Source organism: Impatiens glandulifera, chromosome 5, assembly GCF_907164915.1.
Source record: "Impatiens glandulifera chromosome 5, dImpGla2.1, whole genome shotgun sequence".
NCBI classification, from domain to species: domain Eukaryota; kingdom Viridiplantae; phylum Streptophyta; class Magnoliopsida; order Ericales; family Balsaminaceae; genus Impatiens; species Impatiens glandulifera.
The window spans coordinates 14,305,652-14,377,138 of record NC_061866.1 but is presented as its reverse complement, the minus strand read 5'-3'; the positions used below and the strand labels follow the sequence as shown (position 1 = coordinate 14,377,138).

The following is a 71,487-nucleotide window of genomic DNA, read 5'->3' as shown; positions in this document are numbered from 1 at the left end:
ATAAAAAGTTACATAAAAAGGAAAAATAAAAAACCTTACTCAATACGTTATCGTGTTCGTAAGTCCTCGAGAAGAAGGATTAATTTCCCGACGGATTCTACCGGCCTTTTGGAACGAACATAAATCGTCATAATAATTGTATTATGAAAGATACGAATCAGACGACTACAATCATTAAATGTTTGACGATTTCTCTTCAATCAGATAATTCACCTAAAAACATTTGGAATGAATCCAATAAATTATATATTATTACATTTCAGAGTAGGGACACCGTAAATGACCGTAACCATTTTGGCATTGGGAAAATCAACTAAGATTTGTAGGAGCAATTTAAGGTTTGCATTATTATTTTTTAATTGAATAGATTATACATATGATTAATTTAGTTTGATCTTATCAGTATAGACACGGCAAGTATCACATTTATAAAGTGACACATATACACAAAAATGAAGTATCACCTTACTCATTTGTTGAATTTTTTATATATGTGACACTGCCTTAGTGAATATAGACAATAGTATGATCATACTAACCTTATACACATGGAGAAAAATATGATAAATGATATCATGACATTAAAAAAATAGTTTAAAATGAGGGTGGGTAGAAAACACCATACTCGTTGATCCGTTTTACTGAATCGAACCGACTTGACAATTGCGACAAATTTTAAAAAGATTTAACTGAATATATTGCAATTAAAATAAATCAAGAAAGAATGAAATAAGGTCCGAAAGCCGTTCAAGCTTAACTGCAGATAACATATCGACACTAGCTATTCACCAAAATTTTATCCTTTCATTAACAAACCTAAAATCCCTAAAAAAAAATATTGATCTCATCCTTACTTTGCTTCTCCTGTCTCTATGATACCTAGAATGGAAAAAAGTTGAGTATTGCAAAATTGCTATTTTTTCTGAGGAATGATCAAAGTAAGAAAAGAATGCAATCTTTTATTTTTTTATTAAATCATGATTTATGTATGAAATATCAAGTTCTTTTAAAGTTTTGTTCATTTCATAGGTTAGAAGTTATAAAAATATTTTAAAATATATGGTTTCTATTTTTTTTTTACAAATTTATTCATTTCATAGCAATTGAAAGACAATAATATTAGTATAAAAGAAAAATAGAAAATGTAATAATTTGTAAATATAAATATAAATAGAGTAATGATAAAGAATAAAAATTAGGTGTTGTCGTGTTCTCTAAAGACAAACTTAACCGGAGAGAGAAGTTTCATTTTCTTTCATTTTTCAATATTAATAAATGTCCATCAAATATATATATGATACATATATATTAACTTGTTGTTTGTTTTTGCCTTTTTATTGTGTTTCTTTTTTTTTATATATATATTTCTAGTACCATATTCTTCAATAAGAAATTGAAGCTCAATTTTAACTATAAAAACTTCATTTGGTGTCTCATTTGAAATCTTGACCCACAACACCTTGATCCTTTGATTACAATTATAAAGATGACTATCTAATTATGTTTTAGTGGATGGCAGGAGTTTTTATTTGTTAGCTTTCAAATAATATCTTATTTATAATATAATCCAACCTACTTTTTTTTCTTTAATAATAATATAGTCAAGTCATAAATCCCAATTAAATACATTGCAGATGTAAAATATTTATACATATATTTGTGTGATATAAGACTGGCCAATAAGTATTCAAGTCTGATATCAGAAGTTTGGACTTTTAGTTTTTAAATGCCACATATTTCGCACGTTAGGAGAAATTTATTATTATTAAGTGGCTTTTGATATATGTATAAATTATATTATTGTTATTTCTTTATGTAGCTTCTATTAGTTTAATACTATAATAATTGTATTTTATAGGTAAGCATTTTTGTCTTTTTACTTATCATAGTCAACTATGGCAGGTAATTTTATAATAGTAAATATTATTATTTATATAACTTTAATTTAAGGTATTTCATGGTAGGATATGTTTGCAGTGTATGAATATTTGGAATTTCCCATAGAATAAAAGTCAACTATGAAAGATTACAAAATACTATAAAACTAATATAAGGTATATTTTTATGGTATGTTTGGTGGGTATTGAATTGAATTTTGAATTAAAATTATGGATTTAATTAAATTTTGTTTATTTGTTTGAACACTTAATTATAATTTTAATAATAAATTATGTGAAAATCAAAATATTGTACAAGGTTTTAGTAAAGTGTTGTCTAATATGAAAATATTATTGATCAGTCTTATTAAATAATCTTTATTAATTAAAAATATATATCAATGTCATTGTTGGTGGTTTTTCTTTCTTTCTTGATGTTCTTCTTTAAAATTATATATAATTAAAATTATATATCAAATCTCAAATATAATTTATAATAAGATTAAGTTTTTATTTAATATGGAATGAGCTAAGCTTGGTTGTCATTGCCCAATAAAAAAACTTAGTTCTTCCTTAAGAGTGTAAGTTGATTGGTCTTGACTTAAGTCAACTTTATCAATTATTTTTTATAATTTTAAAATTAAAAAATTTTAATCATAATATTTATTTATCTTTTAAAAAATATCTATGTATATTAAAAATAGAAAAAATCGTTTTAAGCACAACAATAAAGCATGTCATTAAAAAAAAGAAAAAATTGGTTCTCAATAGTTATTGAGTTCGTAAATCATCGCAAAGAACGATTAACTCCCTAATAGACTCTACTGACTTTCCTAAACGAATCTCAGAAAGCGTCGCAATAATAATATTATGAATCATACGTATCAGACGACTACGATCATTGAAAATTCGACGATTTCTCTCAAACTAAATAGCCCACCAAAAAATAATTGGGATGATAACTCAAATATGTAGGCCTACCATATCAGCCGCATCAATCCAAACTTTTTAGCAGCTACTCAAAGATTTGGGCATCATCTAATAAATTTAAATAATACTTCACAAAGACTCCAAATAATAGTCACTACTCGACAATGCAAAAGTAAGTGAGTTGTCGATTCAATTTCTTCGTGACATATATGACTATCTATAATACAATATTTTTCATGCATATATCATCCGATAGAATTCCACCATGAATAATGCTACATCCAAAGAACAAGATATTAAATAGAATCTTTGACTCCCAATTTTTTCCAACAAAAATTATATGAACTCATTTTAACGAATAACTTGTAGCAATACCTTACATGAAAACTATCCATATTTTGCCAACACATAACGTTTTGTTCAGACGGTGAGAGTTGTTTGTGTCATACTAAAAGTATAACTCTATTTTGGGACGAAGTCTCCATAATGTTTAATCACATTTTATATCTAATTCGGCTAGCGAAACCACTATACTAAAGATCAAACATGTCATTAACCATGACATTTCTACATATAACAATGGAAGCAAACTCATGATACATCGTAGCTAGACTTTTGACACCACCAAATGTTGTCCCTAAATATATTCGAAGAACCATCCCCACAATGAATCTAGAAGGCTCACAAAAACTTTTCCACATAGAATAAATTTCCCTCCAAATGTTACATCCGTTGAATAATTAGACATTTTTGTGAACCAACCAGACCAATCATTATCATACTTACATCTGATTATCGATTCCCAAAGACTATTCAGCTCAATAACAAATCTATTACACAATTTTTATAGAAGAACCTTATTAAAAGATATAAAATCTCGAATATCTAAACCTCCTTAATTTTTACAACATTTAACTTTATCTCAATTAATTAGATAACAAACGATGATTTATAAAATCCCAATAGAAATTTACACATTATCCTCTTCATTTTCACCGTCACACTCTTGGAAATAATGAATCAACATCATATATGTGGGCATAGATGACAACACTCTTAATGAGGATTAACTGACCCTCTTTCGAGATAATCTTTATTAAGTGTGTTGTCATTTATACCCACATATTCATTATTCATTCTCCCCAAGAATCTTCATATTATTTGGTTACTTATTTTGTTACTTATAATATTGAAATAAAGCTGTAGAAAATACTTCATATTATTCTTTCTTTTTAAAAATAAAAATTGCACTGTGAAATAAGGAGTATTAATTTGAATAAATATTTGGTTACTTATTTCGTCTATCTATGCAAGATATCACGTGTTTTAAGACAAATTTTACTATTAATTAAGTATAATTTGATCTAAAACTTTGTTAATTTCTTTTGCTAGTGAGGAAAATCTTGTGACAATAACTCAAGTCATTTTTTATATAGGAAGAAGTGAGAAAGAGAAGAAATAAATGGAGTTGAGAAAAAAAATATTATATTAAGTTAATTATTTTTTATGCATAATAAAGAGATGTTAGTTTGATGAAGTAGTTAAAACAATATAAAATATTTTTAAGTGAACTAAATGCATAAATATATCGGTTAATTGGTTTTATTGTTGAGTTTTAGTATGCTTCACTTTCCTAAAAGGATAATAAACCTAATGCAGGATATCTAATTTGAATGTTAGGATATGCAATGTGATGAATATGTCAAAAATATTTGTTATTATTAAAAGGAATTCAAAGTGGATATTATGTGTGAGATAAAATTGATAATTTGTTAAAGATTAAGTTGTATAATTTTTTAAGACTAAGTTACTAATTTGCTAGTAAATCAAGTTTTATCAAAATTTTAGAACTTGTTCATTTGTCTAGTGAGTAGTAGTAACATTACATAATTCTCCTAGTTTTAAAATTGTTAATTTATTAACTTTTGTCAATATATCTAATGTTAAATTTTGTTTAGTGAAATAAGTGGGAGTTTAGAAAATGTTTTATTCCAATAAAACAAAGATTTTATTATTTATTTATTTAAAAGTATTGTTTTATTTATTTATTTTGATTGTTTTGATCGATGCCCAACCGAAAGACCAAAGTATAGGGCTTTGTTTTTTTAAATGATAGATTAATTGGCCCAAGCTAAGGTTTCATTATTAATTTATTTTAATAATAGGCCCATCAAATTATTATTTACATTATTTAATTTGCTATATAATTATGGAGAGACTGAGGAGAATTTAGTTTGTAATTAAAGATTACTTGGCTTGATTTGTATATTTACCTTAATATTGGGGAAATGAAACTCATGATTTCTCTGGAAGGTTCTTCCTTAATTTCCTCTAAATTCAAATGATCCACTTTAAATTACATAATTGTAAAAAAAATAAAATAAGGATTTGGAGATTCCAATTCAAGCCTCAGATCCAACAAAATATGGCAAATTAAACCATGATATCATCTCAAAACCAACATGAAAATATGACAGAATTTCACAAGAAAAACAGAGACCCAGAATCCATGTCTGTTAGCATAAGTAAATCAATAATTTGGAAGGCTGAAAAGCCATAAGAATAGGTCATTGGATTGAGTTTTATTACCACTAGAATTTGATTCTAGTTGTAAGAACAGCAGGGTCAAACTATTCTATCACTGCGTGCCTTGGGTGGTGGTGGTGGTGGGTGTGGGGGTAGGATAATTGGGGGTTTAGGCTTTGGTTTATAAGGAGGGAGCGGAAAAGTGTGACCACGGGACCATGGATGATCTTGGGTACTGTACTCTAATAGTAGTAGTCTGTACTGATCTTGTGTCTTTTGAGAATGAATGAAATGATGTTTGAAAACGGTTTCTAATTCCTTCTGGGTTCCCTTAGCTGCTGCTTTTCAATAAAGTAATTGGGTTTTATAAATGATTTTAATATGAAAGTGAAGTATTATTCTAGTTAACTATGTATGTTTGCTCACTCATGGTTTTGGTAGAATAGTCGGTCTCCGCCAACTCTCTCCCTGCTGCTGCTACTGCTGCCACAAGTAGTATTAGTGCTCCAACTAAAACCATTGCTGCTAATTTGGATTTCATCACTTTTAGCCCTTTATTTCTACACCTTTTTCCTCTCTATCGTGTAGTAAAGATGGTGTGGGAAAACTAGTTCATGGTTGTTGTGTACATATATTGAAAAACTAGTGCATGCTTGTGGGTAGGTAGGAGGTCACTTATTGAGGAAAGACCATAAATGTGGCTAAGATTCCATAAGGTTTAGATATTTTATAACTTTATTGTCAAGAACTATACATTAAAACTAAGTAATTCTAATTTTTCTATTAGCTCGTTGAAATTGGGGTTAGGTGAAAAATCTAACTTGTATATGATTTTGAAAAAGTGTTGCTATTTTTTTTTATAAAAATACTTAAATGGTATTTATATATATAAATAAAATAAAAATAATAAATATTTTAATATTTTTTTTTGTTAATAATTTGAGTGATACGATGAATAGGAGAGAGGAGTGAAAGTAATATTTGATTTTATTTGGATTATTTTAAAAACACAAACCGAAGAAGGCCTAAATATCCACTCTATATATATTTCACTTAGGGTTATAATTTTTCATAAAATTTAATTTATTTATATAATCTTGATTGGTGGTATTTTTAAAAATGGAGTTTTTTTTGGAATAAAAAGAATTAAACGATATTAATATATAATTGTAAAACAATAAAATTGTGTACAACTTTTGAATTGCGTCGCAAAAATTATTAATACGATAAATCAAATTCTTAAAATAAGTTGGACTCGATAATTAAATCTCATAACTAACCCCCTCTCTCGAACAAATTTATGATGATATTATAAATACATTGTAGATTTAATTAAAGTTCTCATTTTAATTTTAAAAATAATATTTTGACTAAATAGTCGCCATCTAATTTTTCTTGTAAAATTAAATATTAGAACAAGAGTATTGAAGTTATGTCTAACGTAACCGTAAACTCTACTTATATGACTCGGTCATTTTTATAATTTAATTTTAAACATTTTATTCGTTAAACGCTTATTCTTGTTAAAAGGTCTAATGCTTAGTCCTATCATAGGTCTAAGAAGAGATTGAAAGATTAAAAAATTCTGAATAGAAGTACTGAGTCATTTATCATGATACATACTAATTCCATTATCATGTCATTTGCTCATCAATAAAAAAAGACTTACATTATTGGAATTTTAAAAGTAAATAAATATATATAAACAAAAATGATACAAACAACTGAACAAGTAAAACAATCATAAGTGATAGTCAAATGAAGAAAATACACAAATAATAGAACAAATTTAATATTTTTGAATTTGTAATTAAAACAAAATTTATAAATAAAAAAACACGTGAAACGTTAAAATATAGTCAAACAAGTTTTTGTTAAAAATATTATTTTTAGTTGTTTTCTACATAAATATATGAAAACACAAAAAAAAACAAAATAATAAAAAAACTGCAAACAGAACTTAGCAAAAAATGAGTTAGGACGCAGGTCGGATCGGCTGGTCGCATAGCACGTTAAGGTGTTGGGTGGAAAACAATCGGTCGCGTGTTAGGCTCTTAGTCGAGGGAAGGGCCACTGTCAAAGATAAGCATGCGTCGGTCGAAAAAGAAGCCACGTGGTCGGGCTTTCAATCGAAAACCATGTCTTGACAAATATTGTTTGTTTTAAATTAAATCAGGTTATAAACTATACTTAACATTAAATTTCTTCATTACACAACTCTTAAAAATTGAATTAGTCGTTAATACATTTCAATATTTTAATTCATGAACAATGCATTAGGTTAAGACTTTTTAGATGTAAAATATTTTATTTAGTTATCTTTTATTTTTTTTAAGATTTAAATTAAGTTAAAGAGAAAATAGTAAGTGATGACCAAAAAAATTACAATAAAACAAATTATAACCCAATTATGATACAATGAATCTTTAAAATTGAATTATACATAATTACAAATTAATATACATCAAATCTCAAATATAATTTATAATAAGATTCGGTTTTTATTTCATCTGGAAGCTAAGTTTGGTTGTCATTACCCAATAAAAAAAACTTAGTTCTTCCTTAAGAGTGTAACTTGATTTGTCTTGACTTAAGTCTACTTTATCAATCATTTTTTATAATTATAAAATTAAACAAATTTAATCATAATATTGAAATAAAGCTGTAGAAAATACTTCATATTATTCTTTCTTTTTTATAATTAATACATATTAGGAGTATTAATTTGAATAAATATTTGGTTACTTATTTCATCTATGTATGCAAGATATCACCTGTTTTAAGACCATTTTTACTATTAATTAAGTATATTTTGATATATAAGTTTGTTAATTTCTTTTGCGAGTGAGTAAAATCTTGTGACAATAACATATTTTTATATAGGAAGAAGTTCGAAGGAGAAGAAAAAAAAGAGTTGAGGAAAAATATTATACTAAGTTAATTGTTTTTTATAATATAATGTTAGTTCGGTGAAGCAGTTAAAACACTCCTAAAATATTTTTAAGTGAATCAAATGCATAAATATATCGATAATTGGTTTTATCGTTTACTCTTAGTACGTAGGCTTTACTATCCTAAAAAATAATAAACCTAATGTTAGGATATGCATTGCGATGAATATGTAAAAATATTTGTTATTATTTGACAATCAATTTTAATTAAAAGAAATCCAAAGTGGATATTAGGGGTGAGATAAAATTGATAATTATCTCACCAAAATAATAAAGTGGTAAGAGTCTGTCTAAAAGATCAAAATGTCACGAGTTGTAATCTGGAAGTGCTTTGAGTTGAAGCATTGGACATGTCTTGTGAGTGTCATGCTAGTTCTCTTTTAATTAAAAAAAATCGATAATTTGTTAAAGATTAAGTTGTATTAATTTTTAAAACTAAGTTAGTAATTTAGTAGTAAATCAAGTTTTATCAAAATTTTAGCTTCATTTGTCTAGTGACATTACATAATTCTACTTTGTGTTAATTTGTTAACTTTTGTAAATAGATTTAATGTTAGATTTTATTTATTGAAATAAGTGGGAGTTTAGAATAGGGTTTAATTCCAATAAAACAATGATTTTTATTTATAGTAAATATAACCTACTAATATATTGTTTATGAAGATTAAAATCTTTGTATACAAGATGGTTTAATTGATTTAATATTTTTTAAGTTATATAAATATAAATATAATAATAAAATTTGTAGAATTCTAAATTTTTACATTCACGAACTATTTACTTTATTTAATATAATAATTTTTGTGTTTATAGTTAAAAAAAAATATTTATGTAAATATTAAAACATATAAAGTAATAAATAATAATTTAAAATTTTAATTAAACAAATAATTTATATAACAATTCTAATATTATTTTATAATTATTATTTTTTATTTGTATAGATAATCATGGTATAAATATAATTTCTAAAATTTCACTAGTAAAAAATTGTTTATTATGGAGGGCAAAATTTCTCAGAGAAAGGTTCTAGCCTTCGGTGAAATAACTCACCGAGGGCGATAAACGCCCTCGGCGCGTCTCGGTGAAACAGCCATCGGAGAAAAAAGAGGCACGTTTGTGAGGGCAGTGAAAGTCCTCGGAGATAACTTATAACCGAGGGCAGTGACAGTTCTCGGAAATAAGGTATTTTTAATTCTGAGAGCAGATCTAACGCTCTCGGGAATTTCTCTAAATAATTACTGAAAGCATTTTAAATGCTCTCGGAGATCGCTTTATATAATTAACGAAAGCCTTTGAAATGCTATCAGAGAACTCTTTTATTTATTAACAAAAACATTTCAAATACTCTCGGCTATACTTTTTTTTAAAAATAAAACGTTTATAAACCGAATTTTACCTATTTTAAACTAAACAATTTTAGACCTACATACACAAATTAGAAATACCGAATTTGATATACCAAAATCCCAATAATCCAAAAATATAATTATCCAATGAACTTAAAATCTCAATTCATTCAACATTACGATATCTAATAAACCAAAATTCCATTTAACCCATAGTCAAAATATTTAAAGATATAAAAAACATCATATACCCGATTTATCCGGAGGTGGAAGTGGAGGATATCTCGCCATAAACGCCGCCAACTGGTTCTGAAATTCTTCCATTTATCTTTGTGACTCAAGAGTTTGTCTTTTAATTTCAATTTGCATTTGTGCCTCTTGTGCTTCTCTTTTAGCCTCAAGTGCTTCTCTTTGTGACTCAAGAACTAAAACATCTAGTTGTTCTCTTTTCAAAGCCTCCTATTGTAATTCAGTACGCAACTTCTCAATCTCTTGCTCCCTCCGCTGATATTGGCTTCCACCACGCAAGTCTCCTCTAAACTAGGTGGGACTCACGCCAGTTCCCATTCTAATGACCCTCCCATGCCCTTGTCGTCCAAAAACATTCTCGGCCAGCTCATAATCAAACATATCGGGATTTCTTTCGAGCGTCTGACGTATCGTATCCTACAAAAAGAAACAATAATTGATTAATTAATTATAAATCAATAAATAAATGAAATATGAAGTATGGGGATCCATCACACGAGTAGGGTTGTCAATTGTTCCTTTTTTACTGCGTGTCTCGTAAAAAAACTTAATGTGTGATGGCGCAATACCCATACTCCTCTCCTATTAAGATTAAATGTTAGTATTGTTAATTATCAAAATATAGTTAACATATTATAACGAATCTTGCATAAATATATTTACCAGTTTTGCTGCCACCTAAGAGAATGACACACTCCACGCATGATGCGTTATTAGAAGATTCTTTCTATTTTGGGAATTCCTCTCACTTCTTACCTATTTTTAAAAACATCAATTAATACTTAATTAATTACATTATAAACAATGATGTATAAAGTTTAGAATTTAAAGATTCACCCGGAAATCGTCTCGGAGAAAGTGACGGTCCAAAATGTAATTCCAATCATCTTCCGTATATTCATTTGGTTTGTGTGATTTGATAGTTTCTATATCCCCATCACGAGCTTTAACGTGATTCTGATTGATATCACATCGATACATATCCCAATCCACCTTAACATGTTCAATTATATGTTTATTTTAATACTCAATATGTTCCGGCACTACCTTAAAACGATACTGCAAAGACACGAGATTAATTATTATTATGTATTAGAGAATGAAAGTTAATACAATAAGATATTAACACTTACCGTTACCGACTTCCAAAGATGCTCTATGTCGGTGGAGCTCAAGTCTGACCAATGTAGGAGACGATGTGGTATCATAGTTAGATCCCGAACCACAATCCCAATATGTCTGGGCCATGTAGTGTCGTTGTCGCAACACACTCTCCCATTTGGCGATAATTCTATTGTTATTTTCTCACTTAGGATCAACTTCGAGAGGGACGTGTTCCTATTTTTGCCCCGATATGCTTTTGCTTTGGTGCCATCTCTGTTAAAAAAAAATGTTACATAATTTTAACTAATTAAATTCAAATAAAATACATGAAACCTTAATTAGATGTTAGAATAACGTGGGTTTATTGTCGTCACAGTTTTCCAACCAGGCCTTGATGCCATATCTATAACGTAGAACACTTGTTTTGCTTGACTTGCTAAGATAAACAGTTCATAATTCTGATTTTTCAAAGCGCGATTCACATTAACACTTATGAAACCATTTTTGTCTATTTTTATTCCCCGATCTCCCGAATGAACATAAAACCATTTGCATTTAAAAACAATCACTCGTCTTCCACTAAAGTATTCGACTTCTATAATGTCCGTAAATACTCCGTAGTAGGACAATGTTTCAGTATCATTGTTACCCAATACAGCAACACCACTGTTTTGAGTTGTTAAGCCTTCATCGTGTCTCTCAATGTTGAATTTACATCCTTTAATTCCACATGACACAAATCTCTTCGCATAACAAGTAGGACCACTTCCTAATATTCCTAGATCCTCATAAATATTTTCTCCAAGCTGAGAAACCTAATAAGAGATAAGAAGATTAATGTTACTATAATGTTATACAATAAAATTATATATACATTGTAACTCACTCTTTTCTTGAAATAAGCTACGTAACGTCTATCACGCTCATCAATTGATATGAAATGATTATCATATTCTCGGTTAAACTCACTACATATCAATTTGAATGAAAGTTTGAGTCCATGCATGTAAATTGAAAGATAAATTTACAAGTAAAATTAAAGAATTTACTTGTAAATAGATTCTGCCTCCGGACAATCTTTAATATGTAAGAATGAGCTCTCTCTCGATCACCCGGTTCGTACGTGTAACTAATTCTCTTTGATAACTCTTCCAAACATTTAAAGTTGAATCTCGCAATGAAGTATGCAGAGGATCTTGATCTTCCAAATATCTCGCACATAAGCTAATACTTTCATTCACCAGATAACTCTCACAGATTGAACCCTCGGGAAATTTTTTATTTCTAAGATAATTCTTCAATGTACCCATATACTTCTCAATAGGATAGATCCATCGATAGTGTACGGGTCTTTCAAGAAAAGCCTCGAACGCCAGATGTACGGGAAAATGAACCATTATTTCGAAAAAAGATGGCGATGCAATTCCTCAATTAACGGTTGTAGAAAAATACCAATCGCATCACCGGAGCTCTTAGGACCAGGAATCAACATGGATAACATGAAGTTACTGTAGTCCATGCATATTGTCGATGGTACATTGTAAGGTATTATAAAAACGGCCAAATGTTGTACGATTGTTTTCCATTATTAAATGGTTGAAACCCATTATTAGCCAAACAAAGTCTTACGTTTCGGGGCTATGAAGAGAAATCGGGGTAGTGTTCATCAAACGACTTCCAGGTCATAGAATCTGCAGGATGTCTCAAGAATTCGTTGTCTTCTCGACTATCTTTGTGCCATCTCATTAGTGGAGCCGTTTTTGAAGACATGTATAACCTTTGCAACCTTGATGTCAATGGAAAATAACGTAGAACCTTAGCTGGGATGTGTTTTCCATTATGTTTTTTCCGAACTACACCACTTGACTTATCCATCTTCCATCTCGAGGTGCCACACACCTTACAACGTTGTAGATCATTATCTTGCTTACGGTAAAGCATACAATTATTATTATAGACGTCAATCTTTTCATATGTAAGACCGATATCTGTAATAAATTTTTTACACTCATAATAAGTATTAGGTAAATGAGAATTTACTAGTAAAATCTCATCTTTGAGCAAATTTAGCAATATGTCGAATGATTTATTTGTCCATTGACCAACATTCTTATTATGAAACAACTTCAATAATGTGGAAGCCTTTGAAATTCGAGAACCTTTATACAAATGCTGCTTTGAATCATCCAACAATTTGTAGAATATTTTATCATCGTCAACCGGATCTTCAGAACTAGAGTGTTGAATATTGGGATACAAATCATTGAGAATATATTCCATATACTGATCATCAACATCATTATCAACAATATCATCAACTGTATTATCTTCTTCTATGATATTCTTGTTAACATCGTCTTCGTTATTTGATTCGTCTTCAACATTATCAACGCCATCATCAACATCATCAACGCCATCATCAACAATATCAGTTGTGGAGCTCTTTTCACCGTAAAAACACCAAAAATCGCAGTCCATTCTTATACCGTGTATATAGTTCCGTTTCTGAGATTTTTTAGGCCTTAGGCGAAAGCACGAAATTGGGGCCCTACGCATAAACTTCACTTGTGTTTCACCGTTGATCTTCAATAACCTTCCAATATCTACAAAGATGCAACATAAATTGTCAACGAAAGTGACTTCTTCTTGCATTTTTAGATGCAAAATCATTGATAATTGTATCGTAATCAATATATTCCAAAAAATCTTTTTCAATACATAAAATAGCAAGTCCATTCAATCTATCTTGAGACATCGAAGATCTTAGATAATTTTTCAATAATTTTAACTTAGAAAAACTTCTTTCAGCAGAAGCTACCGTAACGGGCAATGTTAGTAAAATTCGATATACAATAGAGACATTAGGATAGTAATCTATTGACATTACAAAATCAAGAATTTCAGCAGCGGACATATCCAAACTAGGTAAAGCAACTTGTAGTATTTTTAGTTCAGAAAACAAATCACTCAAATTAACATCACACGTACCTTCATGAGAAAATACATTACAAAATGTGCTACACTTTTCTTTCAATTTGCTTTCATTCAATGCCTTCAACTTTTCATAATTCATAAGGAACCCAAATAAGTCATTAAACTCATTCAACTTTTCAGACCTATATTTTAGGGATGCAAGAGACATAACAACCAATACTAAAAAATAGTTGATCCTAAAAGATTCTTCTGGCGATTGTTGTTCAACATTAGAAGTATTATCATCAAAATATTTTCTAGGGATCTTCTTAAAACGTTTAGTTGAAAAAACAGGATCTATGTCCATTTCACATGCAATATCATTTGCAATAATTAAACTAGAGACAAACCCATCTATTCAAAACTTCTCAAAAACTGCAATTAAGCTTTCCAATTGATTAATGGCAGAATCAATACACATAGATGAGGACTGGATTTTCTTACCAACTATATTTATAGCAAACAAGATTTTATACCAAATAACCATACCAAGTATAAATTCAAAACTTTCAATCATTGATGCCAAACTTTCAGATTCACTCTTTGATTTAGCATCATCACAAATATTATACAATTCAAGCAAAGCTTTCCTTACCTGAGGAGCTTGAAATCTGAGTGCTTTAATGCTTTTAACACGAGCCTCCCATGAGTGTTAGATAGAGACTTTACAATCATATTAGGAACATTATCAAGTAGGATACAGAGACTGAGAGAGACAGACAGTGAGACAGACAATAGGGTTTTCAATTTTTTGTTATGATAGTGTTAGTTTGTTTCTCTATTTGGGTTATAGAGCCATGTGCCAAAAAATCTAACATAATAAAAAAAATTAAAGAATAAGAAACTAAAAATCATTACTAATACCTAGCATATATAAAAAAATGGGCCCCTTTTTGGTCCTAAGCCCTAGGCCGTGGCCTAGGCTGCCTACCCCTCCGGGCCGGGCCTGCGTGTATAATTAGATGTGTCTTGACAATATTATCACTCTCATAGTTTTGATTTGCACATTTAACGCAAGGACAAACAATATTTTCCCTTCCAGTAGAGTATTGAACAAAGTTTAAGAATTGCTCAACGCCTTTCATATATTGTGGATGATCTCGACGTAGAAGCATCCAACTTTTGTCCAGAATTTCCATTTTCAATTGTAATCTAGGTATATATATATATATATATATCATGTTTTAGAAACTTATTTATCAAGCTTTCCAAATAAATGTATTCAGAAATCTATAATAGTCTAATTACTTGCCTAACCTAAATAATTTAAACTTGCCTAACATATACTAATTGACAACAACTAACCGTTCTTCCAAAGAACAATTTCAAAATGTAATTGTCTAACATAATTGCCTAATATATATATATATATATATATATATATATATATATATATATATATATATATATATATATATATATATATATATATATATATATATATATATAACAATGAATTCTATAAACAGACAACTAATTGACATCAACTAACACATTACAGTTCACATTATTATCAATATATATATATATATATATATATATATATATATATATATATATATATATATATATATTTGTCTAACATATATATAACAACAACATATATATAACAACAATTAGTGAAAATATATAGAAATCAAAAGGCTAGCTCATACAACAATTAATATATAACATCAACTAATTGAATCAAGCAACATATATAAAAATCCAAATTTCAAATCTTTAAACGAATTCAAATCCTATCTAATTTTATCTAACAAGAATAGCTCTAATTAATTCAATCAACGGGATCAGCTAACTTTAACTAATTCAATCCAATACCAAGAACAACTAGCTTTAACTAATTCAATCAAATACCGGGAAAGCAAAGTATACAGATACTCACACAACTTTAAACTTTAAGCAAAATATCAAATGGTTATATAAAAACTTACCTGGATCGGAAATCGGAAATGGAGAGCTTTGGATATCGGCGAGCTTCGGGGATCGGCAAGCTTCTTCTTCTTCTTGGGAGTTTCGAAAAAGGATCACAGCCGCTTGAAGATGCCAGAAATAGGACCTGGATTGGAGCCGCCGGTTGAAGATGAGAGGATACAGACACTTATTTGGATCGGAGTCGCCGATTGAAGATGAGGATGGAGCCGCCGGTTGAAGCGAGAGGAGATCGAAGAGAAGATAGAAAGAAGGAAAGATCGAGCCGCAGTTAGGGCAAAATAAAAACTTTTCAACGCGATCCCCTCAAAGCAATATTTTATTAAAATTCACCAAAAGCAGAAATGAAAAGTCCTCGGTGTTAATATTTATTAATGAGAGCATAACTTTGCTCTCAGTGAGTCTTATAAATAACAGCAAGAGAGGAGTGTTTCTCTCGGTTATATATTTATTTCCGAGAGATTTCAATCACTCTCGGTTATTCTCCTCAGTAAATATACCTTTTCTACCAGTCTTTTATATATAATTTTAAAAAAATAACTATAACGCCTAAAAAATTATGCATCTCTGTAACACCAAAAATCGACCTTTCCGGGAATGAGTTTTCGTTTACTCGATGCTTGAGCCCCATAACTCACATTTTTCTCGAGTCTCTAATGAGACGAGGAACCAAAATGGTAGACTTGCATTTAAAATCATTGATTTAGACTAGATCTTATTTTTTCAGAGTCGCCACATATTTTACTTTTTGAGAAATTAGGAAAGAAAAATATTTTGCGTGTTCAAACGCATTTTAGAGATTCTATTCTTGGTTCGGTGCTTGGTTACACGTGAAAAGGACTCCCGCGCTATGTCTCACGTGTCTATCACATTACACCCTCTACTTTAAACTTTTGTCCATTTAAAAGAATATTATTTTACACTTTATTTATTTATCCAATTCTATGAAATGCCTCTAAAGGTAATTCAAGTTTAAACATGTGTCTAGTTTTGTATCATTTTGTTGTGGTCCTAAATAAAAAAAATACAAATTCTAATACATGTAATGAGTAGCGAAGCTCGATCAATGATACAAGTCACACAAAGAAGATGCCTCAATCGATTAGAAGCAAACGAAGCCTTCTAGCTGCAAACTGTTCAAAAGCTGAAAGCTCTCTTCACCCTCTTCTCCTCTTCTTCACTTTTTTTTCTTCTTTCATGCAAATGACCTCCTCTAGCCATTTAAGACTTTCAAGCCTCGATCCAAATGAACATCAGCTACAAATATGAGATTTCTCGAAGACCTCATGAAGATCTATCAGTCCAAAGCCTCACACCTTTCCTCTTTTGGTAGCATCGCGTGGATAAAAGGGCTTCTTATAGTTGTAGAGCATCAGACTTACGATCTTTCTTCAGCCCTTCGATCGTTGGAGGAGATTGATTGGTCGTTGTATTTTTTCATTTGTCGCTCTCATCTCTCTTTGTGCTCCTTTTCCATTCCATCGGGTCTAGATGATTTGGTCACATCCATATATTATACCTAGGGATGACAACGGGTACCCTACCCTTCGGGTAGTGAAGTACCCATCCCCATATCCGATTTTCATTTTACTACCCGACCCTGACCCCGAACCTGACGGGTATCTCTATATCTTTCTCATCCCCGATTCGTCGGGTACTTGATCCCTGACGGGTACCCAATCCGCTACAGGTACCCATTACCCGAATAAAGTGTAAATTTATATATTTTACTAAATGAAGATAAAAATACATTAATGAATAACTAAACAATAAATAACTTTAAAGTAGCATTATCGAAATATAGTATTTATAGATGTCGAAGAACATAACAACTTTGTTATTACTATAATTTTTGATAGTTGAAGACGAATAGAGAAAATAAAAGAGTGATTAAGGAGAAATAAGATTTTTATAATAAAAAGGAAAGTATGAGAAATAGTAAAACGTGGGTAGGAGTGAAGTGTGGATAAGATCAAATTAAATTGTATAATTATGATAAAAATAATGATGAAATTTGAAATATCACATTAATGTTTAGCAATATATATATATTGATATAGCTGGATATCGGGTTTGAGTTTCGCACACTCCTCATTTCTGACCCCATACCCGATCGAGTATCTTCTCCCTCCTCATACCCGACCCCGATCATTGGGTACCTACGGGTATCGAACATACGAGTACTCATCATCTCTAATTATATCTCTTTAGGAGATAAAGACTAGTTTGATTTGGGAGTTTAGGGACATAGATGTTTAACTGCGCTTGAACCCTATTTGGATGCACCTTTTTTTACTTACAAAACAAAACACCACAAAACACCACAGACACATTAATAAATAGATAAAGTCTATTTAAAGTCATTTAATTTGTTTGTTTGATTTATACTATTTTATCTAATAAGTCCAAATATTAATTATAAATATGGTGTAAATTGTAGGTGTCTATAATCTCGAATATCAAAGAACGATAAAATAAATAGTAAAATATGAGGTTGAACCATGTTGAATGTTGTCTTGTAAAACGTGATATAAAACACAAAAGCTCAAGCTCTTATATAAGTTTTGGTTTTGAGAAACCGAAAAATGATGTTGTGTTAGGAAAAAAATATTTTTTTTTTTAGAAGTTTGGTGTTTGGTTACACTAAAACAAAAAATAAATAAAAACTCAACGCTATGTCTCGTCTTTACGCGGTTTCTATTCTAAAATTTTGACATTTAAATTTACTTTTTTACTCCAAAACCTAATATACTTTTTAAGTTAATAGATCTAAATCTTATTATTTCTTTCGGAGTGCGATTATTCCTTCAGTTCGTTGCCTAGTGATAGGCTCTACTTGAGGATGATTTGTATCGGCTTGATTTGCATATTTATCTTAAAATTATGGTATGAAACTCATGATTGCTCTTGAATTAGGTTCTTCCTTAATTTCCTCTAAATTCAATTGAACAACTTAAATTAAAGAATCACTTATTGTAAAAAAAAAAAATTAAGGATTTGAAGATTCCAATTCAAGCATGATCCAACAAAATATGGCTAAATAAAATCCATCTCAAAACTATCTTGAAAATATGACAGAATTTCACAAGAAAAACAGAGACCCAGAATCCATGTCGGTTAACATATATAAATAAATCAATAATTTGGAAGGATAAGGATAAGTCATTGTATTGAGTTTTATTATCACTAGAATTCGATTCTAGTTGTAAAAACAGCAGGGTCAAACTATTCTATCACTGCGTGCCTTGGGTGGGGGTGGGGGTGGTGGTGGTGGTGGAGGAGGAGGTCGGATTATAGGTTTTGGTGTAGGGACCGGAAAAGTGTGGCCACGGGACCATTGATAATCTTGGGTACTATACTCTAATCGTCGTCTGTACTGATCTTGGGTTCTTTGAGAGTGGATGAATTGATGTTCGATTTCGGTCACTAATTCTTTGTGGGTTCCTTTACCTGATTTTCAATTAAGTAATTAGATACATAGAGACAACATGTACATATGTTGACTTACTCATCATGGTTTTGGTAGACTCTCTGTCTCTGCCTGCTGCTGCCGCCACAATTAGTAGTATTAGTGCTCCAACTAAAACCATTGCTGCTAATTTGAATTTCATGATTTTCGCCCTTTATTTCTACACCTTTTTCCTCTCTATCGTGATGGTGTGGGAAAACTAGTACATGCTTGTGGGTAGGTCGGTCACTTATGGAGAAAAGACCATAAGGGAGATGAAAATATAATATATATATATATATATATATATATGGCTAAGATTCTATAAGGTTTAGATATTTTATAACTTTATTGTAAAAAACTATTCATTAAAACTAATTTAAATTTCTCTAAATCTCCATTCTATATATATTTCACGAGCAGTGATAGAGAGAGGGAATTTGGTGAGTGAATGACTTTGGCATCACCTTTATTCTTTATTGGTTGGAAAATGTAAAAGTGGGAGAAAAGAGAGAAAATAGAGAAATTATTTAATTTTTTCAGCGAATAAGATTATGCCACATCATTCTCTCACCAAATTCCCTCACCCAATTCCTTCACCTAATCATTTCTCATACTAATCATTTCTCATACTTCACTTAAGGTTATAACTTTCCATAAATTTTAATTTATTTAAATAATTTTGATTATGGTATTTTTAAAAATTTAAAACTTTTTTAAAATAAAAAAGAATTAAACAATATTAATATATAATTGTAACACAATCAAATCGCGTACTGCTCTTAGAATGCTTCGTAAAATTTATTATTTCGAATTCGTAAAATAAATTAAACTTGATAATTAAATCTCATAACTAACGTTCGTTTCGAATTTCAGATGAGATTATAAATAATTATAAATAAATTAAATTCTCATTTTAGTTTTATTTATTAAAATAATATTTTACTAAATAGTCATGAGTATCACCTAATTTTTTTTCTTAAAATTAGGAAAAATAAATATGGTGTAAAAACACTATAAATCAAAGAAAAAATATTTACTTTAGGTCTAATTCGACAGTATCTACTATATAATATGACTTGGTTATTTTTAGAATTTAATTTTACACATTTTATTGTTTAAACGTTTATTCGTGCTAAAATGTCTAATGCCCTATCCTAAGTCTAAGAAGATAATGGAAGATTAAAAAAATTTGAATAGAGGAGAATCGTTTATCATGGCCATTATCATGTCAATGTTCATCAATAAAATAAACTTACATTATTGGAATTTCAAAAGTAAATAAATATACATAAACAAAAATGATACAAACAAGTAAAAACAAACATGAGTGATAATTCAACTGATATAAAAAAATTAGTCTGAAGAAAATATTTTTTATAATCACAAATAAATTTGTGAACACAATAGAACAAATTTAATATTTTTTGAATTTGTAAAACAAAATTTGTAAATAAAAAAAACATGTGATACGATTAAAATATAGTCAAACAGGTCCTTAGCATCTTTTGTTTTTGTTAAAAATGTTATTTTTAATTATTTTCTACATATTGAATTTTTTTTAAAAATTAAATATATGAAAACACAAAAGAAAACAAAATTTACAAAAAAAAATGCTAACAGAACTTAGCAAAAAAACAAGTTAGGGCGCAGGTCAGATCGACGGGTCGCATGGCAGGTTCATGCGTAGGGTCATGGGCATCAGTTCAAAAATCATGCTCGGTGCATGGTTTTCTCGGTCGCGTTTTAGGTTCTTAGTCGATGGAAGGGCCACAGTCAAGGAGAAGCATGCGTCGGTCAAAAAGGAAGCCACTTGGTCGGGCTCTCAATCGAAAACCATGTCAGGCATGGATTCTAGATCAAGAAGTAGGACACACGGTCAGATGCAAACAAAGAAATAGAATTATGTACTAATGTCATCATAATATCTTTTTAATTTCGAAAAATAGGTTTTAAGTTTCTTGGTTCCATATTAATTTTTGAGTTTACATGTAGTTTTCTTAGAATCTCTTATTTCTCTCCCAAGCTCGTCAATAGTGGTGGCATAGATGAAATGCTCTTTAGTTATTTTAACTAGACATGTAGTTCATGATCATGACCGAACTTGTAGACACCCTATTTTTATACCCGAAGTATTCAATAAATAATCTGGTCTAATATAGCACTTATGTTTGTTTATTGGACCGGGAAAACAAAAACATAAAAGGATATTTTGAAAACCGACTCAAAAAAGCCTAAAAACAATGATCCAAATAATGGATTCCAAAACTGCTCGAGTCATCAGTGAACTCATACTTTCAAAATGACCGGTATGAAAAATCGTGAACTTTGAGTATAATATTGTTTACAATTTTGTGCAGATGATGTTTAAAAGAGAAGAAATCGAAGAGTGAGTCGAACCGACGAGTCAACCCGGATCAAAGGAGGGTCAAATGCGGGTCAACCAATTGGAGGGGGATTTGACCGTCCATTGAATTTTGAATGTTGTAAAATGGGAGGATTATTTGTAAAGGAGAGGATTTGTCCATAAAGAAAGGGTGGTCTTGAACCTTTAAAAGGTCGTTAAGTTTCAAATGGATTCCAAACTTTAAAAATTCGTTTTTGACTTTAATACTCTATGGAATTAGATTTTTTTGGGTGTTTTGGAAAAGGGGACGAGTCATCTATAAGGACTATTTCAGCTTGATTTTACGTTGGAGTCTCATAGCTAGACGAAATATCTACGTGAATGGAAAATGTTTAAATGAGGATCAAACTAGACACCCTTTAAATTCATAACTAGACACCCTTTAAATTCATAACTTGAGTTGCAGTTGATGAATTTGAGTGACTAAACATGGGTTAAGAAGCTAATCTACATACCTTTCGAATGGATCCAGTTCCGAACAATAGATCGACGTTTAGAGCACCTTCCAAGCCGATGCAAGTGAACTCATGCTCCAAGTTTGAGTCCTAGGGGCTATATGAAGGCAACCTATACTTTAAAATTTCATATCTTTCAAATAAATCGGCCATTTTGGGTGAATGAGCTATAATTGAAAAGTCCTTTGAATCAACTTTCCAATGGTACTAAGTAGGCCTCCTGGTTTATTGTGTAGCTTACCCTAGGTTGCTCGTATTGAGATTGGTGCATGTGGTGACCCATCTATGTACAGTCGTTTCATGGTCAACACAGACTCTATTTGTCAAACCTCAAAACGTGAGAGTTGTTGGTAAGACTTTGTCCTGTCCTTTCCAATGTTTACTCACTCATCCCGTGAGGAGCCCTGAGTTCAAGATGAAGAAACCGCGGGGATGCTAAAGATTAAATGAAAGATGAATTTTGAAAAATCATAACTTGGGCTAGGGGACACCATTTGAGCTGATTCAAAAGGGGGTTCAAAATCGTTGGTATGTAAGTCCACCCTAAAATTTTCAGACTCATTGAATCAAAAACTCGATTGGGTTAACTCATTAAAGAAGAGACTACTAAGGGAGAATAAAGGAATGAGCTTAAAAAAAAAAAAAGGATTTTATTTTTTAATGAACAGCGTACCCCTGCTAATTAAAAAGGCCAAGGGTCAGTCATATAAGACTTATGTTCTTTAGTGGATCAATTTTCAGTTTAGTTGGGAGAAAATCAGTTCAGGGGAGCAATTTCATTTCCGTTTTCGGTTTGGATCAAGAGAGAGCAGTTCAAGCTTTTGGTTGGAAATGTTAGTTTTATCTTCCATATTAATTAATAAAGTGGTCCACATGTCTTATTTGAGTAGTAGCCAAATGTTATATTTGATTATGCTACTTAGCCAAATGTTCACTTGGCTAAATGTCCATTTGTTCACTTGGCTAAATGTCCACTTGTACAAATATGGAAATAACACATAGTAGGATCAAATATATCCCTACTTAGCCAAATGTTCACTTGGCTAAATATCCACTTGTCCAAACATGAAAGAAACACATATCTATAACTTTATTGATGGAGAGAAGTTTCTAGATTGCTTCCATGGTTTGTATATAAAAGGTCCCTAAGCTCATTTTTCATTAAGTCTCATATACCATCTAAGAGAGAAAAACAAGAGTCTAGAAGTACCAAACAAAATCATAGAAGAAGGTATTAAGGGATTAAGCAATGACTTGAGGTATGTAACTTAATCTGTTTTTCGCTTCCGCATTAATTGCATGATTTGACCAAATTGAAACTTACATTTGGTATTAGTGAATGGTTTTGCCCTTGCCTTGCTAATTATTATGGATATATGAATTTATGGTTTTGTTCATGTATTCAATTTTTCTAAGACTAAGTTATGAAATTAGATGCATGTTAAATACAAATCATGTTTTTAATAAACTTAGCCCAATTTTTCTGATGGCAATTCTTGTTTATATATTCGCATAGTTAAATTCTAGTGAAAAGGAGCCACGATTTTGAATATGTTAAAGTGTACGATTTGATTTAAAATAACATATTTGATATTATTTTTAAGAGATCATTCATTATGAATTGCATAAATAATTTATTTTGCAATGAATGAGATATTGTTTAATTTAATTTCAAGTGATTCATATGATTTTAATTAATTAAGGAATAGCCACAGTATCCCTAATTAACTAAAATTATATATATAGTTTTTAGAATCACATCTGATTAATGACATTAAATTGTGATTAATCATAAGAAATGTGATAACTTTTATCCCACATGAATTTTTATCACATTTTTATGATTAATTAGGATAAGATATTAAATTTTGTATTCTAATTTACCCATAGGGATTAAAAAAGAGACTTAATTTAATAGTTTTATCATATAATCAAAATGAATTTAATAGAATTAGAACTTTAGTCCACAAACAAGTTTTATGTCTCTAGATTCATTTTTTTATCAACATGAATTACATTGGTAACATGTTATATGGTTTAAGTTAGGTTCAAGTTTTGATAAAATGAGCATGTTTTCTTTTACAACAGTACAGCCTATTAATTACTCTGATATGAAACTGGACGTTCCCGAGCTAAATGGGGACAACTATAAGATCTAGAAGGAGAGAATTCTTCTTTATTTGGGATGGTTGGACATTGATTATGCTATAAGGAATAATGACCCCCTTCTATAACTGGAGAAAGTATTCTAGATGATATTGATCTTTATAAAAATTGGGAGCGATCTAATCTTCTCTGCATTATGTTTATAAATACCAAAATATGTGATGGTATTAGGGGTTAATCGAGCAGTATGATAATGTCCGTGCATTGTTGAAGGCAATTGATAATCAGTTTGTGTCTACGGACAAAGCATTGGCTAGCACCCTTATTTTATAATTCTCATCATTAACCCTTAAAGGGGTTAGAGGTGTGCATGAGCATATCATGCACATGAGGGACATAACGGCTTAGCTAAAATCGTTGGAAGTTGAAATGTCGGATTCTTTCCTTGTTCACTTCATTTTGTGCACTCTTCCTTCACAATACAACCCTTTTAAGATTTTCTACAACACACATAAGGATAAATGGTCAATCAATGAATTAATGACCATGTGTGTTCAGAAAAAGGGTAGATTGGATGTGGAAGAAGGTGAGAAAGTGAATATGGTAACACAAGGAAAGAAGAAACAATATCAGGCCAAGGACAAGGGAAATGACAAAATTCCTCCCCATAAGGATACCAAGAAAGAAATCAAGTTTTTTTCTGTAAAAAGAAGGGAAGTGTTTTTGTTATGAATTCAATATGATTGATGTTAATCATAACACATGGTGGATTGATTCTGGTTCTACAATCCATGTTACTAATTCCTTACAGGGATTGTAAAACCTGAGGAAACTAGTGGGAAGTGAACAAAACATCTATTCTGGAAACAAGATGCCATCACATGTGAGTAGTGGTTTTATTTTGTTTTTGGACAAAACATTTTATATATTCCGAATTTTGCTAGGAATTTAGTTTCAGTATCTAGACTAGTGTCATGTGGTTATTCCTTTAACTTTTTAGATTCATGTTTAAGTTTAACTTATAAGTCTGATGTTATTGGAAATGATATTTTGTTGGATGATCTTTTTCGTTTTAATTTGCAAAATGATCAAACCTTATCTACCATGCACGTTCATAATACTGTTAGTGTTAAAAGATGTGTTGTGAATGAAGAATCATCTATGTTGTGGCATCGGAGATTGGGACATATCACCATTAATAGAGTTAAAAGATTGGTGAATGATAGGGTACTCGGTACTCTAGATTTTACTGATTTTGAGACTTGTATTGGCTGTATTAAGGGAAAACAGACAAACAAGTCTAAGAAAGGTGCCAAGATGAGTTCTGATAAATTGGAAATCATTCATACATATATTTGTAGTCAAGATATGGATGCATACAAAGATAAGTATTTTATCACCTTTATAGACAATTACTCGCGGTATATGTATCTCTACTTACTTAATAATAAGAATGAAGCAATTGATGCTTTTAAAATCTTTAAAGATGAGGTAGAGAAACAATGTGGAAAACAAATTAAAATCGTGAGATCAGATAGAGGTGGAGAGTACTATGGTAGATACACTGAAAATGGACAAGCATCTGGTCCATTTGCGAGATTTCTTCAAGAAAATGGGATTGTTTCCCAATATAATATGCCTGGTTCTCCGGACCAAAATGGTATAACTAGAAGAAGAAATCGAACATTATTGGACATGGTGCATAGTATGCTTGTCAGTTCCAAACTTCCTAAGTCTTTATGGACTGAAGCTCTTAAGACGATAGTGTACATATTAAATCGAGCTCCAACAAAGGTCGTCCCAAAGACGCCATTTGAGTTATTCAAAGGTTGGAAAGTGAGTTTACGACATGTACGCGTTTGGGGATGTCCGTCTGAAGTAAGAGTTTACCATCCTCAAGAAAAGAAGTTGGACCCAAGGACTATTAGTGGGTATTTCGTTCAATCCATCACATTATAAGAGAGAATTGACAAATGGTGAGAAAAGTGACAGGAGATGGTTAGTGTACTCTATTTCTATGGACAAGATCTTCTGTTTTTGTTGCAAGTTATTCAAAACTCAGAGAACCATGGCAAAACTTGGTTTTTTGGCTGACGAAGGATACAAAGATTGGTAGAATATCAGTCGATGCCTCAATCTTCATGAAACTAGTAAAGATCATATTGATTGTAACACTAGTTGGATTGAATTAGAAAGAAGACTTCAAGTGACTATGTACTAGTTCGGAACATGAATTTTATATTTTGTTTGGATCTTCTTTGTTTTTTAGTATTTACTTATGATGATATTTTATTTCTAGAATTCATGTTACAAATACTATTATATTTAAATCGATAAAAAATATATGTATAAATATTAAGCTTTGAGGGCACCAAGTTTTGTGCTCACCTCAGGCCTTGAAATCTTAGGCCGAGCACTGCAAATTCTACTTGCATTAAAGAAAAAAACTTTTGCACAATTACTTTTTTTATAGGAATCAAATGCACTTTCATTTCTTAAGGTATTTTAATATGTTTTCTTTCATTGAACATAGAGTATTTATTTGAATAATTTATTATCTTTTTTTATCTATTTCTTCAATAGTGATATCAATTATTAAAATATTTTAAACATTAAAAAAATAGTATTTATATTACATAATATATTGTAAATTATAAAATGTTTTACTCAATCATTTCATTTTTAATAATTAAAATTTGTACAATTAAATATTTTTGATAAGAACGAGGGCTTTTTTTAGAGGATCTTTGTGTTTGATAATTTTTGTATTTTTTTCCTTGTTTTATTTTCCAATTTCCTCTGCAATTTTTATGTAATATTTTTGTCATTACTTTAACACACTTTCATTTTCATGTACCATTTAATATATATATATGTATATATATATATATATATATATATATATATATATATTACTGTGTTTTAAAACATGGCTATAACATAATTATTATTTAGATTTTATTTAATTTGCTCAATAATTCCTTTTCTTCATTTTTTTTCCTTACCTGATGAGGATCTCTAATGAAGTTGATTGCTTGCTACTAATCCTGTATGCTGCTACTAATAACTAATAAAGATCTCTAAAAGTTGGTTTCTTGGTAACTGTCCATATATATATATATAATATTTAGTTAGAAATGTAGATTTGATTTGTGTATCTGTATATGGAAATGAAACTCATGATCAATCTTCTAAATTCAAATGATCCACTTAAATTAACATAAGAATTTGGAGATTCCAACAAAATATGGCAAATTAAATCCATATCAAAACCAACAACATGTGTAAGACAGAATTTCACAATTTAACTTTGCTTTCTCATGCCTTTGCATATTTGAGAAGAAAACAGCCTTTTAATTTAGATAGAATGCAAGAAAAACAAAGACCCACAATCCATGTCTGTTAAAATAATAACTAAATCAATAATTTTGAAGGCAAAAAATCCAAACCCATAAGGATAGGTCATTGGATTGACTATTAACACTAGAATTGGATTCTCAGTTTAAGAACACCAGTTGGGTCATGATTCAAACTATTCTGATATCACTGCGTGCCTTGGGTGGTGGGGCCTGTGGGGGTGGCCCGGGTGGGGGTGAGGGTGAGGGTGGGGGTGGGGGACTAGGGTTTGGTTTATAACGAGGGGCCGGAAAAGTGTGTCCATGGGACCATTGATGATCTTGAGTGCTGTACTCTAATCGTCTGTAATGATCTTGGATGCTTTGAGAGTGGATGAATTGATGTTTGATTTCGGTCTCTAATTCCTTGTGGGTTCCTTTACCTGATTTTCAATTAAGTAATTAGGTACATAAAGACAACATGTATATATGTTTGCTTACTCATCATGGTTTTGGTATACTCTTGGTCTCTGCCTGCTGCTGCTTCAACTAAAACCATTGCTGCTAATTTGGATTTCATCACTTTTCACCCTTTATTTCTGAATACTCTCTCTTTTTCTATCTAGGTGTGGGAAAACTAGTTCATGGAATTGTGTACATTTATATTAATTAGTAAGGGAAGGCTAGAGATAGATCTTAGTAAATGTGGGTAGTGGGTAGTAGGTGGTAGGTAGTAGATAAGTCATTTATCCAGGAAAGACCATAAGAAAAGAATATATATCCTCTTTTCTAACTTTTAGGCTTTCTCTTTTCTAACTTATATTGGTTTTTTTTTTTTTTTTTTCAAACAAAATCAATTTTCCAATCAATCACTTCTTAACAATTATATACCACGTTTCATTAATCAAAAATAATGAATACCTTATATTTTAAATTATTATTTTTTATTTTATTTATATATATCAATATTCTTTAAGTAATTTTATCAAAAATAATCACTACCTTATCAAAATCATCAACAATTACTAATTTTTTCTCCCTATAAGGTTTAAAAAAAATCTCAATCCGAACAAAGCCTAATCTAAAAACTATATTCTATAAACTTTAATTTATTTAAATAATGTATATTGATGGTATTTTTACAATATTGATTTATTTTTTAATAAAAATATGTAAAGGATATCAATATATAATAATAAAATTATTTTATTTTATTTTATTTTAAATAAAAAATATTTTAATATTTTGAATGATGAATTGGTAAAAGTGGATGAAGTGATAGTTTATTATGCTTAAATTTTTAATAAAACCAACCAAACTTAAAATTTAATATATTTGGTTAAAACTTAAAATATTTGAACAATCAAAACTCCATTCAATATATGAGTTTTTTATTTCAAGTTATTAAAATTGCTATACAATTTAAGAATTTACCTAAGCTTTTCTCAAATCATAAAATTAAAACTACAAGTAATTGATCCCTATTGTATTTATGCCTCTTCTCATTTTAATCAAGGATAAAAAACATCTCACATTTTGGTCCATTTGAAAATAGTTTGAAACCTGAAATTAGTCATACACATTTTCTGGATGGGATTCCGCTTGACATTCAGGCATAATCGATTGACAAAGATTCAACTTCACCTCTAACATAATAACCTATTAATAATAAGATCAAAACTAATAGAAATTTGTTCTCCTAACAAACAAATTAAAGAAATCATGGGTGATTTGAGTATACGGTGTTATTGTGAGTAGTCAATATAAAAGTCACAACTCTTGTAAAAAATATAATAAATATAAGGCCTCTTGTAGAAACTTTACTCAATAGTCCATGGTCATGACATTCTTACTCGGGTTGATGGTCTCTTGAGAATAGAATAAAGGAGTAGTAAGTTTTTGGATGACAAGAAAATAATACTTGAGCTTGATGTGATATTAATGTTTAGTGGGAGTTAACAATTAATAATCATACTCAAATAACTGAAGCGAGTATAAAGCGCAACGAGATAAAGATTCACAGATAAATAGTAGCGGATAGGTTTGACACTTCGTCAAAGTTAATACCAATTAACTTCTAGAACATTAGGAGTCACGAGTGTTTTGCTAGAAATATTCTCGTGACTGAATTATAATTAATTTATTGATTATAATCAACTAAAAACTATAGAGGTTTAATGGGTCACACGCAATAGAAGAATCAAGTTAAAATGTAAAACGAGAATGAATTTTGAATTCGTTAAGGATTGTTTGATTGATTAAATATTTGTTGTAACTCCCGGAAAAGACCCCTTAGGAGCGGGTCCCAGATGAAAAGCCAAAGTTTTGACCAAAGTTGATCAAAATTTTCTTTTAGTTCGTAGTTTAGTGATACACGAGAAAGAGCTTTTGCGCTTCATCCTCCGTACTCGTTTTAAAAACGGTCTTTACTTATAAAGTTGGCTTTTTGAAAATTAGTTGTATAACGTTTGAGTTTTAACCGATTATTCTTCCGGTCTTAGTCATTTTTCTAAGTTTTAGCGTTATTTAAAATATTGAAACAACAATATTTAAAATGCGGGTACCTGTTGTGGATGATAATTAGGGTGGAAATACCTGAAGAATATCAGTCATTTTTAAAGGCATTAGGGTTTAAAAATAAACACCAAACAAGCTTTTATCGAAATATTTTTGTGGAAACATCCCAAAAATATTTAAAATGCATTTTCTTATTTTTCGGGATTTTTTAAAAATGATTTGGAGTCCCAAAATTACAAAAATAATTTTAGACTTTTAAAAGTGAAACCAAACAGGCTTTAGGACTGGAGTTCTAGGGCTAGGGTTCATTTTCGTCGGTCGGGTCTGAAGACCCTCGGTCTGGGCTCGGGAGCTCTCGATCTGAGTACTGAAGTCTCTCGGTCAAGGTGTTAAGGACTCTCGGTCTTTAGTTGATCTTACCGGTCTAGGTGTAAAAACTTATCGGTCCTAAACTAGCCTAGGGCTAGGTTTCTCGGTCGAGGTGTATAAACATCTCGGTTCGGGCTCGGGAGCTATCAGTCTAAAGTTTGGGATGCTCGTCCCAAGGTTAGGCCTCTCGGTCCTTGGTCTTGGGAGTCTCCGTCTTGGACATAGACCTCTCGGTCTCGGACTCAGACCTCTCGGTCCTAGGTTCTATAAGTCTCGGTCCCAGACTCAAACCTCTCGGTCCTAAATGAGAATCGGATCGCTCAATCCTAGTTCAAGAATATCGTTCTTAGGTCTCGGTCCTAACTCAAGAATATTGGTCATAGGTCTTAGTCTTAGGTCGATTTTTTTGGTCCTTGGTCTTGGTTTGGACCAACGATCTTCGGTCAGACCTCTCGGTCCTAGGCTAATATGCCTCGATCCTCAAGAACACAAGGATCCAATTTTCAAAATTCATTTTTTAGCTCTGATTTTGTGATCTAAGAGTTTGGGTAGCTTCACAAAGCTCCTTGGAACATGTTGATCATCATCTCAAGGTATGGATCGACCTAGATGATAATCAATTTGTTCAAAACAGTTTGTGATAAAAAAAAATCAGGTTTTGTTTTAAAGTTGTTTTGAAGTGAAAGGAGTTATTCAGTAGCTTCATTTTATCACATATATTTAATTGGTACCAAAACAAGAACACTAGTTGTTTGTTTTGACCGATTCAAGAAGTCAAAAATTTTATTTTATTTTGAAAATTTTGATTTTGATCAAATATGATCGTGATGGATCAAACATGATCAAAAGGTTGTTTAACATAATTACAATCATGTTGGGAAGCTTTTTGGGCTGCGATTCAACTGAATTAACCCAATAACAGCAAACTTGTTTTTTTTTAATTCAAATTTGGGTTTTTGTTATTTAGATCGATTGATCGGTTCTATCATATCCAGATAGTTTATAAATCATCTAAGGATGAATTCTCAACCATAAAATACCCTAAACAACAAACATATAATCTTATACAATTTTAAATTTAAATTTTCAAATACAAACTGTAAATATAAATTTTCAAATTCAAACTGTAAATATAAATTAGAGGTTGATTGGAACCTTACCAAGGATTGAAGAACATTTCTTGATCATTAGAGAAGCTTTCTGGATGCTTATATCCAAGCTTTAAGGCCTTAAACAAAAAATTCAAAAAAATCTGAAGCTTTGAAGCTTTAATGGCGGATTTTGATTTTCTTCGATTTAAGGGTTGTGTGTTGGTTCTTAGCTTTGTAATGACTTAAGGAGGTACTTATACTCATCCTAAGTCGGTTGGGAAAGCCAAGTGGGCTGAATCAGTCAAAAAACATTAATGGTTTTTGACGGGTCTTGGCTTGTAGTCGTCGGAATAGGCAGTGACGAAGCCTACAGTTGTAGGGAGAATGATCAACATTGTAGGGTGATTATTATGGGATTTGAATCAGCTCATTTGGTGGACCAATGGCTGAGTTCCAAAAATCCAAGATCATCACGGGTTCTTCAGGCTTATCTAGATGGCATTGCAATGAAGAAGGCGATCGGAGGTCAAACGTCATCGTTTTGATGGCGTCCTAGCATTCCGTCTAGATTCGTTGGCGTTTGAGCATTTTCGGCTAACGGGGTTGACGTCCCGTTAGTTGATTTGGTTCTCCTTGGCGTGCGCTTCCTTCCGCTACAACGGGCTACGCAAAGTGCTTTGGCGCGTTAGATGAAGACTGAGTGTTCATCCGATGAATGCAATTTCAGCTGCAGCCATTTTATCTGGTTTCGGCTACACCTAATTACAGATATTTGTTTTTCTTTAGAGGGAAATGGTTAAAACTGTTTCATTAAAATCCCAAAAGTGAGAGGGTCAATTATCAAAACTAGATAAATCATATCTATGATTAAGGGATGACAATCAAATGACCTTAAAGAACCTGATTAGTAGCAATCTAACATATAAACAAATATTATAAACTGTATAAAGTCCTAATTATCTCAATCATAATTTTTATTTCTATACCAACCTATTGTATCAACAGGCTGTTTTCCTCTTCCCATTTTCCTTCTTCTTCTCTTTCCTCTTACAATGAAATGGGGATGAACTGAAAATATTGATGAATACTGCATATTCTAATTTTGGTTTCTTTCTTTATATGAACCGTTCTGATTTGATAGAAAGAATTATTTTTCATGATTTCCATGTTCTTCACCTTGTTGTTCTCAGCTTGAATTTCTAGATCATTGTCTTCATTTACTTCAACTTTAAAAATTCCTTTGTATCAACCTTGGAATGTTTTTCTTTCTCTTGATTAGCCTGAGTATCTTCCTCTCTGTTTTCATCAGTAACCACTTCAACTTGATTTAATTATGAATCTTTAATTATCTCTTCAACATGATTAGATTGAGGTTCCATCTCCTTCTTCGTACTGCATTCTTCTTGTAAAAAAATTCTTTTATCTTTTGTTTCATGTTCTTTAACCTCATTTTTCTCTTTGAATATAAGGCACATCTGTTTCATTTTTCTACATCTCTACTTTCTGATATTTATGTATTTTCTGATCTTCTTCCTTTGCTAAATCACATTTCGGGCTTGCATGTTGGAAGATATTGCAGAAAGAGCATCTATCTGGCCTTCACTCATAAGTGATTTTCATGACAATAGGTTTTCCTTTTTTGTCTACTACTGACATACTTTTCGGTAGTGTGCTTCTAAGATGCACTTCAATGCTAATTCTAGCAAATTATATGTGCTCTCCTCCTTCAATAATTGGGTCCATGTATAATGGTCTACCTAATAAACCTGCAAAATGACTAAGGGCTTCAGAATTGTATATGTATGCAGGTATATTCCAGAGCTTGAACTATATCTATGCAGTTTCTTTTGCCTTACTCAATAGGTTCAAATCTTCAGACTATTTTTCCAACTTCATACAGTTGGATCCTATATATGTATGTCCATTTTCTAGAATTTCCTCTAGATTAGATCCATTTCATGCTATGAAAGATACTAATTCTGAAAAGTGGACGAAGAGTATAAATCAATGCAAGACAATAAAGTTTAGGAACTTGTCACATTACCAGAAGGAAAGAAACATATCGGTTGTAAATGGATTTTTAAAACCAAAAAGGATTCAAAGGGTAATGTTGACAAATATAAGGCTCGTCTTGTAGAAAAATGTTATTCTCAGAAGTAAGGGATTGACTTTAAAGATACTTTTTCTCCAAATTCATCGAAGGACTCTTTTAGGACAATCATAGTATTCGTTGCACAGTTTAATATGGAGCTTCACCAAATGGATGTCAAGACAACGTTTCTAAATGGAGACATTGAAGAAACAATTTATATGGTGCAACCAGAAAACTTTGTGTCAGAAGACTCAAAACATATGGTATATAAATTGAGAAAATCCATTTATGGGCTCAAACAGACTTCTCGTCAATGGTATCACAAATTTTATCAAATTATTATCTCATTTGATTTTGAGGTAAATGTCGTTGATGAATGTGTGTAACAGAAATTTGTTGGGAGTAAACAAATTTTTTTATTTTGTATGTTGATGACATACTACTTGCCACAAATGATTTAAGCATATTGTATTAAACCAAGAGTTTTTTATCAAAGAATTTTGAGATAAAATATATTGGCGAAGCTTCTTTTGTATTAGGAATCCAAATATATCGAGATCGTTCTCGAGGTATCCTTGGGTTATCTCAAAGAAACTATATTGATACAGTGCTTAAAAGGTATGTGATGTTTGATAGTAAACCTTTAGATACCCCTGTCGCTAAAGGAAACAAATTTAGTCGCAATCAATGCCCAAAAGGAAATCTTCAAATTGAATAAATGAAATCAATTGTCTATGCTTCGGTTATTGGAAGTTTGATGTATGCTCAAGTATGCACGCATCCTGATATTGCGTATATTGTTAGAGTTTTAGGCAGATATCTTAGTAATGCGTGATCAGATCATTGGAAAGCAGTCAAAAGAGTTAGGATATACTTAAAGAAAACAAGAGATTGCATGCTCATATATCAGAGGTCAAATAAGTTTGAGATCATTGGGTATTTTGATTTCGATTTTGCAGGATGCCAAGATAATAGAAGATCGACTTCAGACTATGTTTATCTGTTAGCTGGAGGAGCTATATCATGGAAGAGTGCTAAACAAACACTTGTAGCCTCTTCTACCATGGAAACTGAATTCATAGCATGTTATCCGGGTTAGATCCCAACAACGATATTTTTGTTTTTTTATTACGTTTCTTTTATGTGGGGTTAGTCGAATTTCAACCATAGTCACCTCAAATTCTAAAATTGGCTATAAATGGACCACTAGTCCTTTTAAACAATACTTCTAGATTTCAAATATTGACTATAATGATAAAACATAAATTTTATTATTTCAGAAAGTCATACACAAAATCGTTAAAGTCGTTGTAGTATAATGGTGAATATTTTTACATGTCACGCGGGTGACCCGGGTTTGATCCCCAACAACTTGTTTAGATTTCAATTCTTGATACTAATGATAAAAAAATAAATTTAAATATTTGAGAAAGTCAATCACCAAGTTAGTGTAGTATAGTAGTGAATATTAATGTTTGTCACTTAGGTGACCCGGGTTAGATCCTTGGCAACCTTGTTTATTATCTTTTTTCAATACGTTTTTTTTGTGGGCTTGGTCGAATTTCAACCATAGTCGCCTCAATTTCTAATAATAACTCTAAGTGAACACTAGTTCTTTCAAATAAATCGATAGAAATTATAATAAAAAGATAAAAAAATGACTTTCAGATTGAATCGAACCCGTGATCTTTTAATCTCTTAAGTCGACTCTTACCACTAGGTTACCTTGGTGGGGTAAACACATAATGTCAGAAGGGGTTAAACACACAGTCCGCAAACACACTTAACTAAGCACAGAACTTATTAGTTGATGGGCTCGAACCTAGGACCTTTCAAGGAGGTTGGGGATATTCACATTTTGTTGCCGCTAGGCTAGAAGAGGGAATCAAAAATATGGTCACAATGGGGTTAAGCACATAGCCCGCAAACACACTTAACTAAGCGCGGAACTTATCAGTTGATGGGCTCGAACCTAGGACCTTTCAAGGAGGTTGGGATATCCACATTTTGTTGTTGCTAGGCTAGAAGAGGAAATCAAAAATATGGTCACAATGGGGTTAAGCACATAGCCCGCAAACACACTAAACAATTTAACTAAACGCATAATTAGCCGTTTGATGGGCTCAAACTCAGAACCTCTCAAAGAGGTTGGGGATATCCACATCTTAATGTCGTTAGGCTAGAAGAGGGGATAACCCATAAATTTAATTATATTAGAAAGTCAAACACCAAGTCGTTGTAATATAGTGGTGACTATTCCTGCTTGTCATGCGAGTGACCAGGGTTTGATACTCAACAACGGTGTTTTTGTTTTTTTATTAGGGTTTGGTCGAATTTCAACCATAGTCACCTTAATTTCCGAAAATATCTCTAAGACTACTATTCCTTTCAAACAAATAGCAAGTTGAATTACAACGGTGTTTTTATTTTTTTTTCATTATGTTTCTTTTCGATAGGCTTTGTCGAATTTCAACCATAGTCACCTCAATCTCTGAAAATGGCTCTAAGTGACCACTAGTCCTTTCAAACAAATCGCAAGTTGAATTACACTATTACATGTATATAAATCTTTTAATTTAAAAAATATATACATATGGAAATTGTAATTGAAAAATAAAAAAAGATAAAATTTAATTTTTAGATTTCAAATCTTGACTCCAAAGATAAAAAAAAAAATATTTGAAATGTCAAACACCAAATCGTTGTAGTATAGTTGTGAGTATTTCTGCCCAGAGAGTGACCCGGTCCCGGCAACCTCTTAATTATTTGAGAAAGTTGAATACCAAGTCATCGTTGTAGTATAATGGTGTATTCCCGCCCATAATGATAAAATTAAATATAACTTTTTAAAATAAATAGTATTTTATATATTTTATATTTATGTTATTGAATTGAGTGATGCAATGATAAAAGATGAAGAGATGTTTATGGTTAATTTCTTTAGAAAATTCAACCAAACCAAATAGAATATGTGAACAATCAAAACTCCATCCAAATGGGAGGAGGTTGGCTTTAACAAACTATATAATATGTTCTTCTAGTTAGGTAATTTATACAAGCATACACTCAATTACAGTTGCATACAAAGATATAGAATTTCGCATTAATTTCATCACAATGTCTTGTCAATTTCGAAAAATAGGTTTCAAGTTTCTTGGTTCCATACTTTTTTACTTAGAGCACCATTATGTGTAGTTTTCTTAGAATCTCTTATTTCTTTCCAAAGTTCGTCAATAGTGGCAGCAGCATAGATGCAATGATGTTTAGTTTCTTTAACTAAATATGGAATTCACTATCCATGACCGAATCATACAGTCCGCTCGTCGAGCTTTCATTTACACGGTCATTTATGTTGCCACATATCATGGATCATCTTGGTTGTTATATTTTAGTGTATGTAATGGGATTCACTATTTTGTTATTTATCAAACTTCTTTTTCTTTAATTGTCTCCCTTAGTTGAGGATGTTCATGTTTCAATTAAGTTACTATTTGTGTGTATGTAGATTATGATGATTAATTATTATAATTAGTTGTTTCACAAAAATTTAAGTCTTGTCATGTTATGCATTTTTTAGTAAAAAAATGGTATGATATTCTTGTCTAAGAAATTACAAATTTTAATGGATTTTCAATAAATAAATAAAAAAACAATTTAAATTGAAAATGGGTGAAGTTATATATATAAATAAATATTATTCTTTTTTATGGTAAATTAAAAAAAATATATGGTAGATCAGAAATCCAAGGATCAAGTTCTACTTGCATTAAAAAGATAAAAATAAAATTTTGCACAAGATAGACTTTTGATAGTCATCAAATTGCACTTTTATTTCTCAAGGTATTTTAATACATTTTCTTTCATTGAACATTTAATTTATTATCTTTTTATCTATTTATTTAATAATATATGAATTATTAAAATATTCTAAACATTAAAAAAAAAGTTGTTATTTTTGATTATATATTAATATCTTGTAAATTATAAATTGTTTTACTAAATCATTTTATTTTTTTATAATTAAAATTCATACGATTAAGAATATTTAAATAAAACTAGGAGTGATAGGACGGCCCATTTATTAAAACAAAGAAGATATTTATAGTGTTTTTTATACATAAATACATTTAATCTAGTGGCGTAGGATATAAACAAAATATCGTGAGTTCTAACCTCATCAATAAAAATATTTTATTAGCTGTCAAAATTGACGTTTTTTTAGGTTTGGACAGCCGAAAACTCGGGACCGACACTGGCTACACTAACTCCCGGGTGAGTTCCATTTAACTAACTCAAATAATGTTACTTTTCTTAAAAGTAATACAAACTTGTAATAGAACAAATTTATTTTTTTCGCTTAGGACACCCGAATCCTTCGGGCTGGCTGGTAAGCATAACTCACTATTCATGAAGATCAATCGACAAAGGTTCAACTTCACTTGTAACATAATAACCTATTAATAATAAGATCAAAACTACTAAAATAAACTACAAACAAGAATAATAAGCATGTGTGAATGTATGATGTACAATGATAGAATTTGTTCTCAACAAACAAATTAAAGAATTTAGGCGCCCCACCCGAAACTAGAGCCAGGGCCACCGCCCGATTCTTTTACTTCCAAACAATCTTGTAACAAAATCATTATTCAATTCTAACCCATAGATCATACCAATATCCAGCCCTTCCAATTTAGTCAAAATCTCGTATTGTTTCTCCCGATTATTATTATATATCAACATCGTAGGCTATGCAAAATGTTTCCGAGGTTCTCAATAACCTCAGAGGGATTAGCATAAGATCCAACCAGATTTATGGCATGATACTCCAACCCTTTCCACTCCGAAATCAAGGAGAAATGTGGCCGCCTGAATTCACTGCTAATAATTTCTAAAACTATAGTTCTTGGGGTTGCAGAAACTATATGAGTAAGACCAGCCCCGTGAGCTCCTATAATAACAGAAGCATCTTGAATGGCTCGAACTTGGTCTTTCATGGGCATATGAGCAAACAAGCCGTTAACTAGGTTTATCTTGCACTTTTGACCATTTGCCAACCAATTCTTCACGGAATCAAACACTTCTTGTTCGTTGCTCAGTCTCGATTCTACTTTGCCTCCGTGTCTTGGATGAGCCAAGTAGTCTTCACGTCGAACGAAAAGGACATTATGAGTTGAGGTTGGTTTCATGGACCGATGTCTGTCAACTGGGAAACCAAAAGAGGCTCTTATCATCTCACCAAACTCCGATATTCTGGCAGTTTTTGTAAGATCGGGTTTTTGCCATAGATCACGGGCAGATGCTCCGTGACAATCTAGATCTTCTGTTAATCCTTTAAAAAGGGCGGTTTCGTATCCCAAAGGTGAAAGGATAGCATGGCGGAAACAGACTGGACCGGTGAAGTTTTTTGCATATTTCAGGCTTGAAAAAAGGGCCTTCCATGTTTCTTCTAAGGGTGCCTGCCAAAACCAGTTAGCTTTCATTCATTTATATAAAATCACAATAATCTAAAAAATAATCATTCCGAAAAAATCTCTACTAAATGAAGTAAAATAAATTACACTATAATTTGGATCATTTAGATCATCATCAACAAAATGATGAAAAGAATGATCTCAGACAAAAAAAAAATCTTATGCAAAATGAAAAGAAATGACTTTCAATTATAAATTTTCCAAGGGTGACATGACATAATAATAGTATTCAAATAGGCTTGGGTTGCTAAAATTCTCTATAAAATTCTAGAACATTATGTTCTTTCTTATTCTTCATTTTCCAGTTTTCCTTACAGATTGAAATCACAATTATCTGGAAACCCAATAAAATCAGGTTTGTTGAGAATAAATTTACAAATCAAAATCACAAATATCCACCATTTCACATTCAACAGAAATCTTGATAAAATATTTAGTATACTCACCGCACAATGACCATCAACGAAAACCAAATGAGGTCGACTAGGCAAGTCTGTAACTCTGGAACTCACATACGCACTATACCAATCCGTTACTGTGTGAAAAAGATTAGCATACTCGAACCGTGTCACCAAAAGAGTTGGCTCCTCAATCCACTACAAAGAAATAATGCAAGGTAAAAATATAGTTTTGCTGCAACTATAGTTTCAATATTTAAGTTATCAACTACAATATTGACTTTAGCATACTATAGAAACAATAATCCTTGCTTTTCTTCACACAAAAAAAAAAGACAATGGTCCATGCCTCCAGTTCAAGTTTTTATTATCTTTTATGCAGAATTACATTTGTTGTTGTAATTTGCACTCATAGCGATTAAGTCTTGCTCTCAAAACATAAATGAATCACTTAGATGATGAGGTGACTTTTGGGACTTCTAATTCGTCTTGACCCTCTTTCGAGAAATATGAATTCTCCTATAGAAGAAGTTTGTGATATTATGGGGTTTGCTCCCGATGGTGATTGGGAGAAAGAAAAATGATGTCATCAAAGATATTAACACAATGACCCTAAGATGTCTCATTCAGCTCAGTGATAGAGTGCAAGAACTCATGTCAGTAAGGCATTTGGTTCAAGTCTTCGTATCCAGTCCATTTTAAAAAATAAACTAAACACGATGACCCAATTAGTAAATACTTTTCAATTTTGTCGTTGTATCTGGATCCAGAAACATTTGGAAACAAAACTTAATTAGAGACAGATTAAGAAATTTAACTATGATTATGTATCTTGATCCAAATCAAGAGACAGATTCAAAAGGTGTTTCCAAATGTTTAATGTAAAGAATGAGTGCATGGGATTGTAATGGGTTGCATGATTGTTGCAGACAGATGGATTGTGTTGTTCTAGTTCCATGTATGATGAAGAATGATTGTTACATCAGTTCATTTTCTCTTGGCCAATGTTTGGATGGGCATGAAATTTTTAATTACAATTAAATTCTTATGCTTGGAGAAAGCATATAACTGTAATTATGATGTAAGAAAACTAAAAGTGAAACTTTTAAAAATCAAATTTAAAATTTCTTGTTTTAAGTCATCAAACAAACAATTCATTTGAAATTGAACCCCCAATTCAAATTACACCATAACCAAACTTAGACCTATAGTAAAGTGGCATATCGCGATTCATTACAACTCCTTATAGGCAAACTTTAACTTTTAGACCTAACAGCACTAATCCCAAATCAGCCTTTATCCATCTCTTGATTCATATGTAAACAAACATCTGAAATGTTTCATGCATGTTCTTCACTCAAACCTGTGGCAGAGTTGTTCCAAATTCATTTTCAAAACCATACAAGCAACACTTTTCCAAGAGAAAAAAGTAAGATTCTACTACTTTGTTGCATTTGCTTTAACCATTGATGGGTTTCCAAGTTCGAGATGCTAGAGAAGCTTCATTTGAAATTGTGATGGATGGAAAGCAAATCTAATAAGGATTCGTTTCGATCAGTTAGAAAAATTAGTATCCTTTTGATTTAGCTCATTAGCATCAGTTATGGTAATCAAATTAATGTTACTCACATTCTATAACGGAGATTTTGCATTTATTGCTTTCAAAAAGTAGCTTTTAGTAGAGAATCAGATAATAAATAGCATACTACATTAACAAGGAAAGTTGATCAATATGTATGCCTACCTCAGCGCACTCGAAGTCTCTAGTTCCGACCAATCGAATGGAATCAACCAAAGCTCGCACAGTATGCCTCGAAATCACACCATGATGAAGATAGTTATCAAGGAATTCAGCATCAACAAGCTTCCCATCACCAATTGATCTCTCCGTTACCTCAATATCAAAAGCTCCAGCTTCGAAATCCGGCAATTCCTCCTCTTCCCCTCTTCCGATCACAACTTCCAAATTCTCTCCTCCGATCGACATCCGAATCTTCTCCGGATGCATCCTGATCCATCCGCCTTCGCAAATAGAACTGCGTAAAGTCTCACTATAATAACACCTAAACCAACCTCTACCACCTACATCCACCGATTTCCGGCGAATATCAAGCGTCGCGGATTCAAGTACATCTATTCGGCGCGTGAATCCGTTACCGAAGTAACTCTCGCAGGATCGAAGGGAGACGTTGGGATTTATAGACCAAGGGAGATAAGAAGGAAGGATCGGCCAGGGTTTAGCGGTTGAAGCGAGCGGGAACTGGAAGTGTTGACGGTTCTCCGTCAGGGTGTGGCGGTTTCCGGTGTGAGAACGAGCGGATTCCTCCTTGGAATAGTGGCGGAAATAGTCGGGATGGGCAGAGAAGTAGAGGTAGAGAGAAACCGAGTTGAGAAAGAAGAGGAAGAGGAGGACTTTGAGCCTCCGGCTGTTGACGTGCATAGTTAGAGGATTTTGGCCGGATGATACAACATTTTGCAGGGATTTCCGGCACCGGCACCGGCCAGTCAACTGTTGATAATCATAATTTGATATTTCTCCATTCTAGGGTTTTGGATGGTAGGGCAAAAGTAAGGAAGAACAGCTTGGATTTGATGGATGATTGATTCTTCTTCAAAAGTATATATTCTAGATCTACAGACCATTTAACTTTTAGTTTGGGCAAAGAATTTCAAAGCTATGACTAATTCGCATCTTTTATTTTAGACTTGCTAATTACCAAATTCTATTATTTTATTTGAAAAAATATAATTTAAATTTCTTCGTATTGATATATAATGATAAAATAAAAATAACGTACCGCGGAGGACTAATTCGTTAACTTCATAACGATATTATTACGACGATAGTGGATATCTCTTTCGGAAGATCGGTGAAAGTGGTCGGTGAACTCATTAATCTTCTTAAAAATTTAGTTCGTTAATGTTAGGCCTTGTTCTCTTTGGGTTTTTAAAAAATTCATTCCAAATCAATTTTCCAATCAATCACTTCTCAACAATCACATCACTCATTTCATTAACCAAAATACTAAAATACCCTCTATTTTAAATTATTATTTTTTATTTTATTCATATATATCAATACCCTTTAAGTCTTTTTACCAAAAATAATCATCACCTCCTCAAAATCATCACCAATCATTACATTTTTTCCTCTCTAGTTTTTTTAAAAACCTCAATCCGAACAAGGCCTTAGATTTTATGTTATGTTGATTGGTCGATGAATATTTGTGGTTGATGTTTTTATTGTTAGCATTCAGATAGTTAATTTTGTTGTGATTTGAGTGTGTTTGACGATAAGGCGAAGACTCGTGTTTTTGTATTGTCTTTGTAGGTATGCTTATTATTACGACGATAGAGGAGATTTCTTCTGAAAAATCGATGGAAGCGATCGGTGAACTCACTGATATTCTTGAGCATTTTCGAGCTTGTTAATGTTAGATTTTATGTTATGTCTGTTCATTGATGATTATTAGTGTTTTCAAGCTCGTTAATGTTTTTATTTTGCACTGAGATTTCCAATTTCATTGTGTTTTGAGTGTGTTTTATGATAAGGTGAATATTAGTGTTTTTTATTGTTTTTGTCGTTATATTTAAAAGATAATATTTATATCATATTGTATTGATTTTTTTTCTAAAATATAAAGTATTTTAATATTTTAATTAATAAATTAAGTTATATAAAAAAAATTAATAATTAATGTAAGATATTTTGTTAATTTAAAAAAAAAACATTAATTAATATTTTTTTTTCCATGAACATGAAAAGAGTTTCAAATGGTTACAAATACCTTTTCAGTATAATTAACAAGCATATATACTATCGATCTGTATCTAGAAATGTATTATTGATTGTGTAACTAAATAATGTTTATAGAGAGAAATGATATTAAAAAGTTAGTTTTATTTATTTTTAGAACTAGAATATAAGAACATGAAGTACACTTAATTTCATACTGATTTTGCTTAGAGAAAAAATAAAGAAAATTAACTTTTATTCTTCTGATTAAATTTTTAATATAAATGAAATACAAGATAGTATAAAATAAAAAATAAAAACAAAAATTCAGTTTTTAGATAAACAAAAAATGTAGAAATAATAGAACTATTTAAAATGAACATTTTCTTTATTATAATTGAATACAAAACACTTATTAAGATACATAAATTATTTTTAAAATGGATATTTTTTTATTTTTCTGTTTCTACCAAAACACAATAAAGAGAATTGCATTTGATGATGACATATATCTTATTCTTGGACATGGGTGCAAAGAGATCACTTTTAAAAAAGTGTTATTCTTATGATTTTTCAAAATAAATTATCTTTTAGTTATTGAGAAAATTATAAAAAAGAGACACTTTTGGTTTATTTATAAGTTATATTGTTTTAAGTGAATTTTATAAGTTTCTCCTCTTAAAATTAAAATGTTGTGTTCAAAACTTAGATCATTTTGTTTAAGCTATGTATTTCACTATATTCTTGTGGCTTTCATAAATATATAAATTAATGAAAATAGTTGTATTCTGATTTTATTTTTTTGTTAAACCATGTAAAAAATAAAATAATATATATTAAAGTGATGGCATATTTAAAAAGACAATGACAGTGAATTAAAGGTATATAGTTGAATAAAGTTATTCTGAGCATGTTATAGGCCGGACCACGCTAAATAGAAAAATGTATAAAGTAATTGCAATGATAATGTATTTAACATTTGGTTATAATTCTAATTTTATTTTTAGAGTCTTGATCACGCTTCTACTTCGAATTGTGACTAATCACCGCGGATTAAACATATAGCTCGCAAAGAACGAAACTTACTTGTGTCACGATCGAGCCTGATCACGCTTCTCCTTCAAATTGTGACTAATCTCCGCGGATTAAACACATAGCTCGCAAAGAACGAAACTTACTTGTATCACGAACTCGATCTCAAAACCTATGAAGAATATGTATATTCACCTCTTATAATCATAACTTATTTCAATATAGAGAAGAAAGGATAGGCAAAAAAAAATCATCTTCCAAAACAGTAAAATTATTTAAATATGGTTAATCTCAGCTCCAAATGTTTGCCCCAATTTGAATATGGGTTTTCTTCTTTTATACTCTATTGGTTAGATTTTGAATCTAAGTTGTAAATGAGTTAGTTATCATGTATCAACTCAATATGTAAGATTGTTTCAATGTTTCTAATTTGAATTGTTTTTATCTAATTTGGCTCAAATATTGAATTATGTAATCTTATGAATTATCACAATTTCATCAACTTGTGGCTTTGTTTCAAACTAACCAAACATTTTCTTGGTTTGAGTTACATTTTGTAAACTAATTTGTATCACATGCTTAAATGAAATGATATTTAGATTTGTAAAAAATAAAATTATTTACTTTACAATTTTTCTCCATTATCTCTACCCTACCTGACACACATGTATTCATGATTTCACGGACGATTTTATATTCAACCCGAACAGTCAAACCTCATCCGTTCCACCTCTTTGAATCACTTTGTATGCTCGAAGTCACAAGAGATAGAACATGATTAGACCGTTAGAAATTAATGATGAAATCATCGGTCGCGCGACAACATGTAAATGTTCGAAACCATGAATGTATGTGCGAGGGAGGGAAGAATTCGTGAAGTGAAAGAAAATTTATTTTCAAACCTGACAAATTAATTTTAAAAAATATATCACATCAAAAAGAAGAAAATAAATATTTCGTTCTTAAAAGATTAAAATTATGATAGTTGAAACATCGTATGATACAATTTAAAATTTAAAATTTATTATATTAAAATAACTTGAATTCTAAAATAAAACAAAATAAAAAATTAAGCAAGGTAAAATAATAATCTTTACTTTAAAAAAAAAACTACAAACCATTTTATTAGAAAATTAAAATCAATGTGGCAAGACAATTTTTTGAAAAAACTGAAGAAAAAATATCATTTCTAAAAGAAAAAAATCAACATAAAAATCATTTCACATCATTCTTTACTTGACTGAGATGGAGCAAGGGATGCATGAAAACTAACTCTTCAAAATTTTAAATCATTTGTTACATAGGATGGACTTGAGCATGGTCTCTAATACATGAAAAAATCAATTTATAATATCTTGTACATTGAATTTAATGTGACAAATTTATAAAATTATAATATAAAAATAAATAATGCTATTAAACATAAATAAACTATGATGAGAATTGAATCAGAATTCATAGCCTAAGATATCCAATATTCTTGAAGGAAGACCTATCTAGTAATCCAATTCTAATTCTTGGGATCTTGTTTGGGAATTCCAATCCCTTGCTTTCTCAAACCCATTAACAAAATTATCATAATCCTCAATAGTTTGATCAATTTCCTCTTGTGTATTCATCACAAATGGTCCAAATTGAGCCACAGTCTCCCCTAAGGGCTGCCCTCCAACAAGAACAAACCTAAGTGTCCTACAACCCTTATTCCAAACCTCAAGCCCATAACCCTCCATTCCAAGCACAAGAATATGATGACCTTGACACAACACACCCCCATCACCCTTCTTATTCTCCCTTCCAAAAACACCCTCTCCTTCCAATACATACACAAACGCATTCCATGATTCCGGTATCACTTGTCGGAGATCAGCCCCCGGTTTTAAGGTAAAGTCCAAGAACATGGTTGGCGTTCTCGTGTAAATCGGAGACCTTATCCCTAACGCCTCGCCTGCGATGACCCTAACCTTGACACCGTCCCTAGTCGCTTCTGCCACGTCCTTGCTCATTATTTCTTGATACCCTGGCTCGATCCTAAAACAGTAGTTAACAAGTTATTCTAACTTGTTCTGTTTTATTTCTTTAAATTTGTCAAAATAAGATTAATTACATTTTGTGTTTTGAAGAAAGGTTGATCCATAGTTGAAGACCCTTTTGAGTTCCTTGGGCGGCAGGCATTTCAGAATGAACAATTCCTCTTCCAGCAGTCATCCATTGTAAATCCCCTGTTCCTATTGTTCCTTTGTGTCCATCGAAATCTTCATGTGTGATTTCCCCCTGTTTTTATAATTAACATATTAGTTAATTAATACCACAATTGTAACAAATAAAAAATATTCAAACTCTATTACCTGTATCATATATGTCACTGTTTCAAACCCTGTATACAATATCAAATAAGATGTTAAACACAAATCGGTTCATGTAAACAGAAGATTTATTAACAATCAAACCTCTATGAGGGTGATCAGGAAATCCGCCAGGCGCGGTAACTGGATCATCGCCAAGCAAGCATTAAACATAAAATTAGATCAATCAAACTCAAATGACGAATCTATGTTAGGGCTCGAAAAAAACATTATAAATAAAAAACACACCTGAGAATTCGTCGAGTACAAGGAATGGATCCAAGTATTTCAGCTCAAACCTGAAACAAATTTAAATACAAAAGTATTATATGTTTTCAATATAACATACAAGTTCGGGTTTCGATTAATACCTTCCGATACTTCTTCGAACAATGGCTCCGAGGCCTTCATGTTGGGGTCGGGCAAGAAACTTCCTGACAACCTGGCGTGGCTCATTCACAACAGAATCCGACATGTTTGTTTGTATAAAGAAGCTTCTATATATATAATAAGGACTAATATATGTTTAAAGATATTTCTTTCTTAAAAAACAAATGTGAGAAATAAAGACAGAATTAGTTGGTATTTATAGATGACAAAATTGAAAACTATGATTGATTCATTTGGATTATATTTGAACCGAACCCTAAATGGGGTCCACTCAAAGGACTTTCTTTACAAGGGACAAATGATGTCATGGCATCATCAACATGATGCAAATAATACAATAACATATATTTTGAAATAAATATCTTCTTTCTTTCTAGGGCATGCTTTTGTTGTGAATGTGATGGGACCTAAAATAGATATTTTTTTTTATTAATTATAAAAAAATGGAAATTGTTAAAGTGGGAATGAGATGAGATGAACTATATAGATTGATTTTTAAAATGATTACTCTAGGTTTGTTTAATATTGGTTATTCAAGATTTTTACTTTTTGTTTTAAAAAAATTGATTATTTTTTTTATATATTTTATTTAGTTGAATTATTATGATTTGTTGTATATTTAAATTTTATTAAATTAATTAGAAATGTAAGGTATTTTTTTATTAGTAATTAAAAAAAATATAATAGTATAGGTCAATTATACATATAAGAAAAAACTTTAAAAAACAAAATCATACAGCTATTCATGAAAAGAGATTAGAGATAGTTTTTATTTTTTTAAAGTAAATAAATTCAGTTTATTAAATAAATATTTAAATATTTGATTTTTTATAAAAAAAATATTATTATTATATAATATCTCTTAAATTTGGTATCTCATATTCAACTGTTTGACAAATAAGTTTATTTAAGTATTTATGTATTAATTAAAATATTAAAATATATTATATTATTTTTATAAGAAAAATATATTAAGATTATATAATAATATATTTTAAGTGTGTAGACATAGTTTTTAAACTCGGTGAATCGATCGTCAACCCGAGTGGATGAAAAAATCGAAAATGCAATCAACCCAGTTAAACTTGGTCAATCCGTCGGTTCAACCGAAAATCCGGCAACTCGAGCTAACCCAACGGGTTTATCCTAATTTTAAAAAAATATCACTTATTTTTTCTTTCTCACTTATTACTTTGACACTTTCTCCGTTCCCTTCCCTCCATTTTTTTTTTGTTCAATTTAGTTTTATCTATTTTTAATTCCATGTGGATAGATTATCAATTTCTCATTTTAAACATGACAAACTTTTTTATTCACCTCAAGCTCCACCTCTTATTTGAACCAGTTGATTTCGTTTTTATCAAACTAAAAAATCGATTTAACGTGTCATTTTAAGTCATAACTTAAACATAATTTTTTTCTAGATAAAAATTTTGAATTTTGATCTCTATTTTTGATTATTATTATATAAACAATTTGATGAATTTTTGTTATTTTTATATTATTTTATTTTATGAAACTCAGTTCTTTCCCCGAATGATTGTGTCAAATTATAAAGTTGTGTTGTAGATTACTAATATGTGAATATTTAATACAAAAACTCTGATTTTTCTCATAGAGACAATTTTAAAAAATAAACATAATTTTTAATAAAAAAATCATTTTTTAAAAATATCTAATAAATAAATTAATTAAAAAAATGTACAAAATTGGGCATCCAAACTAAACAGGGCCACATGGGCGTGACATCATAGTATCGTCTACAATCTGGATGATGCGTACGTAGGCATTTCGTCATGCCTACTTTCCGGTTTATTCATTAAGTTGACACGGTTCATTCACTTTATTTATTTATTTATTTATTTATTTATTATTATTATTATGCATTAATGAATGGCCCATCAAGTGTAACTATTTAATTATTTCAACAACATGCCATTATTATATTATAAATGTCGTCTCATATTTCATTATCAAATATTATAAGTAGTTTGACTTAACTCATCTTTATCATTTTGTACCAAATACTGAAAGGGGGAGCAAGATTTTTTTATAGATCAAAATATTTGTAAAACACAATTCCTGATTTACAAATTATAAGAAACTCATTATCGAAATCATCAGGGCTGAGATATTTGAAGATTCTGCGTTTCTTGGATTATCCCAACTAAGTTTGAACGAGAAAAAGTCGATAATCTCATCCAAGATGATGTTGAATTAGAGGAAACATAATTTAATTAACTATATATTCATAAATTTGTTAACTTTTTTCTAGTCCAAATTCAGAGTTACCAAATGGACATGTAATATTATAAACTTTAACAGTGATGAAAATATAAAATAACAGACATTTAGATCAAATGCATGCACAAACTTTTTTAAAATAGCAAACACATACCACTTCAACTTTTAATAAATGTCGTAAATAGACCAAACTTGAACTTGCCCATACAAATAGTCGTTAAACATGTCATTATGGAAGTTACTATTGGTCTATTCAATCGATTTATCGAAAATTGAAGGGTACTAAGGTAGGTATTTGCTTCTTCTGAAAAAAGTATTGCGCACATTTGGTCTATTTCCCTTTTTTTCAAATGGAAACAGTAACCATATACTGATAACCCTTAATCTTATATATTACAAGATCATCCTATTCAATCAATCCGCATCTTGCTGTTAAGAGATGCACTTACAGAGAGCAGCAGCCAAGTCAATATGTATACCAAAAGAGGGAGGCGATAAAAGGTTAGAGCGTTTGTCAAATCTGCAGTAAATCAAGATAAAATGAATCAGTCATTCCTAGTTGTTTAGATATAATAAAATGTGAATCAGTAGTCTTGTAACCGCGTAAAGTTTTTGTACCAATTTTTCTGAAAGGAACAAATAAATATCAGCAGCTGTGTAAGACTTGTTATGATCTTTTGAACAAGTGATGGGGTGCCAACTTCTCAGGTATGCTCAGTGCAGAAAATCTTGTGCATCCAAAAAGCTGTTGAAACTTTGCATCACATACTATTACCATTGAATTCGGCGGATCCTTTAAACAAAAAGAAGACAATATATTACTCAGAAGGGATGCCCTTGTGATGAAACACAGATTAAATGAAAAAAACAGATAAAGAAGAAATTAACTACATTGTCTTCAAAAGATAAGCCAACCAAGAATAAATATCCACACTTCAGGAAAGTTCAATATAGAAAGAATAGAAGACAACACAAATATAAGGCTATGTTTGTTTATTTGTAATTGAAATTAGAATTTAAATTCAATTTTTCTGTTTGGAGAAGTCATTAGAATTGTAATGTTTAAGAAAACTTTATTTAATATTTCTTCTTTCTTTTACTTATCTTTATTATTAATTAATAAATAACCCAATATGGTAGTTCAAGTGGCAAGAATCTATGTTTAAGAGAACAAAGGTCAAGTCTTCAAGCAAGCAATGGAACTGGAATTTAACCCCAATTTCAACTACCCTAACCAAACATAGGCAAAGTGTTTTAACTTGCATTATTTCTTTCTTTCTTTCCTTTTATTCAAACTGTAGCTTCGTCTAGTAAATATCTATTTAGTTGTCATAATACATGAAAGTACCCTCTTTTAAGGCTTCTTAATAATGGAGATTACAAGAAGGATCATGCAGTAGCTTTTATTGGTCCACACAATCTCTTCTGGCTTGGTGCATACACGTATTCTGAAACATTGCTTATTCCATGAAGTTATTAATCAAGAAGGGAATCAAAATAATAATTTAACTTATTTAATTTCACATAACTCTGGATTAATGATCTTGAGGCTGTGAGTTATTTCATGTTGACAGCATCGAAGACAAGGCAACCAAAAACACAGTAAAGGGAACAGAATGAATCAAAGAAGATCCAGCAATACAAGCCTATTTGGAAACAACTAGGAGTATTATGCCCAAGTACATCTTTTCATGATATAAGAGACTAATTAGTGGCAAGTGCAATTTAGTTGAATTTTACCCTTATCCGATCATTTATAAATTTATACTTAGATTATTATTAATGAAACAGTATGTAGAAGGGACCCTTGAGAAGGGATTTATAAATTATAATTATTATTGAATCAGCAAGTTGAGGGGATCCATGTAGAAAGGACCCACCATAGAATGTATTCCCTCTCTGTCACTAATTAAACCCACACATGGTATGAAATAATCAAACCACTTGGCAGCTTGGAAACTTTCCACCACACCCCCCTTGCATGATTTCCACTTGTCCAGTTGCATGCCTCCCACCTAGCATATCAGCCCATTAGCCCACCCTACCCCTATTACCATGATTCATTTGGAAATTCAGTTCTCTCTATAAGCAAGACCTAGAAGTTTTGAGGAAAAGCAAGAGCCAACCTTACGAAAGATCATTTCTTTATCCAATTGCGAAATTAAGGCAAGCACTTCCCAAACTTGTTTTATAACCCACACATGGCTATATATCTTCTGTATTTTCTGTATAATTTTCATATATGTTTGTATAGCATGTTTTTATGACATAACATGGTTTTATTGACAAGCATGGTTGTTAAATAATCTGTTTTTCCCAAGTATGACAAGATTTATCATGTTTTTCAAATATGATAGGGTTACCATGATTTTCAAATATACACGGCTTTTATAAAACCCAAACCCTTATAAGTTCTGCATATATGGTGATTTTTTATGGAGGAATGTGAATTGACGGAAAAGGGAGGAGGTTCTAGCATTAGCTCTAGTTACTGCTGCCCAACTAAAAGATGGTCCAAACAGGTCAAGGGCTTTTAGGGATGGACTCCTAATTGCGCCTAGCCAAATACGGCTCAAACGGATTCATAGCCTTCAGGATCAGCCTTCTGAAAGGTGTTTCTGAAAGGTGTAGGGTCAAAATACGGTTCAAGATATCACTGTACAGACCCATGAAATCATTTCTCAAAACATGTCTTTAATGTTTATAAACTGATCATTTCCTTTTTAAATGATGAACATTTTTATGTATATGTACCCCTTTCAGCATGTTTTTAATACTTTATTGCTTGCTGAGTCATTAGACTCAATATACTAGTGTTGTGTAGGTACACAGCCCTAGCTATCATGTACTTGAAGGAAGGAGTCTTGAATGGGAGCAAATGGAAATGAGTGTGGGAGGAGGGACCAAGGCTGATTGGGCTTAACTTGTCTTTTTTATAATCACTTAGCTTATATTTTTGGGGTCTTTACTTGCTGTCTAATGGAGCATGTACATAAGACTTGTATAAAATCATGATAGTTGTGATGGAGTATAACTTATTTTGTAGTAGCTTCTTTTGGCTGTGATAAGAGCATGTATATATGAATTATATTTTGAACATGAGCGGTATTATATGGTTTCCGTTAATGATATCAATGTTAATAGATCTAACTGTTGGAGCAGTAGTTATAATATATGAGTAGGGATGTTTCAGTTGTTATTAGAGCAATGGTCCCGATCCTTAGCACTTCCACACTCAAGCTCCTACAGTTGTATCTCCAAGATCTCGCCTTCAACGTTTGTAAGTTTTATATGTTTTATATGATTAAATGTGAATTGTCTTTCTTAGATTGTATTAGTACAACTAAGAATTAAGGATATAGGGTAAGAATTCAGCTTATACAGTTTGAAAATATGTTAAACTGATCTTATGATATATATGATTTTAGATCTAAGGCAATGAGGAAAGCTTCAAAAGTCCAGTCTTCGTCATCTTTTGCAGCACCGGATCAGGACGAGAATACTCTTTTGACAGGGCTAATAGAGGCCTTGAAAGATCAGAATCGCCTTCAAGGTGAACATATGAGAGCAATACTTCAGGCTAATGGAAATAATCATAACAACCAGGAAGGAGGTCAAGCCCCTATATATAAGCTTTATATAGAGCAATTCATGAGCTTTAAGCCAGCAGATTTTAAAGGGAGCACAGATCCTATTATTTCTAAAGAATGGATGCAGTCCATGGAGACTATCTTTGAGTTTATGCAGATTACTGAGGCAGAAAGGGTCAGGTGTGCCACTTTTATGCTTAAAGATGATGCGAGAATATGGTGGCAAGGAGCTAAGGTAGCCCTTGATCTTAACACCATAACATGGAGGGAGTTTAAAGAGGTTTTTTATGGAAAATACTTTACTTTAAGCACCCGAAACAAGCTAACCCGAGAATTTCTGGAAATTAAGCAAGGGGATGCTAGCATTGCGGATTATGTGAAGAGATTTGAAAGAGGCAAGTATTTTGCTAAAATAATTACCGGCGATGCTACTATGGAGCTTAATCACTTTCTAGAGGGACTGAACCCTACAATCCGTAGGGATGTGAGGCTGAGCAATCCCTCTTCTATGAGGGAAATGGTTGACCGAGCTTTAATGGCTGAGAAAGACAGCCAGGATATCTTAAGGGAGGCTCAGGCAAAAAGGGCCAGCTATCAAGGGAGGGATTTCCATGGGCCAGCAATGAAGAAGCCTTTCAATCAGTCCTACACTCGAACTGCTTTGCCCCATTCATCCTATAACCAGACTGCTAACTCCCAGCATTCACAGCAGCAGCCAAAGATATTCTCAACGGCCACAACAGCAACAACAACCGAGGTGAATATGGTCAAGGTGCTTTGGCACAACAGCTCAGTGGAAGAAGCAACAATGGAAGTAGAACAGGATATGCAGAAGAATTATCCTGAGTTATTCTGTAAGTAAATTTCGAGGTCGAAATTTTTATATATAGGGTAGAATTGTTATGCCAAGTACATCTTTTCATGATATAAGAGGCTAATTAGTGGCAAGGGCAATTTAGTTGAGTTTTACCCTTATCTGGTCATTTATAAATTTATACTTAGATTATTATTATTGAAACAGTATGTAGAAGATATGTAGAAGAGACCATATAGAAGGGATTTATAAATTATACTTAAGAATTATTATTGAAACAACAAGTAGAAGGGACCCATGTAGAAGGGATCCACCATAGAATTAGGATAAATATAATCATAATGTATTCCCTCTCTTAGTCACTAATTAAACCTACACATGGTATCAAATAATCAAACCACTTGGCAGCGTAAAAACTTTCCACCACACCCCACTTGCATGATTTTCACTTGCCCAGCTGCATGCCTCCCACCTAGCATATCAGCCCATTAGCCCACCCTACCCTCATTACCATGATTCATTTGAAAATTCAGTTCTCTCTCTATAAGCGAGACCTAGAAGCTTTGAGGAAATGCAAGAGCCAACCTTAGGAAAGATCATTTCTTTATCCAATTCCGAAATTAAGGCAAGCACTTTCCCAAACTTGTTTTATAACCCACACATGGCTATATATCTCCTGTATTTTCTGTATAATTTTCATATATGTTTGAATAGCATGTTTTTATAACATGGTTTTATTGACAAGCATGGTTGTTAAATAATCTATTTTTCCCAAGTATGACAAGGTTTATTATGTTTTCCAAATATGATAGGGTTACCATGATTTTCAAATATACACAGCTTTTAAAAAACCCAAACCCTTATAAGTTCTGCATATATGGTGATTATTTATGGAAAAACATGAATTGACGGAAAAGGGAGGAGGCTGGCCAGGATGAGCTCTGGTCAGCTGAATCCAAAATATTGGCTGATTATTATGGGACCAGAGTTTTTAGCATGAACTCTAGTTACTGCTGCCCAACTAAAAGATGGTCCAAACAGGTCAAGGGCTTTTAGGGATGGACTCCTAATTTCGCCTAGCCAAATACGGCTCAAACGGATTCATAGCCTTCAGGATCAGCTCTGAAAGGTGTAGGGTCAAAATACAACTCAAGATATCACTGTACAGACCCATGAAATCATTTCTCAAAACATGTCTTTGATGAAACATGTCTTTGATGTTTATAAACTGATCATTTCCTTTTTAAAATGATGAACATTTTTATGCATATGTACCTTTTTTAAAACAAAGTATTCCAGCATGTTTTAAATACTTTATTATTTGCTGAGTCATTAGACTCACTATACTTGTGTGCTGTAGATACACAGCCCTAGCTATTATGTACTTGAAGGAAGGAGTCTTGGAGGGGAGCAATCTGATGGAAATGAGTGTGGGAGGAGGGACCAAGGCTGATTGGACTTAACTTGTCTTTTTGTCTAATCTTATATTTTTGGGGTCTTTACTTGCTGTCTAATGGAGCATGTACACAAGACTTGTATAGAATCATGATAGTTGTGATGGATTATAGCTTATTTTGTAGTAGCTTCTTTTGGCTGTGATAAGAGCATGAATATATGAATTATATTTTGAATATGACCGGTATTATATGGCTTCTGTTAATGATAGATCTAACTATTGGAGCAGTAGTTATAATATATGAGTAGGGAAGTTTCAAGTAGTTTGTCAGAATCTTTGTCACAATCAGATCCTGAGTAGAAACTTACCAAGTTAAAATTGAAAGTGAATTTGTTTTTGGTATAAGATTTAATTTTGAATTATGATCCAGATTATACTTTAATTTATGTTGCTAAGATTATATTTTAAATCATTGTAATTTTTGACAAGAGTAACAAATGTAGATTTGTAAGATAATGATCAACATGAAAAAAGTTGGTAAGAAAACAGGCCTATAATTTTCTAAAAGAGGAATCGATAATTACATCCCAAAACAAACTGAAGTTGCACTAGGTTACTAACCTCAAGCTGGTTCACTTTGATATATTCCCAAACTCGATTTAAAACCTCAGATTGAGGCATCTCTCTCCCATCGATACCAAAGAAATTGGCCAGAGGTTCAGAAATTATGACTATTGGTCCAGGTTCTGGAGTTTGTCTATGTGATTCAACATCTATTTTCGCCTTTTTTGAGCTCTGACCAACTGCTTCTGTAAACATAGAGACGCAGTTTAAAAAGGAAAAAACTTAAATATTCAACTTACTCAAGAAATAGAAGATAACTCTGGGAACTGATATTACTTGTAGGCTCAAGGGTGATAATATGTTTAGAAAGCAGTTTATTCATCTTAAACATATCAGTACAGTCTGTCTCGAACACCAAACGGAGCTCATCATTGCAAATTATCTTTCTTTTGTTACTTGGATCCTGAAGATTATGCTTCTTTATGTAAGCCCATAGCTGCTTCACTATCTGGATAGGCATATATGCAAGTTTAAGAGAGAATTTAGAGTAAACAAAGCATGTTTTCACCATAGCCAACAAGAGTATGAACAAACCTCAGTTCTAGGTAGCTCTGGCTGTCCCACAATGGTTTGAAGTTCAGGTGAAACCCCACAAAGTTTGTTTAATCCTCCAGGGCCACCTTTTCTTTTCCTACCATTTTTAAGGGTTGAAGATTGTAAGTAACATTTTTCCCTCTTGTGACTGAAAACATTATAAAGTTATAGCTAACAAAACACAATTCATTCATTGCAAATTAACCATAAAGTGGTTATTTGAGATTTACCCAATATCACATTATTTAAATTGTCAACCAAAATACCATCTATTTTTTTTTGTTTTAAAACTATATTTAAATAGCAGTTCGGTAATAGAGCCCCAAATAGACTTGTTATTCGAATGTGCACACCAAACAAGGTTATTTTCAAATAACCTACCAGTTATTGAAGTAACCCAAGATAAAAAAGAGCCTAATTCTTAAAAATCTTGGCCAAAATTATTTCCCAAGTATAGATAATATTTTACATATTGAAGGCTAAATTAAGTGATTTCAAGAAGATCATTACAATCCAAGTCCTATAAGGTATCAATGAATGTACCTATAGCCTATTAGCCTAAGAGTAACAAGCAGTTTAGATTTCATGCTGGTATCTCTGCATATGTTACCTAAGAGGCTTTGCACTTTTCTTATTGAGAGAAGAAAGGCAAAATCTTACTTACATTGGCAGAAACCTAGCCTATTATTAGTAGCAGATCATGTGGGATCAGAATTCAAATATACTATTTTTCTTTGTTCACTAATTCAGTGAGAAGTTCTCTAGAGCTGATTCCACTTGATTATGTGTAACTTACAAATGTGTGCCTGAATCTAACATCTGTAAACGGCTTCTAGTCATGTCAATATGCCTTATACTGGTAAAGGGCAGGACATAATTTACTTAAATATTTCAAAGTATTTTTTGTAACCCCACAACTCTATTTGACTTCAGCTCGCTCCTTCTGATTTTAATGCAAAGTACATTAAAATATCCCAAGCAACATTGCATAAACAATGGAAAAGATTTAGGACAAACAAAATGAACACAGCAAAGAAAAGAAAAGATACCTCTTCTTTGGAGATTCCACAGGTACAGTAGATTCAGCAGAGGTAGCAAGATGGTTCGTAAAGGCGTCTGCTTTTTTCAGTGGAGAAGACTGGTTCGACTGGAAATTTATCTCAAGGGTTTGTTGGTGAAGGCCGAGGAAAGTCGGGGTTAGTTGGGATGAAGTGAGGTGGGGATCCAGAGGATTTTGGTTTAGATGTTGTTGTTGTTGTTGTTGTTGTTGTATATGAGGGGGTGGATGAGATCGGACGAAGAGTTGGATTTGACTGAGAATGAAATCGAGCTTGTGGGTAAGATCGAACCCTAAGTTGGATTCCATGTGATGGACTATGGCGTCTAAAGAGTTGAATTGAAAGTTAGGGTTTGAATCGCGAAGAAGAGAGTGTAAAGCTTCGGTTATATCCTGATCGGACACCATTGTTGCACTGCTATCACTCGTTCATATACTAACAGAAATTAACGGATCACCAAACTCTCTCTCTTCCCTCACTCTTCTTCTCCACCTCTCTCTCTATATATATATATATGCATCTCCTTCTCATTTTTTTTTATTCTGTCTCATTCATATTTCACCTCTAGTGGTCTTTTTTTTTTTAATTTATATTATTCTTATAAAATATAAATTACATTATTTTTTCATTTAAGAAAATTAAGGAAAAGAGAAGGAAATACTTAAAAAAAAAAAAAAATTAATATTATATAAAAAAAAGTATTAGAAAAGTTTAATTTAAAATATTTTTAAAAAATTTATTAAAAAAATTATACAAAGATATAATATATGTTATTAAATAAAACGTTATATTTAACTTAAATATGATTATCTTTTTTTAAGGTTAATTTATATTAAATATTATCGAAAATCGTTTGAGCACAATGACAAATCATGACAAATAAAAATAAAAAATAAAAAAATATTATTAAATAAGTTATCGAGCTCGTAAATTCTCTAAAAAACGATAAACTTTTTGACGGACACTATTGGCTTTCCGGAACGAAACTCAAAAAGCATCATAATAATATTTTTCAACCACAATTTTTTTCGAGCTCATTTATTTATCATTTTATATTGCGCAAGACCACCTAATTTAGCTGGATTTTTTTTTCATAATATGTTAAAGACATAAACGGCGATGAGAATTTGGAAACACCTCTGCACTTGCCATTGAACGACATTGGTATGTAATTATTACCTTTGGAGTACATCCAAACATAAATATCAACAATGTTTTGAACAACCATATGAATGATTATGTATCTTTACACATTCAAGTAAAATAAATTGACCATGATGATTCACTCCAATAAATGGAGCAAAAAAGTAATGGATCCGGAAAAATAATCATATACAACTCTTGATCTTGTATGTGCCCCCAAAAATATTCATAATCCTAGATTCACCATTTAAATCAAGCGCGTAGAAAAAATTTGAATTCCTACTTTACATGAGACACAAATAAACACTCAAGGCTTCATATCATCATACCCTAATCTCAACTTCTAACATCTGAAATATGATTTCTACAGCTTTTTTCATCGAATGACAAATTAGCATAACCTCCAACCTCAACTACAAATGATAGAAAACTTTTACTTAATGTTATTTTAGCTTCATCATTTAGTTTCAGTCTTTTTTTTTTTAGCTAAATCCAATACTTTATTATATCTAAAATATTGTGATTTTTTTTGCTCAATATATGGTTATATTCAAAATGTACACCACTCATTACAAATTTTTTAAAACCTTAAATAACACTATCTTAGATTTACAATTTGTCTTAATCGAAGGTGTAGGGTTTAGTAAATTTTATTGAACTATATACTTTGTTACGAATTTTAGCGCATTTAATAAAAAAAATATTTTTGTTTTCAAGTGTTTCTATTTTTACCACTTCATTTGAAAATACCGAAACAAGATTTATAAAAATTACGTACTTCATCTTCGAATGAAAATATAATTCCAATTCAGGAGAATTTACCTCTTTTAAACTTATCAATTCTTTTAAACTTGGTGATTAATCTTGATTTGAATCTTTAGCAGTCAAAGGTATCCATTTTGCATAAGTCTATATTACATAACATAAATCATTATTGTATGAGACAATATTAACATTATGTGGTTTATTCCACATCACAGTCTTGTATTTTTGGTTTCAATGGGATGGTGTTCAAACTCCCGAAATGCAGTCTAGACAGCGGGCCCTCCCCTTGATGACTGAACTGACTTGGGGAAGGGTCAATCTCTCCGTTTTTAAGGCGGCAAACAGTATGGCGGCTGGAAAGAAAGACGACCTCGCCTTCTCTGGTTGGTGTCAGTGAGAGCAATTTGTCTATCCCCCACCTTCTTTTGTAGATAGAATCTTCAATGGGTAGATACTCCCATTCTTATCTTAAGTCTTCCCTTCTCTTAATTATTTCTTTTTTTTTTCATGAAAGCTTTTTTACCTAAATTTATTAAAAAATACATGCCATTATAAAAAAAAATGCGTGCAATTATTAAAAGATGAACCATAATACCAAAATTAAAAAGGTTACCTAACTAATATGTGGATAATCTCTCGTTGGAGGGTAAGAAAATTATGAGAAATAAAAAATGAGAAATATTAGATAAACATTTATAAGTTATAAAAATAAAATTAATAAGTCAAAATAAATAAATAAAAGAGAAAAAGAAAAAAGAGTTAAAAAATAAATGAGAAATAAAGTAATTAAAAAATTATAAAAATTATAAAAATTAGCTTGAATCTCGTGCAAATATTTGAACGAAATATATTTAAAATATTATTTATCAATAAATATTTTAGATAAACTTAATAGTATTCAAATCTAATTAATTTAAAATTGGTTTTAGTTGGTAAAAAATAAATTTAATCTTAAACTTAATGTTAACCGATATTTTATTCTTTTGGTATTTCATTTAACTCCTCAATTGACCATCATCTTTTTCATATGCATTTTCTTAATCCTTTCGAAACCACCCACCAATCTTAGTCGACATCAATCGATTACACATCTCTTATCTCTCGTCAGACTCAACCACCAATCTTAATTCCGACCTCACACTCGACAAACCACCTACCTGACTTTCATCTCGTGACCTCGCATTTTCAAATGCTCGCCAAATCATCAACCACTAATTCTAACCTCACACTCGACAAACCACTCACCACCCGACCTCCATCTCGTGACTTCACACTTTCAAATGTTCGCCAAACCAACCACTAATTCTGACCTCACACTCGACAAACCATTAACCACCCGATCTCCATCTTATGACCTCACACTTTCAAATGCTCATCAAATCAACAACTAATTTCTGACCTCACACTCGACAAACCACCCACCACCCGACCTCTATCTCATGACCTCACATTTTTAAATGCTCAGCAAACCAACCACTAATTCCGACCTCACACTCGATAAACCACCCACCACCCAACCTCCATCTCGTGACCTCACACTTTCAAATGTTCGCCAAACCAACCACTAATTCCGACCTCACACTCGACAAGCCATCCACCAGACCTCTATCTCGTGATATCACACTTTCAAATGCTCGTTAAACCAACAACTAATTCATGAACTCACACTCGATAAATCACTCATCACATGACCTCAATCTCATTACCTCACATTTTTAAATGCTCGCCAAATCAACCATTAATTCCGACCTCACACTCGACAAACCACCTACCACCCAACATCCATCTCGTGACCTCACATTTTCAAATGTTCGTCAAACCAATAACTAATTTCGACCTCACACTCGACAAACCACCCACCACACGACCTTTATCTCGTGACCTCACACTTTTAAACGCTCGTCAAACAAACCAATAATTCTAACCTCACACTCGACAAACCACCCGACCTTCATCTCATGACCTCACACTTTCAAATGCTAGTCAAACTAACCACTAATTCCGACCTCACACTTTCACTAATCCTAGTCTTAAACATGAAATATGAACACTTTAACCGTTAGATCACTTGAAATTGTTGAAATAATTTTATTATTTTGTATATGTATATATATTTTATATTTAATATTTATTACCAATTAGTTAATTTTTATATTAGTTAAAAATTATTTATGTTAATAAAGTAATATATATATATATATATATATATATAAAGTTATATATATATGAGAGGAAAAAATGTATTATGAAAAAGTAAAGTTTATTTATATAAAGTTAATGATAAAAATAAAATAATATATATAAATAAAGTAACTATAATTAATATATATATATATATATTATATATTATTAATAAAAATAATATATTTTATGATTAGTGGGAATATATATATATATATATATAATTATAATTATAATTATGAGAGACAAAATAATTAAGAAAGGAAAAAATATAAGATAAAATATATTAATATTTTTTAAAATCTCAAATTTGTTTAAGAAAGAAAAAATATGAGAGAGAAATTAATAATGATGTGAATTATATTTTGATGATTTGGATTATTGTTATGTTTGTTTACTTTTATATAGAGAAATTAATAATGATGTGAATTATATTTTGATGATTTGGATTATTGTTATGCTTGTTTACTTTTATATAGAGAAATTAATAATGATGTGAATTATATTTTGATGATTTGGATTATTGTTATGCTTGTTTACTTTTATATAGAGAAAGGAAAGAAAGAGAGAGAGAAATTCATAATTAGAGAAATATTAATTTGTTGGAAGATAGAGAAAAATTAATTAGTTGGGGATTATGAGTAATTTTATTATTTAGACACGCTATTTTTTATTTAAAAATATTATTAAGATATTTTGAGTTATGATATTTATGTTTATACGTCCATTTTGTATTTTATATTTATAATATTATTTAATAATAAGTATTATATATATATATATATAATGTTATATATATTTAATAATTTAATTTTAAATATTAATAAATAAATTAAATTAAAAAATAATATATTTGAAAATAAATTATATTAATTTTTATAAATTTTTGTTAATATATAATTTTAAATTTAATAAATTATTTAAATTAAAAAATAATATATTTTAAAATAAATTATATGAATATATTAAATTTTATAAATATATAATTTTAAAATAAATTATATGAATATATTAAATTTTATAAATATATAATTTTAAATATATATATATATATAAATGAATATTTAATAATATTAAAATCAATTTCTTCATTCATATTATAAAATAATTAAACTAAAAATTAATTTATTTTAAAATAAATAATATAAATATATTATTTTTATAAGTTTTTATTAATATATATATTTTAAATTTAATTAAACGTGGCTGATTTGTCGCGAAATTCATTAACTCCTTATATTTTTTTTCTCCATTTTTATTTTCAATTTTTTCAAAATATTTAAATGATTCATTAATATATATATGTACCCATTAATAGATGGTCATATAAGTTAATATAGTTAATAAAGAATTTAATTTATTATTATTATATATCTTTTCACATTTCCACGTCTCATTTTCTGACATAATATTCAGTTTTCAATTCATTTTAAGTTACTCTTATCACCTTCCTGTATAATTCATTTCACCATTTGATTCATCATAATTGTAATAAATACTTTTAGATAATTAATTAAAAAAATTTAAATTTATAATTATAAATTAAAAAAAATTATAAATAATAAATAAAAATATATTTAAATGTATGTTTTATTATATAAATATTATAAATAAATAGAATAGATAAAAAAGAATAATAAAATAATTAAAAATAAATTAAATAGATTAGAGAAAATAAATAAAATAATGAAAAAAAATTGAAATAGATGAGAGAAAATAAATAAAAAAATATTTAAAAGTTATGAGAGATAAAAACGCAGATTATAAACTTAAATGATGATGAGTGAGGTAGAAAGAAAATTGAGTTTAAACGCAAAAATGTATTTGATTATAATTTATTGAGTGAACTTATGGTTAGTTTGATTAGCTTATTGAGCAAATTTATTTAGCTTATTTTGAGGTAGGTTTGATATGATATCAGCTTATTTAAGCTTGGGTGGGTATGTTTGATTCAGCTTATACGCCAAATTTATTTATTTTTTATATTTATAATATTATTTAATAATTAATATTATATATATATAAATGTTATATATATTTATTAATTTAATTTTAATTATTAATAAATGATTTAAATTAAAAAAAATAATATATATTTGAAATAAATTATATTAATATTTATAAATTTTGTTAATATATAATTTTAAATATTAATAAATAACTTAGATTAAAATTTAATATATTTTAAAATAAATGATATGAATAAAGAAAGTAATTTATTAATATTATTATATATATTTTTCACCTTTCAACCTTTTCTTTTCTTTTCTTTCCTTTCATTTCATTTCATTTCATTTCATTTCATTTCATTTCATTTCATTTCATTTCATTCATTTCATTTCATTTCATTTTCTTTCCTACCTAATCTTTCCATTGTCAATTTTCGAGCTCTTATCCTATTCATATTATCATTTATTTTGGTCACGTTTGATTATTTTAATTGTAATAGATAATTTTTGATAAATAATTAAGACTATGTTAATTTCTGAAACTATAATTATAAATAAAAAAATTACAATATATTTATATTTCATATTTTGCTTAAGTGTATTTATATTTCATATTTTGTTTAATTATTTTATATATTAAGATACATATTATAAATAAAAATATATTTAAATGTATATTTTTTTATTATAATAATTTTATATAAATATATAAATATATGAAATAGATGAGAGAATAAATAAAATGATTAGAAAAAGATTAAATAGATTAAAGAGAATAAATAAAAAAAATAAAAATAATGAAATAGATAAAAGAAAATGAATAAAAAATATTTTAAAACGATAATTATAATAATCTTAAACGCTGATTAAGGAGGTAGAGAGAAAATTAAGTTTAAACGCAAATCGTGTGTGCGTGAGCTTATTACGCAAAGTTATTGTAGCATTAAACAGACGCTAATATGTGGTTTATTAACCGAATCAAATGAGACCTTATTATGCAAAGCTACTGTAGCAGTTTAGCGACTTATAAACGCCCAAGAATCAAACGAGGCCTTAATGTGAATAATTGTTTTTTAATTTGAATTGTTTTCATTGAAAAGAGGGATAAGAGAGAGAAATATAAAAGAAAAAAAATATGAAAGAGAATAGAAAAGAAAAAAATAATTTATTAACTAGAGAAAATAAATTAATATTTGATGATTAAAAAATATATATTATTCGCTGACGTTTATGGCCCCAAATTTTATTCAACATTCTTACTCTTGTTAAATAGGGTAGAAAAATAGATAAGAAATTGTTTTATCTAATTAATCATACATTAAAGCTGTAGAAGTTTGGAAACCGATATAATATACTGAATAAATTCATGTGTAAATATCTTGAGGACTATAGGGATTGTCAACAAAATTAAATTAATAAGATCTTCCACTAATAATTTTAGTGACATTCTCTGTTCGAAAATTAAAATTTTATCTTTATACAAATGATATCAAAACTTTTTTTTTTCTAAAATAAAAATATCATTCACAAAGAAAATGTGAGACCACAAATGTCCTCCTCCTTTAAAAAAAATGGAATTTCATAAAGATTTTCATTTTGTTCCTCCATTTCACATTATATTGTAAGAAACTCTATAGCAATAAAAAGAAAATGTGAAGGGAAATTTGATGAAATGGCCCTCATAACAGGGGAAATTCCAAAAAGGGCCCGCGCCTATTAATGTTGGCAAAAAGGGCCCTTTTGCCCTGCGAAATGTCAGAAATACCTCTCGGGCGCCAGATTTTACGTTCATTGACGCGAATTACCAATCACGCGATTTAATCTAAATCGCGTGAGTTCATCAACGCGATTTAGATGAAACGCGTGATTGGTAATTCGCGTTTTTCAATGTACGTGAATTACCATCCACGCGTTTCATCTAAATCGCGTTGATGAACTCACACGTTTTTAGATGAAACGCGTGCATGGTAAATCGCGTCTTTAGTCTTATATATAATTTTTCGGCCCTAATTTAAAACAAAACCACCCCGATTCTCCCTCCCACTCCGACTTCCAAAACCACGTCTTCTCAACTGCCGACTTCCTTCAACATCGATCAAGATCATCGTTCCTCAACATCGTTCCTCGTCCAACATCATCGACTTTCCACTCTATTCGACATCATCGTCTTTTTCCGCCGTCTATTCGACATATTCCGGTGAGTTTAGGGCTTTCAGTGTTAGGGTTAGGGTTTAGAAGTGTATTATGCCGTTTATATTGATTTATATTGATGTATTTAGGGTTTAGGGTTTGGTTCTGGTTTCGTTTATGTGTGTAAATGCTTTTAGTGTGTATATGACGAGTATTGTATCAATGTTCTTATTCTGCATGCATGCATTTCACGCTTATTCATTCATTTCTCGTTTAAGAAATGGCATTTCCGTGTTTGTTATGTTCTTGTGAAGAAATGGTATTTTCGTGTTTTCTTTGACTGTGTAGGCTTAGGGTTTAACTTTTGTTGCTTTACTGCTTAATTTTCGTATGTTCTTATTCTACTTTACTTCTTTACGTTTAATAGAATGCCAATGAGACAGGATGAGTTGTTGATCTAAGAAATGACACATCATATGCTTAATGTATTTAGAACTGTCCATTACTGCACCTTAATGTATTACTGCACCTTTACTGCACCTTAATCTATTTGCTTAATTCGATTTGCTTATTCCCATCTTCTTCCTTATTTTGTAGATGGAGTCCACTATAATACCCGAGTTTGCTGGGAGGGTATCCTGGAAAACCAATATGGGAAATATTGCTGCCAAGTTTGCGAAGATGAATCTAACTGAAATGGTAGAGGAAACCCAATTCAGATTCTTATTCAAAGGGCACCCGTTACTGCGTTTCTCAGGAACGATTATACACCACATGCTCCTCAGGAAGTCCAACTCAAATTCTATGGAGATGAAGTTCCTTGTTAATGGAGAAGAGCTGTGCTTCGGGATGAGGGAGTTTGCATTGGTTACAGGTCTCAATTTTGGGAGATTCCCTGCGGAGCAAACAATTTTCAACCAGGTTGAAGAATCTCCAACTTTGGTTCTTAAATATTTTAAACGTATTCCACGTATTAGAATAGGAGACCTTCATTCAAAATTCCTGTCCTGCTCTGATAGGGAAGATGCATGGAAATTGGGGCTGGTATACCTTGTTTCCCATTATCTCTTTGCCCTTGACCCGAAGAGGATAATAAATATGAAACTCTTCAGCATGGTCGATGACATCGACACCTTCCTCAATTTTCCATGGGGAAAGCTGGCCTTTAGAGCAACCATGAAGGGTTTGACCAAAGACCTTGATCGCTACAGGAAGCTATATCTGCAGAAGAAGAACAAAGCCAAAGACAAAGATGTTGATGTTTCTTATACCGTATATGGGTTCGCACTAGCCTTACAAGTGTGGACTTATGAGGTGATCCAAACGTTTGTCCCCAATCTTGCAATTAAAACGACGCTTCAAACGGAAGAGCCTGTCTGCCCAAGGATAATACAGTACAAATCAAAGAGGAAGAGCACTGCCTCTGATCTTCACACTGCACTGCAAGGCAAGATTGTTAAGAAAATGGAATTGTCTGAAGAAGAGAAGATCTTATATGCTGGGGATGACTTTGAAGATATGTGAGGTAATGTTTATGATGTCTTTTTTTATCTTGACTGCAGAAAGAGGAAATTTGGAGATATTGACGATGGAGTTCCTCATAAAAAAACTGTCATGAGGAAGAAAAGACAAATTACTCCAGCCAAAGCCAAACCTTCCACAAGAAGAAGAACCCGCAACCCTACCCCCAGCACCAGCACCAGCAACTCTTATTCTGTCGAGAGCGCCACGAGTAGAAAAGACGAAGACGAAGACGAAGAAGAAGAATCCTCTCCCCCAACTCCAACAGCAACAACTACCCACGATAGATGTAGATTGGATGAACTTTCGAAGGAGCTAAATGAATTCAAAACTGTAATGAGAAACGAAATAACTCTCATCAAAACTGAAATGAGAAATGAAATAAGTCTCATCAAAACCGAAATGAGAGATGAAATAATTCTCATTAAACGGATGTTAAAGCAACTACAGCAAGGGGAGAAAAAGAAGGAGAATGATGAAGAAAAGGACGAGGGGGATTTTGAGGTAAACACTGAGGTATGAGTTTGAATGATGATAAATTTCGTGCATTTTGCATTTCTTGCATTTGGTCTAATTAAATGATTTTTTCTTTTTTGTAGGATGGGAAGGGAGACAATGTTGTGCTGATTTTGGAGGAAGACAATGTTGGGCTTGTGGAGGAGAATGAAGTAGAGGTATGTATTTCTTGCATTTCCTTGCATTTGGATAATTGGTGCATTTCTTGCATTTGGACTAATTGAAGGCTTTTCTGTTTATTGTAGGATGGACAGGAGGGAGACAATGATGTGCTGATTTTGGAGGAAGACAATGTTGGGCTTGTGGAGGAGAATGAAGTTGAGGTATGTATTTCTTGCATTTCCTTGCATTTGGATAATTGGTGCATTTCTTGCATTTGGACTAATTGAAGGCTTTTCTGTTTATTGTAGGATGGACAGGAGGAAGACAATGTTGGGCTTGTAGAGAAAAACAATGTTGGGGAGGACAATGAAAATGAAGAGAAGACAGTTGAAGATGGTGTTAAAAATACTGAGGTATGCATTTCTTGCATTTCTTGCATTTCTTGCATTTGGTGCAATTCGCGCACTTTTCCTAATTCTTGAATTTGGACTAATTGAAGGGCTTTTCTGTTTATTGTAGGATGGACAGGAGAAAGACATTGTTGGGCTCTTGGAGAAAAAAAAATGTTGGGGAGGACAATGAAAATGAAGAGAAGACAGTTCAAGATGGTGAAAAAAATACTGAGGTATGCATTTCTTGCATTTGGTGCAATTCGCGCACTTTGCCTATTTCTTGCATTTGGACTAATTGAAGGGCTTTTCTGGTTTTGTAGGATGGGCCGTTGTTTGAGATGGATAATGTTGGGACTTTGGAGGAGAAGACAGTTGAAGATGGTGAATTGAATATCGAGGTATGCATTTCTTGCATTTGGTGCAATTCGCGCACTTTGCCTATTTCTTGCATTTGGACTAATTGAAGGGCTTTTCTGGTTTTTGTAGGATGGGTCGTTGTTTGAGATGGAGAATGTTGGGACTTTGGAGGAGAAGACAGATGAAGATGGTGAAAAAATAATGAGGTATGCATTTCTTGCATTTGGTGCAATTCGCGCACTTTGCCTATTTCTTGCATTTGGACTAATTGAAGGGCTTTTCTGGTTTTTGTAGGATGGGCCGTTGTTGGAGATGGACAATTTTGGGACTTTGGAGGAGAAGACAGATGAAGATGGTGAAAAAAATATCGAGGTATGCATTTCTTGCATTTGGTGCAATTCGCGCACTTTGCCTATTTCTTGCATTTGGACTAATTGAAGGGCTTTTCTGGTTTTTGTAGGATGGGCTGTTGTTTGAGATGGAGAATGTTGGGACTTTGGAGGAGAAGACAGATGGTGGGAATGTTGAGGAAGCTGTGGAGGAGCAGGTGGAGGAGCATGTGGAGAAGCAGGTGGAAGATAATGAAGATGATGTTGAAGAGAAGGTTGAAGAGAAGGTGGAAGAGAAGGTGGAAGAGAAGGTGGAAGAGAAGGTGGAGGATAATGAAGACGAGGTATGCAATTCTTGCATTTGGACTAATTGAAGACTTTTCTTGCCTAATTCAATGATTTCTTTGTAGGTGGACGATGATTTCGTTGTGCAGAGGGGTAGGAAGGGGGTCTAGAGGGGTAGGAAGGGGGTGCAGAGGGGTAGGAAGGTGGAGGATAATGAAGATGAGGTATGCAATTCTTGCATTTGGACTAATTGAAGACTTTTCTTGCCTAATTCAATGATTTCTTTGTAGGTGGACGATGATTTCGTTGTGCAGAGGGGTAGGAAGAGGGTGCAGAGGGGTAGGAAGGTGGTGCAGAGGGGTAGGAGGGTGGTGCAAAAGAAGGTGGACGATCATTTCGTTGTGCAGAAGAAGGAAGAGAAGAAGGAGGACAAGTAAATAGATGATGATGTGGTGGTACTGGAAGATGCATCCCACATCCTATTTAAGAGAAAGAGGACGGCGTCGAAAGCTGTACTTAGTCCCTACATCGTCCCTCGTCCAAGAAAGAAGACGATTGTTGTCGATCCTATGTCGACTTGTAATGAGCAACTGAGGAAAGAGTTCAAGAAAGAATTTGCGAAAGGGGCTACATTTAAAGAGGTTCAACTCTCTGATGACACTAGAGACCTTAAGTTCTTCACTACAATTCTGAGGTTAAATAAGTGGCTAACTGATGTGGAGATGAATGCAGCAATTTGTCTGCTAAGAGCAAGAGCATTCGTCTACCCTAAGTCGTACCCGGCGGATTTCACCATCTTAGATTGCCAGTTTGCCCCTTTGATTACTTCATACTATGACGATTTTGTTGCTGACTCGGTTGATCCAGAAAAACCACATGGCCATACTTTCGATCAAATCATTTACCACTACTACTGGGGTAGAGAAGATAAACATATGCCCAGTTGGAGCAGTGTTGATGTTATTTACTTCCCCCTCAACCTCAACAACCTACACTGGGTACTGTGTGTTATTCGATTGCAAGAATGGAGAATTGATGTTTATGATTGCGATCAGACAATTTACAATGACGAAGAATTTGGAAAATCCATGAAAGGCATTTGTGAGATGTTGCCGCCCTTCCTTCATAAAGCAATGTCTGAAGTTGAAATGGCCAGGTATCCTAACATGATAAATGAAACTTTTAGATTTCAGAGAATCCCACACCCTGAAGTACCAAAAGCAGAATGGAGTGGGGACTGTGGCGTTTTTGTATTAATGTATTTAGAGTACCTGACTGTTAAACTTGGTATAGAAAATTGCATATCAAGAAATATGCAATTATATAGAGAAAAGTGGGCAGTCAGGTTGTACCACCAGATTTTAGAGCCATGAAGTTGTAAACACTGAATTATTGTTGTATATTGTTTTGTAAACACTGAATTATTGTTGTAACATGTTTTGTAAACACTGAATTATTGTTGTAACATGTTTTGTAAACATTGAATTATTGTTTATCATCATCATTTCAGACATGAATGTTGTAATAGGTATCATAAAATTCACGTGTATTGTAATATAATTCACGTGGTTGTAACATGAATGTTGTAATAGGTATCATAAAATTCACGTGTATTGTAATATAATTCACGTGTATTGTAATATAATTCACGTGTATTGTAATACACGTGATTCATAACTCACGCGTATTACAATATGACTCACGCGTATTGTAATACACGTCAGTTATGAATCACGCGTATTACAATATGACTCATGTATATTACAATATGCGTGAGTTTAGCATTGTGCAATATATATGCGTGAGTCACTCACTGTATGGCCAACCTGGATGTATTATACAATCTGTATACAACTTTCAATCAGCATACAATATTCGAAAACCAACAACAATCAATCAGCATACAATATTCGAAAACCAACAACAATAATCAGTATACAATATTCAAAATTGCACAGACAATATTCATGTTTGTGGCTGAGATGATGGCGGCTGAGATGATGATGCTCTTGCAGCTCTTGTAGTAGAGGGTGCAGGCATTACTGATTTGCATGTTGCCCTGTTGTGACCCTGACCACCACATGAGCTACATCTTCTCGGTACCTTACGAATTTCACCTTGGGATGACCTACGCTTTGTTTAAGGTCGCCCTTTCTTAACCTTAACAGGTGGTTTAAGGCACACTCGTTGCTTGATATGTTCTGGAATATCCCAATACTCTTCATGACAAACTGGATATATTGTTTCCGCATAAGCATTGACCCACATTTCACTTGAGTAATACCTGAAAGATAACAATTGAACATGTGAGAAATAAAGTTAGTTAGATAAATTCAATAGCAAATAATCTAAAGTAAACTTTGAGCAGAACTCATAGGCATTTAATCTATGGGTACGGGAAGCAGCCAGGGCATGAGTGCAAGGAAGACCAGATACATCAAATACCCTACAACTACAACTCATTCCTCTTAAGT

The 71,487-nt window shown here is 31.4% G+C and overlaps 6 protein-coding genes across 8 annotated transcripts; 1 reads left to right on the top strand and 5 right to left on the bottom strand.

Moving 5' to 3' along the window:
* Positions 1-5,170: 5,170 nt before the first annotated feature.
* Positions 5,171-19,555, bottom strand: LOC124940407 (shootin-1-like). Of its 2 annotated transcripts, none has more exons than XR_007099466.1 (2): positions 19,400-19,555; positions 5,171-5,671 (listed from the first exon to the last, which is right to left on the bottom strand). XR_007099466.1 is itself a non-coding variant. In XM_047480921.1 (2 exons), the coding sequence occupies exons 1-2, from the start codon at positions 19,500-19,502 to the stop codon at positions 19,112-19,114; spliced, it is 333 nt and encodes a 110-aa protein (XP_047336877.1). In that variant the 5' UTR covers positions 19,503-19,555; the 3' UTR covers positions 19,009-19,111. The 2 variants fall into 2 exon arrangements, 1 of the variants encoding a protein (XP_047336877.1); XM_047480921.1 differs by lacking the exon at positions 5,171-5,671 and adding an exon at positions 19,009-19,341.
* Positions 19,556-27,559: 8,004 nt separating this feature from the next.
* LOC124937388 (putative uncharacterized protein DDB_G0287191) lies at positions 27,560-28,310 on the bottom strand. Its single transcript, XM_047477648.1, has 2 exons — positions 28,144-28,310; positions 27,560-28,085 (listed from the first exon to the last, which is right to left on the bottom strand). Exons 1-2 carry the CDS (start codon positions 28,220-28,222, stop codon positions 27,835-27,837), a joined length of 330 nt encoding a protein of 109 aa, XP_047333604.1. The 5' UTR covers positions 28,223-28,310; the 3' UTR covers positions 27,560-27,834.
* A 9,821-nt stretch (positions 28,311-38,131) lies between these two features.
* Positions 38,132-42,186, bottom strand: LOC124938336 (beta-1,2-xylosyltransferase). Its single transcript, XM_047478758.1, has 3 exons — positions 41,328-42,186; positions 39,632-39,781; positions 38,132-39,170 (listed from the first exon to the last, which is right to left on the bottom strand). Exons 1-3 carry the CDS (start codon positions 42,021-42,023, stop codon positions 38,448-38,450), a joined length of 1,569 nt encoding a protein of 522 aa, XP_047334714.1. The 5' UTR covers positions 42,024-42,186; the 3' UTR covers positions 38,132-38,447.
* Positions 42,187-45,611: 3,425 nt separating this feature from the next.
* LOC124938568 (pirin-like protein) lies at positions 45,612-47,230 on the bottom strand. Its single transcript, XM_047479036.1, has 6 exons — positions 47,065-47,230; positions 46,943-46,992; positions 46,799-46,837; positions 46,697-46,725; positions 46,456-46,622; positions 45,612-46,379 (listed from the first exon to the last, which is right to left on the bottom strand). The coding sequence occupies exons 1-6, from the start codon at positions 47,166-47,168 to the stop codon at positions 45,848-45,850; spliced, it is 921 nt and encodes a 306-aa protein (XP_047334992.1). The 5' UTR covers positions 47,169-47,230; the 3' UTR covers positions 45,612-45,847.
* Positions 47,231-49,532: 2,302 nt separating this feature from the next.
* LOC124937403 lies at positions 49,533-57,839 on the bottom strand. Of its 2 annotated transcripts, XM_047477663.1 has the most exons (6): positions 57,335-57,839; positions 56,286-56,382; positions 56,028-56,199; positions 55,749-55,936; positions 49,946-50,120; positions 49,533-49,847 (listed from the first exon to the last, which is right to left on the bottom strand). In XM_047477663.1, the coding sequence occupies exons 1-5, from the start codon at positions 57,748-57,750 to the stop codon at positions 49,995-49,997; spliced, it is 999 nt and encodes a 332-aa protein (XP_047333619.1). In that variant the 5' UTR covers positions 57,751-57,839; the 3' UTR covers positions 49,533-49,847; positions 49,946-49,994. The 2 variants fall into 2 exon arrangements, with proteins under 2 accessions (XP_047333619.1, XP_047333620.1); XM_047477664.1 differs by lacking the exons at positions 49,533-49,847; positions 49,946-50,120 and adding an exon at positions 54,080-54,203.
* LOC124937402 lies at positions 52,683-55,362 on the top strand. Its single transcript, XM_047477662.1, has 2 exons — positions 52,683-53,771; positions 55,092-55,362. Exons 1-2 carry the CDS (start codon positions 52,766-52,768, stop codon positions 55,103-55,105), a joined length of 1,020 nt encoding a protein of 339 aa, XP_047333618.1. The 5' UTR covers positions 52,683-52,765; the 3' UTR covers positions 55,106-55,362.
* Positions 57,840-71,487: the final 13,648 nt, after the last annotated feature.

What these genes read in the sequence shown, in the direction of transcription:
- LOC124938336 (XM_047478758.1), bottom strand. Translation starts at nt 42,023, where the DNA reads ATGCACGTCAACAGCCGGAGGCTCAAAGTCCTCCTCTTCCTCTTCTTT. An exon ending in GAGACTTCGAGTGCGCTGAG is followed by an intron (nt 39,782 to 41,327) that starts GTAGGCATACAT and finishes ATTTCTTTGTAG; the next exon opens with TGGATTGAGGAGCCAACTCT. An exon ending in TCGTTGATGGTCATTGTGCG is followed by an intron (nt 39,171 to 39,631) that starts GTGAGTATACTA and finishes TGGTTTTGGCAG; the next exon opens with GCACCCTTAGAAGAAACATG.
- LOC124937403 (XM_047477663.1), bottom strand. Translation starts at nt 57,750, where the DNA reads ATGGTGTCCGATCAGGATATAACCGAAGCTTTACACTCTCTTCTTCGC. An exon ending in CAGAGCTACCTAGAACTGAG is followed by an intron (nt 56,200 to 56,285) that starts GTTTGTTCATAC and finishes ATGCCTATCCAG; the next exon opens with ATAGTGAAGCAGCTATGGGC. An exon ending in TCAAAGTGAACCAGCTTGAG is followed by an intron (nt 50,121 to 55,748) that starts GTTAGTAACCTA and finishes TTTTGTTTAAAG; the next exon opens with GATCCGCCGAATTCAATGGT.
- LOC124940407 (XM_047480921.1), bottom strand. Translation starts at nt 19,502, where the DNA reads ATGAAATTCAAATTAGCAGCAATGGTTTTAGTTGGAGCACTAATACTA. An exon ending in GTCTACCAAAACCATGATGA is followed by an intron (nt 19,342 to 19,399) that starts GTAAGTCAACAT and finishes ATTGAAAATCAG; the next exon opens with GTAAAGGAACCCACAAAGAA.
- LOC124938568 (XM_047479036.1), bottom strand. Translation starts at nt 47,168, where the DNA reads ATGTCGGATTCTGTTGTGAATGAGCCACGCCAGGTTGTCAGGAAGTTT. An exon ending in GTTCGAAGAAGTATCGGAAG is followed by an intron (nt 46,993 to 47,064) that starts GTATTAATCGAA and finishes AATTTGTTTCAG; the next exon opens with GTTTGAGCTGAAATACTTGG. An exon ending in TGTACTCGACGAATTCTCAG is followed by an intron (nt 46,838 to 46,942) that starts GTGTGTTTTTTA and finishes GCGATGATCCAG; the next exon opens with TTACCGCGCCTGGCGGATTT.
- LOC124937402 (XM_047477662.1), top strand. Translation starts at nt 52,766, where the DNA reads ATGAGGAAAGCTTCAAAAGTCCAGTCTTCGTCATCTTTTGCAGCACCG.
- LOC124937388 (XM_047477648.1), bottom strand. Translation starts at nt 28,222, where the DNA reads ATGAAATCCAAATTAGCAGCAATGGTTTTAGTTGAAGCAGCAGCAGGC. An exon ending in GTATACCAAAACCATGATGA is followed by an intron (nt 28,086 to 28,143) that starts GTAAGCAAACAT and finishes ATTGAAAATCAG; the next exon opens with GTAAAGGAACCCACAAGGAA.